General features: G+C 38.9%; 2 protein-coding genes and 2 long non-coding RNA genes across 4 annotated transcripts; 3 read left to right on the top strand and 1 right to left on the bottom strand.

Moving 5' to 3' along the window:
- The first annotated feature begins 1,752 nt into the window (after positions 1 to 1,752).
- On the top strand, positions 1,753 to 7,859 carry LOC135475693 (protein-S-isoprenylcysteine O-methyltransferase-like). The gene is made up of 4 exons (XM_064755625.1): positions 1,753 to 1,971; positions 2,780 to 3,038; positions 3,758 to 3,975; positions 4,699 to 7,859. The coding sequence occupies exons 1-4, from the start codon at positions 1,753 to 1,755 to the stop codon at positions 4,879 to 4,881; spliced, it is 879 nt and encodes a 292-aa protein (XP_064611695.1). The 3' UTR covers positions 4,882 to 7,859.
- Positions 7,860 to 16,829: 8,970 nt separating this feature from the next.
- On the top strand, positions 16,830 to 18,303 carry LOC135474793 (uncharacterized). Its single transcript, XR_010445009.1, has 4 exons — positions 16,830 to 16,867; positions 17,206 to 17,283; positions 17,497 to 17,622; positions 18,161 to 18,303. It is a non-coding gene; the product is annotated as an uncharacterized LOC135474793 (long non-coding RNA).
- A 2,225-nt stretch (positions 18,304 to 20,528) lies between these two features.
- On the bottom strand, positions 20,529 to 22,556 carry LOC135475071 (uncharacterized). The gene is made up of 4 exons (XR_010445019.1): positions 22,521 to 22,556; positions 21,862 to 21,939; positions 20,979 to 21,101; positions 20,529 to 20,656 (listed from the first exon to the last, which is right to left on the bottom strand). It is a non-coding gene; the product is annotated as an uncharacterized LOC135475071 (long non-coding RNA).
- A 14,952-nt stretch (positions 22,557 to 37,508) lies between these two features.
- Positions 37,509 to 42,978, top strand: LOC135475421 (myogenesis-regulating glycosidase-like). Its single transcript, XM_064755309.1, has 2 exons — positions 37,509 to 37,528; positions 40,188 to 42,978. Exon 2 carries the CDS (start codon positions 40,229 to 40,231, stop codon positions 42,248 to 42,250), a length of 2,022 nt encoding a protein of 673 aa, XP_064611379.1. The 5' UTR covers positions 37,509 to 37,528; positions 40,188 to 40,228; the 3' UTR covers positions 42,251 to 42,978.
- The last annotated feature ends 9,908 nt before the right edge of the window (positions 42,979 to 52,886 follow it).

Genomic DNA, 52,886 nt, shown 5'->3' with positions numbered 1-52,886 from the left:
AAAATTAAGTGAACTTTGCGTCAATGTTTAGTCATTGGGCTACAGCACCTTTTTTTGGCGCGCTTCATCATTAAAATAACACAATCAGTTTAAAAATGGTCACCTTGGAATCATTATCTGTAGAGCTGTGAACAAGTTCTCAGTTAATTTATTCCTGTAGTAGATCCTATATTGTTACCATTCAGTACTGTGAATCGATGTCCTACGGACCTACCCGGCCTTCACTTGCTAGTTAACATTCTTTTTTTTAACTTTGGATTGGAAACAACAGTTTCGACCCTCCCTACAATAACCAACTAAATATCATTTTTGTCGGATTTATCATAATATGGTTTAAATTTTACATTTTTTTCTACGGCTGAATTTCAAAACATTAAATTAATAATGCATGTACTTTTTCATGTATGTTTTATGAAAACTTGGGGATAGTCCAATATAAGTGAAACTATTCTTGACACCGATCGTATGTACATATGGCGGGTTTTACGTCCCACTCAACATATGACGAAGAGGAATCATTAGGTGTGTGTGCATATATATACTGTGACTTCTTGTGGCCGGGTAAGTCATTACCGTCAAATGCTGCTACCACTGAAATACCATTTTGAAGACAACAGACATGACACCTGCCCCCTGCAGTCACATTATACTAACACGGGGCCAACTAGTCCTGCATGCTTGGAATTTTACGTCGTACTTAATAATTTTTCAGTTCTTTGAGGACTAGGAAACATTAGGTGTTTGTACATATTATATTATTGTAGCAGCGCGAGTCCATGCCGCTAGTGCTGCCGCCATTAAGACATCATGCCGCAGACATCGGATTTAACATCTCACCTAGTCACATCATAATGACACCGGGCCAACCAGCCCCGTTCCCTTGCTCTAACATCCCATTACTGAGCGTTAAGCCAGGCAGCAACGAGTACCAGTTTTTAAGTCATTGGTATGATCGACCCGACCCAGGGTTTACTTCCAGCTCCCCCGACCGCTAAGCAGTTCCGTTGGTTACATTTCAGTCGAGGAAGCAAGATATTTTTTATTATCTTTGTGTGACCCGGTCTCTCGACTTCGAGGCGGACTCTCTTCAGGCACCAATCAAATAAATGAATCAATCTTCTTGAAGCAAGTAACACAAGTTCAGAGTTCTACTATACGTGCATGAAAAGTGTAGTAAAAACCCTCAACTCTAGTGACAAACAACCGTTACCAAGGATCTTTTAAGGGAGTTTAATTATATACATAAAGGTAGATGTGTCTGTACCAGGTCTTCACAGGCATCTCGGTCTATAGTCCTAGTCGCTGGTCGGGACTAGTACTCTAATTCACTCCTTTTTCCGAATTCCAGCTTTAATGTATTGGAACAGGAAGACTGGCGTTATGTTTCTATGGATATTGTTTTGATTGATAGATTGCTTCTTTTCCCCTTTCTTATCATCGTTAGCTGCTAGTTATCCCCGTTTTGGAGGGAGTTTAAGTAGGCAGTTCAAGCCAGTGACTCTCACCTGGTTAAATGTAACTCATGATGTTAGTAATGTCAAAAATCAGAAGTACATTAACAGCTCATCATTTTTGGCCATTTTTTCAGCATTTTTTTTCTAAATTTTTTGAGTGATGTGCGTTTATAGAGCCTATAAAGATGCACATATATATCTTCCTCTTCCGATTATGTGGACAAGTCGTACGTTTACACGATCCCGCGGTTATCCCTCTTCTATGTTTGGAGGTAGGAAAAGCGGGAAAGTTTTCAAAATGGCAAACGGATTGCTTGTACTGAATCCGGAAAGTCGCTGTAGTTTATGGAGTTTTCTGAGTGGTTCTGCAGTTTGTGCCGTACCACTAGTCTCCGGTCTGTCAAGCGATCTATCTGTCCTCTGGAAAGATTACTGGAAGCAGATAATCGTTTGTTATGGCGTTGTACAGAACGCCTCTCTTTTCGCTGTTTACTGCCGTCGCGGAAAATTGTACCAGGTAACAACAACAACGGAGCTGTCAAAGCGGATTTGTATATTTCAAATCGTTCTCAACCTCAGGTTCTACTGTAAAATTCCCTGTCCACATAAGCTGAGTCGGCATTTCAGGAGTCTCGCGTGTTCATGTAGGTTGGGCTGAGACAGGTTAGGGGCTCTCACAAACTAACGGCGGCTTAAAGACGCGGTTTTATTGCAGCTGCTAACAGACCCGGCTGTGCGAGAAGTGTGTTCGCCCAGTCTCATCCCTATTTGCGTGAGCTTTGCTGGATTTCTTAAATGCGGCTTATTCAAATAGGCCACGTTAAATTTAAAACCTAAAACATCCCATTGCACAAATCACTGGATTAGTGTGGCTAAAGATAATGTCTTTGATCCGAATATGTCCATGTTTATGTGTAATTCACTAAATGTTAAAAGTCGGTACTATACAACTCCTACAAAAAATAATGACTTTGATATTAAAGGAGTCTCTCGAGATTGAACAGCGCTTCTCTCGGGCATAGGGCAAGGACACACACTAGTAGGTGGAGAATTTTGTTAATAGTAATCCAATAGAAAAAGCTGATGGGAACCAATGCCATAGTTAGTGGTGTGAACAAAGTCCTGGGTTTTGTTTAGTTTAGTTGTTTAGAGGTAGGTAATATTCACCAGGTGAGGAGAAGATTGGCAGTGTGACACTAATCAGATTAGTAAAAACACAGAGACATAATGTATAAGACTAGGTATAATCATTAGGAGCAAGCATGCTTTTGAACTGTGAAAAGGTGTGGTAAGATGATACCTGTGTTTTCATTTATATCTTTCAGGTTGCTGTCCGTGCAGGTGGGCTAGGCCTTACGTTTGGACTGGGCATCTTAGTTAGTCTGTCTAATACAACATTCATCAACTTTGGTTGGTATATAACTATGCTGAGCTTTTTCCATTGGTCAGAGTATTTTGTCACTGCCATATCAAATCCAAAAACTTTGTCCGTGGAGTCGTTTCTTCTTAATCATAGCCTGGAGTACAAGTTGGCTGCAATGGCTAGCTGGGTGGAATACTGGGTGGAGTGGTATTTTGTTCCAGGTAAGTTACAACGTAGTCTATATAATTAATTGTTCGTATAATAATTACAGACTGGGGCCTCCGTGGCTCAGTCGGTTATCACTCTAGCGTAGCGTAATGGCCTAGGAGCCTCTCACCAATGCGGTCGCTGTGAGTTCAAGTCCAGCTCATGCTGGCTTCCTCTCTGGCCGTAAGTGGGAAGGTCTGCAAGCAACCTGCGGATGGTCATGCGTTTCCCCCGGGCTCTGCCCGGTTTCCACCCACCATAATGCTGGCCGTCGTCGTATAAGTGAAATATTCTTGAGTATGGCGTAAATCAAATAAATAAATAAATAATTACAGACTTACAGGTATTCATTTGCAGCTGGCTGGTGTTTTACACGTAATATTAGATGGCGGATTCTGAGTGATATAATATAGCATGTAATTGTGTGAGTGAGTCAGACTAGGTATGTTTTGGTTGGTGATGTTTACATGTAGTTCACTGATTGGTTAATCAGGCCATGACCTATGAGGTCTAGTGCACTAATCCAGCTGCAGAGCAAGGAGACCACACTGCAGTGTTCCATGTGCAGTTTTCTCTGAGCTCTGCCTGGTATCTCCTCCTATAATGAGTACCATCAGTAAAGCAAAATATTCTTGAATATGACGTTAAACCCAAATATATAGATAATCAATAAAATTTCTCGCTGTTAAAAAATCCTCATGCCTGTTTCATTTCACTCTTGCACTCGCCCCAGGTTTGAAGACATTCCGCTATGTGAGTTTAGTTGGGTTAGCCCTAGTGATAGGTGGTGAGCTGATGCGTAAAGCTGGTATGCTGACTGCCAAGACAAACTTTAACCACTATGTCCAGAGGTACAAGAAGGATGGCCATGAATTAGTGACAAGAGGAGTGTACAATTTTGTAAGACATCCTGCCTATGTCGGCTGGTTCTACTGGAGCATTGGTACACAGGTGAGCCCAACTAAATTATCTCCCCTGGTTTACCTGTAGTGTTCTAGGTTTAACTGCTAAATATTATTTATATTATGCCATTTTACAGACTATTAAGCTTAGGGCCTGGTTGTTCAAAACGGTTTGAAGACTTAATACCAGATTTAACTTTAGGCCAAGTCTACAATTTTGTACTTTGCTCCAAAATAATTCTGTAACAGTATATTAAATGTGAACTAAATCTTTTGCTCTTTTACTTTGACTTTGGACAACTGCATTGCCTGTTGTATTTGGCTCAAATCTTAAACATAAAAGATGGGTACGACTTACAACCACTAAAAGCTAATACACTTTCAAACAACTGGAATTCTATTTACAGTTTCAATGCAGTGGCCTCCAGGGTACAAACATGCCCATTCTTGTTTCATAGCATAGTAGATTTTGTACTATTTAAAAATGCCTCTACACCAACAAATCTGTTGATGTATCACATTTATTGTGCATATTTGAGCTATATAGTAGGTATATTTTTAGAAAAGAACATGTGCATTAATCTAAATCATTGGATGGCTCAGATGGAGTTGGTTGATTTCCACAATAGAACCCCTTCTGGAAAGGCACTGATGCTGAAGTATGGCTTCCTCACAAAATAGTGACAGAATGAAACCTCAATGAGATAAATATCATGTTAAGACATTTCTTGTATGGAATAAACATTTTCCAATCTGTCTGTGTCTGTTTCAGCTGGTTCTTATCAATCCACTGTGTTTGCCAGGCTATGCGGTGGCCTCATGGAGGTTCTTCAGAGAACGAATACAAGAGGAAGAAATTTACCTGCTTAATTTTTTTGGTGAAGATTATGTATGTTACCAGAAGAAAACTGGAACTGGCTTGCCTTTTATCCACGGGTACCGCGGCGAGTTATGAAACATACAGAGGAACAAAGTAGATCTTTAACGGTACTGAAGATATGTGTAAGTTCGTGATTTAAATTGATACACTGGAATTATGAAGGTGTTTCCGTTTTAAGCGAAGCTTTTACTTCTAAAATGTGATGTTAACTTATCCCAAACTCTCATCTTTATCATGGCCAGAGAGCAAGTACATCTTATACCCCAGTGTTAAGGTGTAAATATTTTATGTAGCAATATACGAAAGTACAGTATTGTGTTAGTGTGTTTTGTGAGGTTACGGCCTACATTATGAGTCTGGTGGCTGGCTGGTCATCAAATTGAGTTTTCATGAGTGGTAGGCTTAGAATGCGGACGTAAAGAAAAAAATCAAGTTTAGAGAAAAGTTAGGTTAAATATGTGTTAATCATTGTGTGATGTAGTAATACATTAATCCTTATGTGAGTAAGATTATAATATTATGGTTGAAAAATTCGCTCATTCCCCTCCCCCCCCAAAAAAGAAATAAAATATTACATAAATGTTTACACGTTTTAAGGCAATTACTGAGCAGTTTCTTTGGGGATGTAAAAATATGGAATCATCAGCCATGATTAAAACAAAGAAAAATTCCTGAAAATGCTACAATGCCCGTGATATAAATACCAGAGTGTTATAAAGTCAGCTGTATTTTCTTTAGTTCTTCTTTACTAAGATAGGCAGCAGATTCTGTGATACTTTGAATAACCAATTATCCGTATGAGTTGTTTATGTGCTTTGCTTAATTGCTGTACTATTTTGAAAATGTGTTACCATAAGTGTTAAAAAAACTTATTAGCAAGGGATTATTGCACAGGTGTAGCTGCCACCTGCCAGTTGCTTTAACGCATTTCATTTATGCTATAAACACAAATGTGCCAATTCTCAATGATTAACGTTTCTGACCTGCAAAATGTGGAATATCTGTGAAACACTGATGTGTTGTTTTGAATGTTTATTGACATTCCATACAGTAATTTTTAATCCTAAGATTCTGTGTATTTTTCAAATTGAACAAACATGTTAATATACAATAAGTATTTAAGATGGTCAACTGCATTCATGACAACAGCTGCAGAAATGGCCAGTCTGGGGCCACTCTCACAAAACTTTTTAAAAGCTATTCTCTTGTAAGCCAAAGAAATGATATTCTAGTATACATGTACATAGGTCATACTGATTTAAAGGAGGTGATTTGCAGAAGAAGTTACCCAAAATGTACCTTTAGATAGATTTGTGATAGTAAGTCCTGTTGTATTGATTTCCTGATGCCTGACATCCATTATAATCTCATCTACGAGATTTATTTATTTGATTGGGGTTTTACGCCGTACTCAAGAATATTTCACTTATATGACGATAGCCAGCATTATGGTGGGAGGAACCTGGGCAGAGCCCAGGGGAAACCCACGACCATGCGCAGGTTGCTGGAAGACCTTCTCACATACAGCATCTACAAGATAGTTTCAATACTAAGGGGTTGATTTTTACCATATGTGCTTTAATGATTCATGGGGGATTTTGTTATCTATTCGGGATCTATTTTAGTTGGATTTTCCGTGTGCTTGTTTGTCTGTATTTTGACATTGTAGCAGGCAATAACATTGTCCAAGCAATATCTCCAAAACTCCTGGGATGGAGTTTTTGATCACATTTGGTTGGAAGGTAGATAACTGGAGATAACTAGAACTGATCAACTTATGAGGGTTGCCCATTTGCTGTTTGCTCAGTTTTTTCAACATTTTTAGAGACAATATCATTATCTCTGCAATATTTTAAGAACTACTGGACCAAATGTTACCAAATTTTGGTTTAAGTTTAATGATGAAGGACATAAGAATGTTTTATACATGTATCTCCAGGCTTGTTCTGATGTTCACATATCAGTATTTTTGTGGGCGATAATATTGTCCATGCAATAAATCCTGGGCCAAATGTAGCCATATTTAATTTGAAGATCAGTTATCAATAATATTAATAAAATTTAGCTTTTTTTTTTGATCTATAGGTGTAGTGATTGTCTACCTCTGGCCAAACCATAGGCGAGTCAGCCTATTTGGGGTGTTTTAGTTACCTCAGTGAGGACTGTGAGGACCGTGACTGTTGAAGTCCACGATCTACTTGCCAAGCTTGCCAAACTTTGTGTACACTACAGTCAGTATTAACATCCAAATTTTGTACATGTGCACTTTCAGTTAACTTAATGAGGAATTTATTGCCCAGTTGTTCAAAGTTGCTGCACAGCTCGCCCAACAATGAACATGTAAAGAGAGTCACACATTGTGTATACTGCGTATTATATACAAATTCGAGCAGGTTAAGTAAAACCTTGCACATTAATGTCTATATAAGGAGTGAGATTGATGACCCCTCTCAAGGTTAAAAGCCACAATAATATAAAATGCCACACCACAAATGCACCACTTTTACAACAAAAAAACACAACAACAAAACATTAAGCAAATTTTTATTGTTTACCAATAACTTTTCACTTTAGAAATCTTTTTAATGTGAATAACCCATGCACCACTTTTACAACAAAAAAACACAACAACAAAACATTAAGCAAATTTTTATTGTTTACCAATAACTTTTCACTTTAGAAATCTTTTTAATGTGAATAACACATCATTCATAGCTGTATGTACTTGTAGCTAAATGTATATGCCATGTTCTGGCATATATCTTTTACTTATTGTATTCCTGGTCTGGGGGCATCCGTGGCTCAGTTGGTTAGCTCGCTAGCACAGCGTAATTACCCAGGAGTCTCTCACCAATGCGGTTGCTGTGAGTTCAAGTCCAGCTCATGCTGGCTTCCTCTCCGGCTGTACTTTGGAAGGTCTGTCAGCAACCTGCGGATGGTTGTGAGTTTCCCCCGGGCCCTGCCCGGTTTCCACCTACCATAATGCTGGCTGCCATCGTATAAGTGAAATATTCTTGAGTTTGGCGTAAAACACCAATCAAATAAATAAATAAATAAATGCTATTCCTGGTCAGAATTGTAGTGGGTGCTCAATACAGTATAACATTGAAATGCTGGAAGAGGGTGCACATACATGCAAATGTTTTGGCCCCATGAACTGTCCTTTCTGATCTTTCCTGTACTTTGGTATGTGTAAAGGATCTTTGCTCTTCTCCAATACATCAGTATTTGTGGTGTTGTATGGCAGGTGTTTCAGTATTTACTGTGTCGTTTGTAGGAGAGTAACCATCTCTTGGTGCCTATGCCTGTTGTTACTTTTCCATTTGCCTGTAAATGATTACATCACCTTATACTGTCAAAATATTTGCCTGTAAATAAGGACTTCCGCCTTTGTCTATTTCTGTAATTGATGGCTATTCTGAACGTCTATATCTGTAATTGATTACTTCTCTGGTTGCCTTTTTCTGTAATTGATTACTTATCGCGATGTCTATATCTGCAAATCATTACTTCTCTGTCTGTTTCTGTAATTGAATACTTATCTCAATGTATATATCTATAATTGATTACTTCTCTTAGTGTCTGTTTCCATAATTGATTACTCATCTGAATGTGTATATCAGTAATTTATTACTTCTCTGAGTGTCTGTTATTGTAATTGATTACTTATCTCAGTGTCTATATCTGCAAATGTTTCCTTCTTTGTCTGTTTCTGTAATTGATTACAATGTACTTATCTCAATGTATATATCTGTAAATCATTACTTGTCTGAGTGTCTATTTCTGTAATTGATTACTTATCTCAATGTATATATCTAAAATAATTACTTCTTTGAGTGTCTGTGTCTGTTATTGGTTGTTTATCTCAATGTGTATGTCTCAAAATGATTACTTCTCTGAGTGTCTCTTTCTGTAATTGATTACTTATCCCAAAGTCTATATCTGTAAATGTTTACTTCTCTGCATGATTGTCTGTTTCTATAGTTGATTACTTTAAAAGATGCTATACCAGATTTCTTTTTTCTTTTTTTTTTTTGAGAAAAATCCATATTGTCTAGTCAAATCAAATTTTCCGTATTCACCAAGAATAGCTATATTCAGTGCCATTTAGCAAATGGACCTGTACTAAGTACACCCTCTGATTCTGCGGTTTGAAAAGGTTATATTGCGACCTGTTTTATGAAGTTTAGGAACTTAGGAACCGATTTTGATTTTGCACAGACGATGATAGTATTTTGTGAAAAGATATTTATTTGGGATATTCCAAAATAATTGCAAAAATTAGCTACGATTTGCGCTAGTCAATTTTTTGCCAAAGGATTCCAATATAGCACCTTTAATATGTGAATGTTTCTGTAACTGAAGACCTCTCGAGGTCTATATCTGTATATGAGGACATCTTTGTCTGTTTGAATATGTGATTTATTATGTAAATCAACGTCGGTATAAAATGATTAGTTGTGTGAATGTGTAATGTTTCCAAGGACTTCTTTGATTGTAAGAATTTCTCTTACGGTCTGAAACAGCCGCTGAACTAACTACACGTTATTTAGGTAACATTTTGTTTTATTCGAGTGGAGGGAAGTTTTGATCTTCTGAGGTCTTTTTATGCAGATAACAAGTTCTCACCGCTCACTGCGTGTATCTGTGACGAACCTATGTATTTGACGGTTTTGTCGGTTTAACATCTGGTAGTAGTGAATCAAGAAGCAATGTTCATTTGCGTAGATTCATTTTCATGGCACGTAGAGAGTTAGACTTGGTTGTTCATTAATACACATTCAGAGTGCTATACACAACATATGCGTTTTGGGAGAACGTTATAATGAACTTTCTCCTTCTAACTTAAAAGGTCATTATGCAGGGTGCGCACAGTCCTTGAATCTCCTTGAAAGTGCTTGAAAAATACGACTTCATTTTCAAGTACTTGGAAGGTACTTTAAAAAGACAAATGCTCCTGGAAACTCCTTAAAAATCTTAGTGTTAAACATAGTATTAAGAACTTAAATATTGTCTGCTAGCCGCCAAGTCTGTATGTCGGGAACTCACTGATAATTCTCCCGTATTCCGGGCTTCCACTGGCACTCGCCATTGTCGCAAATTTAGAACAATTTTTTGAAATGGCGATAAAATTTGAAAAAAAGCGAATGTTTTTGGCGACAAATTTATTTACTCAAGAAAAAATACAAACGTTATACAACATCTATCATGAGAGTTGTCTGGGGTTTTTAGCAGATTTTCGCAATTTTTGATAAAAATAATCCACTTACTTTCATTTCAAACGGCCCCATCTCTGCGAAACAACAACAACACAGTTGTATGGCGATTACTTGACGGAAATCTACAAAGGGGTTTCAGCAAATAACGCTTGAAATAATTTAGTTCACTAACGAATGAAAATCGTGGCATATTGGGGGATGCCTTTCATCGCCAATTGTAAAAAAAATATCAAGGGAAATAAATCAAGGTAGAGTTACACCTGTAAATGAAGTTACCTCCCACGAAAAATTTAAACTTTTCCACTTAAATAAATGTGTACACCATATGGTTTTCTCCTCTCAGACTGTGTTAATCCAATGTACTGATCATAATGTTGCATTTAAATGAACTGAATTTACAAATTAATTTCGTAACAATTTTTTGCTGATAGAGGAAATTACATTTTACTAGGATCCTACAGATAGGTTGAAAAAAAGGATTGATTTAAAAAAAAAACATGCTGCCAAGCATTGGTCCATAATTTTGAGGGCTATTGTTCTAAATGTAACTTTTGATAAACTCCAGATATAGCTGGAAGAGACCAAACTGATTCTAGCAGCTACACCAAGGCAGATAAAAACGAATTACAGAAGGAGACCTACAAGAGCCATGGCCGCTAAGGAAGTATGGCTAAACACAAATAGTATTTACTACAAAATCTGATGAGTGGCAGAAGTGACTGGCTAAAAAAAATACTGACCCAGAGGAAACCCTGCTTAATGATATATGGCGTTCATTTTTTTTACTGACCCAAGACCGGGTCAAAGAATGTGTCGGATTACAGAGCTGTTTTTGACACAGTTTAGCTTCCAGAATTATGACATATTTTGTACATGTCTTTCAGACCGCAGTGAATAATTGAATATTAACAATTCTTTTAAATCCTTTAAATTTTCATTATAGGCATATGAAAAAAAATGATCAGTTATTGAAACCAAGGCAACAGATTTTGGTGTTCATTTCTATTGTTTGATTGTAGAACGGCATTCAGTAATGGTTAAGTTTTATTTTGATAGGATGCACTGGATATATTTTTTTATGAAAATTATATTGGGTTATTTGTTTGTATATTTTGATGTTCTTTAAGTTATAAGACATCAGTATTTTGTACATTTCATAAATGTTGAGATTTCAAAGCTTATGTACATGAACGTGTCTACCTTATTGCAATTAAAAAAAAACCTCCATATCTTAATAAACTTTTTATAGTTCTTTCTTATGCTTGAGTTCTGTTTTCTTTGTTAGATATCGTATAAAGTTTGTTTATACCCAGAAAATTAAGGGATGGTTTATAGCGTATTATGTCAGTACTCGGAAGACTGTCACCAAGGTCATCACTGAGAGTTTTAAGTCCAGCTCATGCTGATTTCCTCTCTGGCCCTTTCTTGGAAGGTCTGTGCGTGGTCATGTGTTTTTTCCACCACAATGCTGGCCGCCGTAATACATGTGTAAGTAAAATATTTATAGAATGGCGTGAAACAGCAGTCATATAAATAACTACAAAATTCAATCCAAAACTCGTTATCAATGTAGCTCGTGATTAACTTGAGTATGCAGTATCCAGATGTTGACAAACTTGCGGCCTTGTATTTATTCTTCTCTTGTGTTATAATCAACTTGCACAACTTCCGTACTCTCACATTTTCCGGCCCAGTGGGAAGATATATTTTTGTCAATTTTTCTTATGTTGCGGAAGGCTCGTCTGGCATTCTAGGCAAAATTGTACAATATTTGTTGATCGTATTCGGATATCCAGTAGTGGGTACGGCAGCTTTTACTTGTTTAAGTGAAAAACTCATGTATTCAATGTTATAAATTCATCACTTTTGAACTGGTGAACTCTTTGGTGTGATACACACCCTTGTCAAACATTAGTCACCATTCTGTAATATGCAAACATATTTTTGCAAATTGCTGATCTATTTATTTATTTATTTAACTGCTGTTTAATGTCATAATTGCCAAAGGTCGGTGGATTACTCCAGGCATTGCGGGGTCTTTCACTCATAAAACTGACCGCCATCGTATAACTGAACAATGATTAGTCTGAGTATGGTATTCACCAATAATCAACTGATACAAAAGAGGCAATTAAAGATATCTAAATGGGTGGGAAGGGACTTAACAATTGTGTTACTCGGTCACCTGATTCTATTGCAGAAAATTCTAGATTGTCTTATAACGGTAATGTTAACAGGATATAACCAGATTGTATCACTAGATTTTTCCGTTTTGCAGAATCGGAAAAGCAATAACTAAAAACCGAAACATAAGTGCTAACGCGATGTTAATTGGTCCAGTTGTAAGAACGTCCATGCTGGTAATTTGATTTTTGGATACCATGATCTTCGATAAGCAATTTTCTGTGATCCGAGACGCTGATGGCCTTAAATATGAGAAGTAATTGGCCTTCAGTTTCAAAGATTAAATCTAGGTTGAGCCGAGTGGAAGAAGCAATATGCGGTATTCGGGTATATATACATGTACAACTTGATTCACAAAATGTCTTAATACCCACAGAGGTAGATCCCAAAAACAAACCCTGCAACGTACGGATCCTATATTACATAGTATACACACTGTAATTCCTGAACCTTTTCGCATGTTGTCAAGGTGTTTATCCAAGCATATTCTAAGGGCATTGTTTTGTGTAGACTGATAAAACTGTACTGTATGAAAGCCCTGAAATTGGCAAACCCAATAAATGTAGTTTTGTCTTCAAAATCTGATAATTTACCTTTTTTAAGCACATAATTGTAAACATCACGTTCCGTGTATGCCTTAGCGCCCACCTAGTTTGGAAATACATGTGAATGTAGCGTATTTCAAATTGCAGTGTAATGGAAGGGGGTGTATGTTTACTGACCTAGGATTAAATTAATATTCCTCTATTCCTGATTTAAGATACAACAGTGTCAAAAACACATGTGGGTAACTGATAGCTTACATGGTGCCAATAGAGGTCTCAATTGTCTAGTAACTTCAGGCGTCCTTTCCAGAGTGTACACTTAAATTAAGTGACTTGGTTGACTGAGATTAGTTATTCTTTTGAATTATAATCTTTATTTATAAAGCAATTAAGTTTACAATGAACACCATGCATAGTTATAACCTACAAATACATTTTGAGATAAGACATTGGATACGCTGTAACCTACATAAATCCACGCGTTGCATACTTTCTTGGAAAATGTTGAATACATTTCGCCAATGAAATAAACGTTCACTCGTTTAAATCGAATTTTGTCTGTCATCTAAAACATACCGAATGTTTATTAATTCCTTATCAAGAAATTTTTTTTTGTACTTTGCGAAAAGAAGAAACATCTTTCAAACATATTTCATCTGAAAATCACTGAAAAAATTAAGTCGCATGGTAAGAATAACAGAGTTTAATTATCTTTTTCCTTTCCAGAATCTTTGAAGATGCTATGTCTGATACACTTCGCCCTCTTCGCGTACGTTGTCGCCATGGCTTGGTCACAAACTTCCGGTTAACGTCCATGTATGAATGGTGATGTATTACAGGCTTGACCATGTTCTCAGCTTCCGTTTCACTTTCACTTGAATGGAACCCCATGGTTTCGACAGTGCGATCCTTACCATGTCAAAGTTATGTTTCAGGAAAACCAGGTTATATGAAACTTTAGATGATTATGGCTTCTTGCGCCTTCTTGTCCGTATAATTGGTCGTGATTTGAATTTAGAATTACTTCAAAGTGAATGGAAACCTGCTTTTGTTGCGGAGAGCGCCCCTCCGCAAGTTCTGAAAATGAACAAATGGTTGGGTATTCTTGATCACTTGAGACATGCATGATGGTCTACGCACGGTGTATGACTCTCTATATACGTAAGTTTAATATGATTTTAAAAAATGACATCGATTTATCACTGGTTATATGGTGATCCAGTTTTCGAAACACAGTAAGCAACCTTTTTCATAAAAATACGTATATAGACGTAAAATTCTACTTCTTTTCTTCTTACTTTAGCACCGCAACGGAATGGAATATTTTTTATTTCATCCATTTTCTCCATTTTCTCCACATCATTCCATTTTCTCCAGCACATCATGTACAATAAAGTTGTGCACTGAAGACATGGGATGTTTTGTGGAGTCTTAATATATTGGTTATGTCGTTGTAGTCTTGACGACACCCACTGTGCGTTCAGTAAAGGGTAAAAGAATAGGGATGGCGGCATATATCACTCCTCTTCCAAATCAGTGGTAGTGTCACTGTGAAGCTGGTAACCTTGGCATTGTTCTTGCTCTTCACGATGTGTATTTCAGGATAAATTTACCAAATTTCCAAATGTACTCTTGGTACAGATCATCAGCTCGAAAATAGTGAAAGATTTTATAATATAAAACAATATCATCAAATATTAGGACAAAAAAAGAAAGAAAAATTCAAACACCACATTAAATATACAGTTTGTAAACAATATTCTTCAATATGCTCTGTTGTCAAACTTGACTGTCAAGTGGGAAGAGGCTTCAGCAAACATGGACAAAGTGAACAGAGGTGACCAATATAGGTTGGTTGAACATCACATCGGGCATTGTGCGATAAACCTATTATATCTATACGTCCGTCGTCTTTTACGTCAAGTTTACCTAGTAAGCTTAGATCTTATTCTTGGCACCCACGGGAACCATCACAATAGGTTATCCTCCTAGGACAGAGGAGACTACTCTGTCATCCCGACCCACGATTACCACTGCCCCGACACCTGCAATTTGTTTCTCTGGCACATCCACCTACGTTGTCACAACTTATGTATGTATTTTGCTAATATATTATTGAATTTTAAGCAGATGTACACTTTCTAGGATAATTTATTGCCAACGTGAAGTCCAACGATTTTTTTGGGAGGGGGTAACCCTTTAACTTTCGCAAGCTTGGACACGGAGGGCTAGAGCCAGTTGTACTTGGGGAGGAGTTGGAGCAATCCGCGGATTGTAATTACCACCCCCCCCCCCCCCCCCCCCCCCCTCAGAGGCCTTTCGGGCGGTACACCCAGGATCAATACTGAATCAGGTCACACCTAAGACCTTTGAGAGGAAGTTGCAGCTTCCTCGCTTGGCGTTCAGCATTACGGGAAAGTGCAACGACCCGTAACAGTATAATGGCTCGGGCGGTGCCGCTTACTTGCCTTTGGCAAGTCGTCTCAGTGAAGCAGCATTAGATAAAAGAGCACCCCAAGCACTCACTCATTCCCCAGGGGTCTGCAGGGTTTCCTTCAACGACAATGCTGACCGCAGTCGTATAAGTGAAATATTTTTGAGCGCGGCATAAATAATTAAATAAATCAATAAATCAATAAATCAATAATGACGTTCCTTCAGTAGAGATCCGGTAAGTTTGTTTTACGTTATGCTCTAGCTGTTCTTTGTTATTGCCACTCGAAAGCTGTAACCATCAGTTTTCAAGTGTCAATATTTGATCGAGTTGTTGCGTTGGATCTTCTGAATATCTTCCATGTACCCGGAAATCAAGTTTTATTAGTGCTGTCGAAAAGAAATCTGTCCTCGCGTATCTAAAAATTTGAATTAATCTTTTGACAAACACTATTGTTTATTGATCTGGTCTGCATATCTTTTGGAAACAGACATATAAACGTGCCATTCAATGTAGTCAACAATTGTGATTTTTTTCATGTACAAATTATTGAGCTCCCCAAGATTTGAAGAGTCACAAATCTGGCTGGAGCGTAACAATCGAATTTACGTAAAGTGACAATGTGTTCCTTTGAATAGAAAGCCTTTCTTCACAGGAAGAAAAAAATGCAATTTCCTGATACTTATGATTAATACAAGGTCACAGCCTGCAGTAAGTGTGACCTAGATAGACTGATGCAGTCGTATCAGGCATGGATCAAATTTCTACAAGAGGCCAATATAGCTATTCTATGAATGTTTTCATCTCGCACTTGTATCAGACGATAACACCACACAGTGCAAATAATTGATATCTACTGGACAAGCTCTTTGCAATAATGAGTTTCTCTTCATCAATATTGTGTTTTTTTATTCTGAGGGAGAACAACAAACCTTTCTATGACCTAAAAACGTCCTCACTTTGGAGATATTTCAAAGATTCTTTGGGCTGTAGAACTGTGTCAGTGATACCGAATTTCTTTCTTGTTATATATAAAGAATGAAAACATAAATAGAAAACTTCATGCCCGTGTCTGACTATATCATGAACGCATTTATTTGGGAAAAATATGCAAACAAAACTGCATCTACGTTTAAAGAAAAGATGGATGTCAGTAATAGTTACGCGCAGTGAAAAAAACAGCCATCTCTAAAGTTATATTTCTTAAACCTTTGCAGAAGTATGATTTCAAGAAGTATGACGTATATAAATTGCTGTTTCAAAATTTGCAAAAAATTTTATTTGACCTGAGAAATTGTTTTGTTTCTTCAGATATGAGAGTGCCCCTAATCTTTACTGCAATCCACAATATGTTTATATACCACCTTAGCTAAAGGATGAATAGATAGATAATCTCCTCCTTGAAATCTTGATAAACATATGTACCAAGACATAAACAGGAGTCGAGACTGATAAACCCACAAACAAAAGCAATATTGCTGTGATCTTAGATGCTGATGACCTTTAGGGGCTTGGGAAGTTAAATGGCCTTTTATTTTAAAGATTTAATTTGAGAGGTCGAGAGTGGGAGGAGCAATATCCGGTTTTCAGGTAGATATAACCGAATGTGAAGATGTCTCTTGGTATCCACTGACACCTGTCGCCAGACCTGGCCAGACAAGAAGTCCTACAGCTCACACGTAAGTTTCTTACCTTGTAATTTATATTTATTTTCTTTGTTGTTTTTAAACATTTATATTAATGTAAACATCAAGTTCCATTCATATTTGTCCTCTTGTGCACATAAATGTGTAGTTATTTCAGATTCCTATCGAAGTGAATAGGTGGTTTAAACACTGAACTTAAGTTAAGATACTTGTAAATGATAAATACTTAGTCTAAAATTGGTTTAAACACACTAGTTTTAAGACATCGGTGACTAAATGATGATCTCAAATAGGCAGCCCTGGGGCTTAGAGAATTTACCGACTTTTTAGCGGTTTTCCAAACAGTATTTAACTTCCTTCTTTTATTGCAGAATCCCGCAAGATGCGATCTCTGATCCTTTTGGCCCTTTTGGTATGCGTGCTTGCCATGACGTGGGCAGAGAGTTCTGGTTAGTGTGTCTAACTTATTGGCGCACATCTATGGACAGTCACGGTTATAATAATTTTCACTTCACGGTCGGTTACATTTGTGTTGATTTGAACATTGTCTGCGCCGTTTACGAATAAGGAGTGGAAATGTTTTTTAAATGAATTGTATGCTCTTTTTCATTTTTACTTGTACATTCTTTCATTACTGAAGTCGCCATGTTTTAACTTTTAAGACGGATGCCCGGACGGATGGACAACGGTGTGTTCAAGAGATCTGGATGAGTTCACTGTAAATCGTGCACGAAGATATTGCAAACGAACCCTTGACGGATTTGTGGCCAAAGGGAATTGCATTGCATGTGAGTACTCAAAACCCGGGATGTAGTATGACACCTTGTGTGGCAGCCAAACTAAATCAGCTCACATTGCCGTCTAGTGTTATATGGGCAGTGCCATATGCTTGACTACAAACGAACGAGTCCTTCACAAGTAACGTATAATACATAAATCTTCTATCACTGAATCGGTGTACGGCAACTTTACTGGTACCCGCGCGTAATGGCATCTAGAATGTAAATGTGCGGTAGTTGATATATTCTTTCATAAAACCTGACCGTTGTCTTAGTATGACGACAAACAACACACAATCCAAAAACAGTACAACCATTTACTGCCTTGACTTGGTGTTGTTAGACCTCGTTGTTAGGGTATTAAACAACGATACTTTAAGGAGATATTTGTATTGCTCGTTTCGTCTGTTAAGTTATTTAACGGATAAAAAACAGGCTTTTTAAGCTTCGGTTTCAGTAAATATTATTTTCCATCCTAGTTAACAGAGGTATCGATGAAGTGAAAACTTCCAGGACATCTATTATATTTCATTTGCATTTCTTTCAGCCCCCGTGGACATTTCTAGCAATGGATGTTGTATTGCTGGATAATGAAAAAACAGATATCGGCTCAACATAATCGACAGATGATCATAATATATTTGTTCATAATATGTTTCCTATCTCCATCACGTGATGTAATAAAGTTTTCGATGCAAGATATACAATATTTTGTGAATTTTAAAATCTGGATTATTGACATTTATTCCCTAAATCATAACGGATTATGACGCCCTTTAGGTGTTGCGCGCTCTCCACGTGAGCACGAAGGTCACAGAAGGCGCGGTTCCGCGTGTTCCGGAATGGCAGGAATATGGCGGAAGGCGCGGTTTTAACTAAACTGCAACCCGTGCCATTTGCGCCCTAGGCGTTTTAACAAAGCTACGACCATATGGAAGTCGCCAAGGTTGCGTTCTAAAATGGCCGCTATCAGTTACCTAAGACCTTAAAAAAGAGGTTACAACTTCCTCGCTTGGCATTCAGCATTAAGGGTCAACGACTGGTTGACCCGTATCAGTATACTTGCATCGGCAAGTCGTCTCAGTGAAGCAGCACTAGATTAAAGAACGGTGAAAATCCGTCCTGCAACAAGGAGTCACATTACACGCACTCCAAGAATTCCTTCGTCGTCATATGACTGAAGAAATGTTAAGTATGACGTTAAGCGACAAGCACTTACTCACCCCATATACCATACTATATCACTGTCTTATAATTTACAGAATTCCATCATGAATTAATTAAAAGGGCTTGCACAGTCACATTGAAAGGCAACAAAGCCTTTTTCAGGCCCCCTACACACTTGAGTTACCATTCATAGGGTGTCTCGTCGCTCACTGAGTTGTTCCAGTAACATGTATTTAAAATTCGCGGAAACCATTTATTAAAAGTGACTAGATATTCAAACTGGTACAGTCTGTGCAATTCTGACATATTTTTGTTTATCCTTAATTGGATAGCTATATGGGCAGTGTATATGGCGTGTACAAATATTGCCTTGTAAAAGCTAGGGAACAAATACGCATTCTGCTGAATAAAATCTCCTCCTGGGATATATGAAGAGTTGTACATGTGATAAACTTATATACCAGGATAGTACTAAGTAAAACATTATATAAAAACCTCAATAAAACATTTCTTTCTCTTCTTCCCAGCATTTTTTAAAAGTGCTGAATGTTTCTCTTCATGCCTCTCCGACCTAATTTCTTATACTTTATATACTTTCTAAAGTTCTTTGATGGTTTGTGTTGAAAGTTGTTTTGGAAATTGGTCTTGTTTATTGACCCGGACGTCCATTGACGACTGGTATGCGAAGGATTCAAGCTGTATGCCCTAAATCCATGCAGTGTGTGTTTCCCGCCTGCATTATCTGACAATTCAGAGGATCTTTCTGATGAATTTGTGATTGTTTTAGTTTGTTTGACGTCACTCCCATCCACATTTTGTCATGCTATCTGGCTGCAGGGCGAGTCCATTGACTCAACACAAATACACAGTGCTGAATAAATAAGAGGCCATAGCACTAGACATGACTCCAGGCGTGTCATATGATTACATTGTTCCTGTTCTGTTATTCTGAGATCAAATGGAAATTTCCTTTGACTCATCGGTGTTAAAGTGAATCGTTTGTAAAACAGAGCATTGACAAGAAGACAATAATCTGGACAGACTAAAACAGAACTATTGAACGACATAAAAGTGAAACACCTTGGTACCCGCCATAGTGGGCCCATTGATCTAACTATAAACTCGGTCATGGGCCTCCAAAAATTTGTTGGTACCCTTAGTTCCTAGTGTTCATGGAAATTTTTGATAAAATATTAACGCAATTGGTAGTGTCTAAAATTATTTAAAAGGTGAGTCCAAAAAGCCTCCAGAGATCACTGTGTTAAAATGGTATACGATCACACACTATCACTATTTGCGCCCTAGGCGTTTTATCATTGACAAAACTCTGCTACAGATTCAACATCGAGACCTCCGTGTTCTGGTGCTTAGTGTAATAGCGAAGCACAATGTCACAAGAACCTCTCACCAGTACAACTGCTTTGAGTTCCAGTCGTGCGTAGAAAGGTCGTGGATTTCCTCTGAGCTCAGATCAAAATGCTGGTCATCGTCGTATAAGTGAAAAATTCTTGGACACTCTAATTAAACAATATCACCATAATCATCAGCATCGCGTCTGTTATGTATCAGACGGTCCTCAAATATTTCACGTTCAATTAAGCACGTTATATGCGTCTGATGTAAATCTAAGCGTTCGTCATTCGTAGGCTTTAACATTCGTAAACCATGATCAGGCCTTCCAAATGGATAATGGTAGAGATAATGCATAATGACAAAGATTTATTGTTTTATGAATAACTTTATTACATGGTGTGACGCAGAAAAAAGGAAAGTCGGAAAGGACATTTGTTGATCATTTTGAACCGATATCTGGTTTTTGATGGTCCAATTTAACGGCCGAACTTACAGCATCCATTACCAGAAATGTCCACCGGGGCTGAAGGAAAAACGTGCATTAAGTATAACACAAGCTATGATAGGATTTCATTAAATCACATTACTAACTAGACAGCTGAAAACTATTTATATCAATGGGACTTTAAGAGGGATAAAATTTATGGCTGGGAAATATTTTTACAGGTAATCATCTTATTACCGCATTCCAAATCGTCATAAAGCGTTGCTGTCTGCACCACTTCAACGGCGAAGGATCCATATACAAAGTTAAAGCAGGAAGTGTACTATTAGTGTGTTGCTTTTGATTATTTGTTGTTTTTTTTTGTTTTGTTTTGGGGTTTTTTTTGTGTGTTAGTACTCACAAGTAATACACTGCCCATTGGACACAAATCCGCCAAGGGTTCGTTTGCAGTATCTTTGTGGGCGATTTACAGTGAAGTCATCCAGAGCTTTTGAACATACAGTATTCCAGTCCTCAGGGCAACCTTAAACGTAAAAATATGGTGACTTTTTGGTAAGTAGGAAGAAGAAAAAGGTATAATGTTGGCTAAGAATTATTTCAATTTTCGCTCTTTAGCTTCCACACTTACACCTCTGTATTCTTGCAAACCTGGTTCCCGACATCAGGTTTGCAAGTAATTCTGAATTCATGATATATAGTCAAAACGTTCCCAGTCAACAGAAATGCGCATCCTGTTGGACACCATCTGAACTTCGCGAACTGCCAATTTTGCGTCACTTGACTACGTTGATAGGTTTGAGTGGACAGCACTCTGCATCTTCGCAAACTAATCGCCCAAAGTATGAATTTCACAATCGAGACTATTCCACTAAACGCCATTTCCATGGTGCTAGAAAACCTGTTAGCAGTCTTAAATTGTTGCCCCGTTTAATTAAGGTTTCATGCAACCCTGTTTTTCTGATAAACAGCGTTGACATGTGGATAACACTACATACGAGGATAGTGAACGCAGCAATTTCACGTGGAAGTGAACAACGTGTGGTGGTTTATGTGTGTCTATCGGTGCAGGTTCAGTTTTTTGTGGTTGTGAAAATGAGACAACCGCGAAATATCTGATCCCAAACTACGTTTTGCAACGGTTGCTATTTATATATGCTCGTGCTAATATATGTATTATTTTCCTTATATAGACAATATAATCCAATTCTTTAAAAAAGAGAAAAGAATTGTTTAACTTTTTACGGCCTATAGATGGATGTTTATAATAAGATAAAGTAACTCACTGGAACTCTCTGCCAACGCTAAGGCAACGACGCATGCGAAGAGGGTGAAAAGGATCAGAGATCGCATGTTGAAGGATTCTGGAATGAAACAAGATAATTAAATACTGTCATCTTTGGAAAACAGTCTGTATAAATACTGACAATGGCCTGTGTGAGCGGTCTTTTAATTGATGGTAATTACTTGTAACAATTGAAACCTGATTAAAAAACGTGCGACATTTATTTGCTCAAATTATTTTCATAATTGGTTCATCTCTTTGCAGATATGAAATATCCATTCGTAAGGAATTAATACATTACATTCCAAAAATTTTATGCGACAGACAAAGCTATTGTAAACAGTAAAAGAATTTCCCGTCATTGGCGAAATGTAGTCGTGATATTTCAAGGAAATTTGATCTCTTTGATCGCTGTTTAACGACATGCTCCAGGGAAAGGAGGCACTGTTCAATCGATTTTCGTGCTCTAGTCTCAAACTCGTGCGAGGCAGCACCAAATATCACTTGATCCCGGATCTTCCGACTTCGAGGCCAGTGCTCTAACCATTAGGCCACTAAAGCGATCAAAAATGTCTCTAACCATTAGGCCACTAAGGCGATCAAAAATGTTTCAAAACTATGCAAGTACATGAAGTATAAATGTAAATGTAAGATACTTACAATGTGGGACTCGTTGTCTGGATACGTCTGAAGAAGTGTCAATGACCAAAGGACATCTTCCCACGTAGTTATATATACCCGAATACCGGATATTGCTTCTTCCACTCTATACCACTTGTATTAAATGTTTGAAATAAAATGCCATTAATATCTCACATTTAAGGTCATCTGGCTTTGGGATCACAGCAAAATAGTTCTTGGTTTTGGATTTATCAAGCACATCTCAGATCATGCCTTGGTTCCGATGTCTGACAACATTTCAATGACCTGATTTTCTATCTATTTATTTTTCAGCTAACGTTGTGTATCAAAACAGTGTTAGTGATTTGTCGATTGCAGGAAGGATAGGAAAAAATTCATATCAAAAGAAACAGATCTATCTCTCAGGTCAGTGTGTCTAGTACTTTGCGTAAATATTACAGATACTGCTATGATGACTTATGTTCTACAAGTTATAGATAGCTTTTATGAAGCACCCCTGTCTAATGGTTTGTCCCACAGTGGCAACAACCATAAGCGCAATAAGACGAGTGTTCCATTCTATTCCATAGCGTAATGCCGGGTTGTTTTGAAGAGCTTTTTGACAACTATTGGCTTGTATTTAAAATATTTAATGAAATATTTTCTCAAAGAAAACGTCCACAATCCTATATGATAACAGAAAAATTATTATTCCAAATATAGTACTTTTAATATCAATTTTTACGTACTGCGTAGTACACCAAATCTACTGTATAACTAAATCGTATGGAGCAATAAGGTGATGAAAGAATAGGCTGATTCTTGTTACCATGGACTCTCGATGAATGTTTTACTGCTGTTGCATTAGAATACATCGGGAAAACCACATCAGTTCCAGCTTGAATACACTGCGCTCCAAAGTAGACTGATATGTAAGCTATCTGTTTAGGCTTTTCCGATGTTTTTGTTTCTATTTGTTATTTTATTATTGTTATTCTCTTCTCAGTACTTATGAATTCATTAGTTATTACGGTGTGTACACTAAACAACTAAATGCTATTGTTGTGTGTTCGCTCAGAAACCGAACGATTTGGATGGAAACTTGGCCTTAGTACTGTTCACTGTTGTATATTTGATGTTGTATATTAAGTGGTCTACACTTGGTGTTTACTTATAGCTGTACACTTGATGTTGTCTACATGTCCTGTTGCTTAAATCAGCACAGCAAATATGGAGGAGTTTTAGAACAAGGTATCGCAGTTCATTTGATGATGTTTGTATAACGTTCTTTGCATGGCGTTGTACATTAAACGTTGTACACTTAACTTTACATATTTGACACGTTGTAAACTTTGCGTTGTACAGTTGACCTTTGGCATTTGAGTACCAACATCTTTGTTTATGTCTTTCTTCTTTACACACAACATAAAAGAAAACCGTAACTAATACAGCTCATTGATCTTTTGAAATATTATCAATCTGAGGACATTTATACGTAGACAAGTTTAATTTTCTGTCACACTACTCAAGTACACAGGACAAGATGCTTATAATATATCGGGTGACCTTATATTAATCCTAAGTGTAAGGAAATTGCACTTTCTCTCCGTGACAAATGATATATATTCATAAAAACATTGACAGTGTGTTTAAATTTGATTGATATACTTTTAGACTTAAGTTACCCAATGTTCACACCTTAACTGCAAGTGTTTCAGATAAGCGAAGACAAATTTCCTGTCTACTGATGAAGAACTACCCAATATCAACTATTATCATTGATATATAGTTTTAATAAAACTTGGATACGTGGAATACATAAAACGTATAATACAAGAAATGTGTAAAATTTTGATCGCCGTTTGAACGATGGATCCTATATGAAATTTGTGAACTTTCGTGCGATTCAGATTTATCTGATCAAATATTATTTTGCTGGCAAAAAGTTATTCTGGAATTAAGTGATGCTTATCTGTAGGATCGGTTTAGAAGAAAAAATAAAGGATACCGCCCCAAGCAAAACGTGGATAGAGTTACCTAACCTCTCTAAGTTACGCCATTGTGCTGTCCCAAGGTGGGTCCACTTTATGATGCACAATCTATCCGTTGAAACTGCATGTAGCTTTTAAGTGAACAAAAACAACTCGGCCAAATATTAGCTAATGTGTTGTAACAACGGAGACAGAGCAAAAACACTGGGAAATGTTCCAGAGTGGTAAGTTATGTCTACACGAACTCCTGTGTGATCTATCCCAACGCAAAAGGGACCGGGACGTGGATCAGTGGTCGGTGTAGGACACCAGTCTTCGACTAATACACCAAGTCGAAGGAACCCGAGGAGCGACTTCAGTCTCTCTGATATTCATCCACACTTCCAAGTTTTGCATTTTTAGATGTGTTATAGTGATGAATAGAAACTATTTGATGTATTATCAAAAGACAAAAAAATTGCATTTAATGGGGAAATTATCTAGTTGAATGTTGTCTGAGTGAAGGTAACTGAGTGATATAGCTCATTACACGTTGATATCGCCCATTACACAGCGATATAGCTTATTACATAATGATATGGCCCATTGAATGACACCAATAATTGCAATTACCCGTCAGGCCATAGTCACAACATGCAATTATTGCAAATAAACATTAGTTATAGAAACCGCGTGTTACCAATTTGCTTCCATCTTTGAACAGTCTACCCTAAGACCTCCAGATCAGGGCGTATCTGAGATTTATAAAGGGAGACAACTACATATATAAACCCCGTTATAGCCGCGTTGTGATTATCTTTCTGGCTTGCGACACTGCAGAGAATCACAGAGGTAGTTCCGCAGTGGTGCGAATATCGCGGAGGACGCGGTTTTAATTAACCGCAGCCCGTGCCCTCCGTGCCATTCGTGCCCTCAGCGTTTTAACAAAGCCACGAATTTATCGAGGTCGCCAAGGTTACCTTTTAAAATGGCCGTTATCAGTTACCGCACTAGATTTCTATATACCACCTACCCCGATAACACAGATGGTAGAGCGTCCGTTTCGGAGGAAGTAGATCCAGGGTCAATTATGGGTCGGGTCACACCTAAGACCTTAAAAAAGAGGAAGTTACAACTTCGTCGCTTGACGTTCAGCATTAAGGGCCAACGACTGGTTGACCTGTATAAGTATACTTGCCTTCGGCAAGTGGTCTCATTGAAGCAGCACCAGATAAAAGGACTCCCCGTCGTCATATGACTGACAAATTTGTTAAGTACTCACTTACTCACTCTCTCACTTTCTCACTCGCTCTATATACCATACCATATTACTATGTTATAATTGTCAGAATTCAATCATGATTTGTGCTTATTAAAAACGGTTTGCACAATCACATAGACGTGAAAGGCAACAAAGCCTTTTTCAGGTCCACTCCACACTTGAGTTATCATTCATAGGTTGTCTCGTCGTTCACTGTTGTTCCAGTAACATGTATTTAAACTTCGCGGAAACCATTTATTAAAAGTGACCAGGTATTCCAATTAGTACAGTCTGTGCAATTCTGATATATTTTAATTGTCTTTAATTGGATAGCAATATGGGTCGTGTATACGGCGTGTACAAATATCGCCTTGTAAAACGTAGGAACCAATACGCATTATGCTGATATATAAGGAGTTGCATTCAAAGTACAACTGGAATGTGTATGTGATAAACTTATATACCAGCATTGCACTAATTACATTTATGCGCATAAAACATTCCTTGCGCTTCTTCCCAGCATTTTCTAAAAGTGCTGAATGTTTCCCTTCATATATCTCCGACTTAATTTCTTATACATTATATACTTTCTAAAGTTCTTTGGTGGTTTGTGTGGAAAGTTGTTTTGCAAATTGTTCTTGTTTATTGACCCGGATGGATTTACGGTTGACGAATGGTATGCGAAGGATTCCGGCTGTATGCCCCAAACTTATGCAGTGTGTGTTTCCCGCCTGCATTATGTGACAATACAGCTTCCTTTAAGAGGAAATTGGGGCTTCCTCGCTTGGCGTTCAGCACTACGGGAAAGTGCAACGACCCGTAACAGTATAATCGCTCGGGTGGTGCCGCTTTCTTGCCTTCGGTAAGTCGTCTCAGTAAAGCAGCATTAGATAAAAGAGCACCCCAAGCACTCACTCACTCACTCCCCAGGTTTCTGCAGGGTTTCCTTCAACGACAATGCTGACCGCAATCGTGTAAGTGAAATATTCTTTAGTGCGGCATAAAATACAAAATAAATAAATTAATAAAAAAAGTAAATAAATTAACAATGACGTTCCTTCAGTAGAGATCCGGTAGGTTTGTTTTACGTTATGCTCTAGCTGTTCTTTGTTATTGCCACTCGACAGCTGTAACCATCAGTTTTCAAGTATCGATATTTTATCGACTTGTTGCATTGGATCTTCTGAATATCTTCCATGTACCCGGAAATCAAGTTTTATTAGTGCCATATATCCATAATAAGCGCTGATTTTGATATTTACGTCAGCTGTCAAAAAGAAATTTGTCTTCGCGTATCTAAAAACAGATATATAAACATGCCATTTAATGCAGTCAACAATTGTGATTTTCTTCATGTACAAATTATTGTCTGAGCGTAACAGTAATCTGGCTGGAGCGTAACAATCGAATTTACGTAAAGTGACAATGTGTTCCTTTGAATAGAAAGCCTTTCTTCACAGGAAGAAAAAAGTGCAATTTCCTGATACTTATGATTAATACAAGGTCACAGCTAGCAGTAAGTGTGGCCTAGATAGACTGATGCAGTCGTATCAGACATGGATCAAATTTCCACAAGAGGCCAATATAGCTATTCTATGAATGTTTTCATCTCGCACTTGTATCAGACGATAACACCACACAGTGCAAATAATTGATATCTACTGGACAAGTTCTTTGCAAAAATGAGTTTCTCTACATCAATGTTGTGTGTTTTTATTCTGAGGGAGAAAAACAAACCTTCTATGGCCTAAAAACGTCCTCACTTTGGAGATATTTCAAAGATTCTTCGTGCTACAGAACTGTGTCATTTATCCCGAATTTCTTTCTTGTTATATATAAAGAATGAAAACATAAATAGAAAAGTTCATACCCGTGTCTCATATCATGAACGCATTTATTTGAGAAAATACACAAACAAAACTGCATCTACGTTTTAAGAAAAGATGGATGTCTGTAATAGATAGGCTCAGTGTAAAAACAGCCATCTCTAAAGTTATATTTCTTAAACCTTTGCAGAAGTATGGTTTTAAGATTTAGACGTATATAAATTACTGTTTCAAAATTTGCAAAAATTTTATTTAACCTGAGAAATTGTTTTGTTTCTTCGGATATGAGAGTGCCCCTAATCTTTACTGCAATCCACAATATGTTTATATACCACCTTAGCTAAAGGATGAATAGATAGATAATCTCCTCCTTGAAATCTTGATAAACATATGTACCAAGACATAAACAGGAGTCGAGACTGATAAACCCACAAACAAAAGCAATATTGCTGTGATCTTAGATACTGATGACCTTTGGGAACATGGGGAGTTAAATGGCCTTTTATTTTAAAGATTTAATTTAAGAGGTCGAGAGTGGGAGGAGCAATATCCGGTTTTCAGGTAGATATAACCGAATGTGAAGATGTCTCTTGGTATCCACTGACACCTGTCGTCAGACCTCGCCAGACAAGAAGTCCTACAGCTCACACGTAAGTATCTTACCTTGTAATTTATATTTATTTTCTTTGTTATTTTTAAACATTTATATTAATGTAAACATCAAGTTCCATTCATATTTGCCCTCTTGTGCACAAATATGTCTAGTTTATTTTAAATACCAATCGAATGAATGGGTGTTTTGAACACTGAACTTAAGTTAAGATACCTGTAAATGATAAATACTTAGTCTAAAATTGGTTTAAACACACTATTTTTAAGACATCGGTGACTAAATAATGATCTCAAATAGACAGTTCTTGGGCTTAGAGAATTTAATGATTTATTAGCGGTTTTCCAACTATGACAGTATTTAATTTCCTTCTTTCATTGCAGAATCCTCCAAGATGCGATCTCTGATCCTTTTGGCCCTTTTGGTATGCGTGCTTGCCATGACGTGGGCAGAGAGTTCTGGTTAGTGTGTCTAACTTATTGGCGCACATTTATGGGCAGTCACGGCTAAAGTAATTTTCACTCCATGGTCGGTTGCATTTGTGTTGATTTGGACATGGTCTGCGCCGTTTACGAATAAGGAATGGAAATGTTTTTTAAATGAATTGTATGCTCTTTTTCATGTTTACTTATACATTCTTTCTTTACTAAAGTCGCCATATTTTTACTTTCAGGCGGATGCCCGGACGGATGGACAACGGTGTGTTCAAGAGATCTGGATGAGTTCACCGTAAATCGTGCACGAAGATATTGCAAACGAACCCTTGACGGATTTGTGGCCAAAGGGAATTGTATTGCATGTGAGTACTCAAAACCCGGGATATAACATGACACCTTGTGTGGCAGCCAAACTAAATCAGCTCGCACTGCCGTCTAGTGTTATATGGGCAGTGCCATATCCTTGACTACAAACGAACGAGTCCTTCACAAGTATCGTATAATACCTGGTATTCCAAATCCTCTGGATCGGTACACTGCAGCTTTAAGGGTACCGCGCGTAATGGCATCTAGAATGTAAAGGTGCGGTAGTTGATATATTCTTTCATAAAACCTGACTGTTGTCTTAGTATGACGACAAACAACACACAATCCAAAAACAGTACAACCATTTACTGCCTTGACTTGGTGTTGTTAGACCTCTTTGTTGGGGTATTAAACAACGATACTTTAAGGAGATATTTGTATTGCTTGTTTAGTCTGTTAAGTTATTTAACGGACCAAAAAACAGGCTTTCGGTTTCAGTAAATATTCTTTTCCTTCCTAGTTTACAGAGCTATCGATGAAATGAAAACTTCCATGACATCTATTATATTTCATGTGCATTTCTTTCAGCCCCCGTGGACATTTCTGGCAATGGATGCTGTATTGCTGGATAATGAAAAACCTGATATCGGCTCAACATAATCGACAAAAGACCATAATATGTTTCCTTCCTATCTCCATCACGTGATGTAATAAAGTTTTCAATGCAAGATATACAAATATTTTGTGAATTTTTAAATCGGGATTACTGACATTTATTCCCTAAATCGTAATGGATTTTGAACACGAAGGTCACAGAGGGCACGGTTTCGCGTGTTCGGGGGTGGCAAGAATATGGGGGAGGGCGCGGTTTTAATTAAACTGCAAGCATGGAGGTCGCCAAGTTTGCGTTCTAAAATGGCCGCTATCAGGTACCTAAGACCTTAAAAAAGAGGTTACAACTTCCTCGCTTGGCATTCAGCATTAAAGGTCAACGACTGGTTGACCCAAATCAGTATACTTGCCTTCGGCAAGTCTTCTTAGTGAAGCAGCACTAGATTAAAGAACGGTGGAAATCCGTCCTGCAACAAGGAGTCACATTACACGCACTGCAAGAATTCCTTCGTCGTCATATGGCTGAAGAAATTTTAAATATGACGTTAAACAAACAATTACTCACTCTATATACCATACTGAACTACCAGGCAAAAGAAAGGTTTCGCCGTATTTTTTGTCATAAAAACAGTAAAAGCGCGGTTCCGGGTTTGATTCTAAGCAGGACTTAGTGTATGACTGCATCGTTTCCTCTACCAGAACGCATCGTCACGAACGCAGCAATTGGAAATGTGAAATTGCGACCACATGCAAAACGTCCTTTTGATGCATGGCTCGTGATGCACGTGCAGTAATGTTGCATAAATACTCTTGCTCGAAAGAGCAGACATTCAGTGACAGAAAAAACACAAACAGTATGCCAAGACAACGCAAGCGCAACGAGACCAGGCCATCGGTATGTCCACCATGGGAGTCTCGCAACGTCACATTGCAAGAACGTTCAACTGCAGCCAAACCACCATCAGGAGGTTGTTGATACGCTATCAGCAGACAGGCCAGACCCAAGACAGACCAAGATCGGGAAGACCGAGGGTAACAACTGCGGCTGAAGATCGCTACATCCGGCAGATCCACCTCCGAAACCGATTCGTCACGGCGACGTCAACAGCGGCGACGGCACTAGGCCATGTCATCAGCCCCAGAACAACACTGCGTCGTCTTCGTTCAGCTGGTTTACGACTTTACCGCCCCTTCCGTGGGATGGCCTTGACCCTTTTACACCGTCAACGCAGATTGCGATGGGCACGTATTGTACGTCGGTGGCAGCGACGTGACTGGGCGAGAGTGCTGTTTACAGACGAGAGCAGGTTCTGTCTATTCAGGAACGATGGCAGAGTTCGAATTTTCCGACGAAGAGGCGAGCGTCTCGCGCCAAACTGCGTAAGAGAGGTTTATCCGTTTGGAGGCGGAGGCGTCATGGTTTGGGGAGGGATTTGTGACCAAATGAAGACGCAGCTGGTTATTGTGCAAGGTAATCTGACTGGCCAGCGATACGTTGATGAGGTACTGAGACCTGTCGTCGTTCCTTTCCTCCAACGACAGCCAAGAGGATCGATCTTGCAACACGACAACGCAAGACCTCACACTGCCCGCATTGTTACAGACTACCTCGAGACCGCAAACGTCATCGTGTTGCCCTGGCCAGCCAACTCAACAGACATGAACCCCATTGAGCATCTCTTGGATCACCTTGACCGCCGTTTGAGACAGCTGGTGCCTCCTTCAACTAACCAACAGGAACTTGAGCAAGCTCTGTTAAACCTATGGAACGTTATCCCTGTTGACGTCATCCGGCGACTGACGACGTCAATGCGGAGGCGTGTGCTTGCTTGCATTGATGCCTAGGATGGCCACACTCGCTACTGATGACTGTAGTCCTTCATTTCTGTGGATACTGTGACTTTACATGCACTTGCCAGTTAACTTTACATTTGTGTAATTTTTTCTTCTGACCCCTTGTCTCTTTCATTGCGTTTTGTGGCCAATTGAATGCCAATATTTTAAAGCCTTTTTGAGAGAATATTTCACAATGATTCTTGTTTATAAACCAATCTTCTTAATTCTTATATCTGCCTTTGTTTTTGTTTTATGGGCTCAAGAAGTGGGTGAAACCTTTCTTTTGCCTGGTAGTATATATCACTATCTTATAATTGACAGAATCCCATCATGATGTGTGCTTAATTAAAAGGGCTTGCACGGTCACATTGACGTGAAAGGCAACAAAGCCTTTTTCAGGCCCCCTACACACTTGAGTTACCATTCATAGGGTGTCTCGTCGCTCACTGAGTTGTTCCAGTAACATGTATTTAAAATTCGCGGAAACCATTTATTAAAAGTGACTAGATATTCAAACTGGTACAGCCTGTTTAATTCTGACAAATTTTTATTTATCCTAAAATTGGATAACTATATGGGCAGTGTATATGGCGTGTACAAATATCGCCTTGTAAAAGCTAGGGAACAAATACGCATTCTGCTGAATAAAATCTCCTCCTGGGATATATGAAGAGTTGTACATGTGATAAACTTATATACCAGGATAGTACTAAGTAAAACATTATATAAAAACATCATATAAAACATTTCTTTCTCTTCTTCCCAGCATTTTTTAAAAGTGCTGAATGTTTCTCTTCATGCCTCTCCGACCTAATTTCTTATACTCTTTACACTTTCTAAGTTCTTTGATGGTTTGTGTTGAAAGTTGTTTTGGAAATTGGTCTTGTTTATTGACCCGGGCGTCCATTACGGTTGACAACTGGTAGGCGAAGGATTCGGGCTGTATGCCCTAAATCCATGCAGTGTGTGTTTCCCGCCTGCATTATCTGACAATACAGAGGATCTTTCTGATGAATTTGTGATTGTTTTAGTTTGTTTGACGTCACTCCCATCCACATTTGTCATGCTATCTGGCTGCAGGGCGAGTCCATTGACTCAACACAAATACACAGTGCTGAATAAATAAGAGGCCATAGCACTAGACATGACTCCAGGCGTGTCATCTGATTAAATTGTTCCTGCTCTGTTATCTGAGATCAAATGGAAATTTCGTTTGACTTATCGGTGTTAAAGTGAATCGTTTGTAAAACAGAGCATTGACAAGAAGACAATAATCTGGACAGACTAAAACAGAACTATTGAACGACATAAAAGTGAAACACCTTGGTACCCGCCATAGTGGGTCCTTTCATCTAATTATAAACTCGGTCATGGGCCTCCAAAAATTTGTTGGTACCCTTAAGTCTGAGTTTTTATGGAAATTTTTGATAAAATATTAACGCAATTGGTAGTGTCTAAAATTATTTAAAAGGTAAGTCAAAAAACCCCAGAGATCGCTGTGTTAAAACGGTATACGATCACACACTATCTGTGGGCTCAGACATTGACAAAACTCTGCTACAGATTCAACATCGAGACCTCCGTGTTCTGGTGCTTAGTGTAATAGCGCAGCACAATGTCACAAGAACCTCTCACCAGTACAACTGCTTTGAGTTCCAGTCGTACGTAGAAGGGTCGTGGATTTCCTCTGAGCTCAGATCAAAATGCTGGTCATCGTCGTATAAGTGAAGAGTTCTTGAATACTCCAATTAAACAATATCACCATAATCATCAGCATCGCGTCTGTTATGTATCAGACGGTCCTCAAATATTTCACGTTCAGTTAAGCACGATACATACCTCTGATGTAAATGTAAGCGTTCGTCATTCGTAGGCTTTAACATTCGTAGACCATGATCAGGCCTTCCAAATGGATAATAGTAAGATAGAGATTTATCTCCTTTCAGATTGTATACCATTGTCCTCCATGAATACGTCAATCAATAAAACAGTGGAGCAGTTAAAAAATCAATGAACCTATCAATCAGCATATCAGTCAAGCAATCAATCAATTATTATTATATGCGCCATTTATCAAGACATCACTCACATAATAATTCATTATGTTTTAGCGAAGGTGTCAGTAGTGCCGATTAATTAAAATCGAAAAACATTAGTCTTTGTTGTATGAATAACTTTATTACATGGTGTGACGCTGAAAAAAGGAAAGTTGGAAAGGCCATTTGTCGATCATGTTGAACCGATATGAGGTTTTTGATTTTCCAATTTAACGGCCGAACTCACAGCATCCATTGCCAGAAATGTCCATGGGGGCTGAAGGAAAAACGTGCATTAAGTATAACACAAGCTATGATAGGATTTCATTAAATCACAGTGCTAACTAGACAGCTGAAAACTATTTATATCAATGGGACTTTAAAAAGGATAAAGTTTATGGCTGGGAAATATTTTTACAGGTAAACATCTTATTTCCGCATTCCAAATCGTCATAAAGCGTTGCTGTCTGCACCACTTTAACGGCGAAGGATCAGATACAAAGTTAAAGCAGGAAGCGTACTATTGGTGTGTTGCTTTTGATTGTTTGTTCTTTTTTTGTTGTTCTTGTTTGGGTTTTTTTGTCGCTATACTCAACTTACTAAGAATACTTAAATCACAATATTAAGGTTTGTAAAGCTGTAATCCATCCAGCAATAGCCGGTTTGGAATACCTGCTGTGTTCTGTCACACATTGTGATGTCACATTATATCCCGTGTGTGGGTACTCACAAGTAATACACTGCCCACTGGACTCAAATCCGCTATCGGTTCGTTTGCAGTATCTTCGTGGGCGATTTACAGTGAAGTCATCCAGAGTTCTTGAACATACAGTATTCCAGTCCTCAGGGCAAACTTAAACGTAAAAATATGGTGACTTTTTGGCAAGAGGGAAGAAGAAAAAGGTATAATGTTGGCTAAGAATTATTTCAATTTTCGCTCTTTAGCTTCCACACTTACACGTCTCTGTTCTTGCAAACCTGGTTCCCGGCATCAGGATTGCAAGTAATTCTGAATAATTAATATACAGTCTACACTTTCCGAGTCAACAGAAATGTAACCAGCGCTTTCAGTCGGACACCATCTGAACTTCGCGAACTGCCAATTTTGCGTCACTTGACTACGTTGCTAGGTTTGAGTGGACAGCACTCTGCATCTTCACAAACTAATCGCCCAAAGTATGAATTTCACAATCGAGACTATTCCACTATACGGCATTTCCATGGTGCCAGAAAACCTGTTAGCAGTTTTTAATTGTTCCCCCGTTTAATTAAGGTTTCATGCAACCCTGTTTTTCTGATAAACAGCGTTGACATGTGGAACGCAGCAGTTCCACGTGGAAGGGAACAACGTGTGGTGGTCTATTGGCTATCGGTTCAGGTTCAGTTTTTGTGGTTGTGAAAATGAGACAACCGCGATATATCTGAACCCAAGCTACGTTTTGCAACGGTTGCTATTTATGTATTAGCTCGTACCAATATCTTTATTTACATCTTTACATACAACACTTAAGAAAATCGTACCGCATACACCTTATAATAACTACATATAACTACATTTTCCGGTGTATTTTTCCAAATTAATCCACTAGTGATATGATCAAATAACGAGTACCAACATCTTTATTTATTTCTTCATTGTTTACAGACAACACAAAAGAAAACCGTAACTAATACAGTTCATTGATCTTTTGAAATATTATCAATCTGAGGACAAATTTAATCCTCTGTCACACTACTCAAGTACACAGGACAAGATGCTTATAATATATCGGGTGACCTTATATTAATCCTAAGTGTAAGGAAATTGCACTTTCTCTCCGTGAAAGATGATATATTTTCGTAGAAACTTTGCCGTTGTGTCTAAGGCATGGACAGTGATATTGAATGATACCAATAATGTTTTATATGATGATGTAGCACATGTTTAATAAATATATTTGCACTAGAATTTGGTCTGTTCAGCTATCAAACGTGATCATTCAGGATTTTGATCTTATTTATATTATCATAATTCTGATTAAATGCATGTGAATGGATGAAAACAGACAATTTACCTTCAAATAAATTTATTAGTCATGTATTACATCCTTAATTAGAACATTATTATACAAAGACAATATCTACGGAAAGATGGTCCCACATGTCCAGCATTTCCTCCCTCCATAATGCTGGCCGCCGTTGTATAAGTGAAATATCCCTAAGTAGTGTATAAACACCAATGGAATAAATAAGTAAGTCAAATACCTATTAGTCAAATAATTATTAACACCCTTTTCTCCTCGAAAAAAATATTTAAAACTACGTGTATTAGAGCGAGTGAGTGAGTGCTTCGGGTTTAAGGTCATACTTAACAATTTTTCAGCCGCTCTTTTATCTAGTGCTGCTTCACTACCTAAGGCAAGTTAGCCGTCCCACCCCAGTCATTATACTAATACGGGTCAACCAGTCGTTGCACAATCCCCTTAATGCTGACCGCCAAGCGAGGAAGCTTTCCTTCTTTTAAGATCTAAGGCGTGACCCGACCCAGAATTGACCCTGGATCTACCCTACGGAGGTAGGGCTCTACCAACGGAGCCATCGGGACGGGTAAAGTGCATTAAGGGGCTCTCACACGGAGCCGAGTTCGGCCGATTTTTAGTGCCGAGTGCGCCACGTGTTAAATTCGTAAAATGTCGAGGAGACTCGGGCGTTGTCGGCGAAAGGTCGTGGAGTTGTCGTGACTTGTCGTGTTGATCTGGCCCAGTCCTGGTACGTCGGTTTTTTTTTAACATGTTGCAAATTTTTAGTACACGTGCGAAAATATATCGTGGTGTAGACGTAGAGCAGTCGTTGTATTCGGGACTCTGTCGTACAAGTCGTGCTGCAGTGTTACTGTTGTCGTAGTACAGTCGTATTGTCTAAATCGTTTGTCGATCGGGGGAAGCTTGTGTTAGACCAAGAACAGTCGTGACATTGTCGTAGTAAAGTCGTATACACTCCTGTATACTCGTTGAACACTCTTGGATTAGTCGTATTGTTGTCGTCGTCATGTCCTACTGCTGTCGTACAATACTCGCGTGTCTATCGTAGAATCTCATAATCACATGATCAGACATTTGCATTTAAAAGGGGAGGGGGCCTCCGTGGCTCAGTTGGTTAGCGCGCTAGCGCAGCGTAATGACCCAGAAGCCTCTCACCAAGGCGGTTGCTATGAGTTCAAGTCCAGCTCATGCTGGCTTTCTCTCCGGTCGTACATGGGAAGGTCTTCCAGCAACCTGCGGATTTTCGTGGGTTTCCCCCGGGCCTTGCCCGGTTTTCTCCCACCACAATGCTGGCCGCCATCTTATAAATGAAATATTCTTGAGTACGGCGTAAAACACCAATCAAATAAATAAATTAAAAAGGGAATGAAGTGAATTTATCATTCAGTCTTAAAAATGCCTCTATGAAGGAAGGGGAAGTTTCGCGTGGCAAGTTCTAAAATACCTGGGGCATCATCCTCTCTTCCTCATCTGATTCTGTCAACATGTTAACAGTAGACATTCTGAATAAAAATGATCACATAACTAATGTTTAATATCATTGAGAAGTCCTACTACTGGTGGAGCGGTCGTACAGGTCGTGCCTCTATTCTACTGCACTCTTCCTTCACTCGGTCCGGTCGTAGAAAGGTCGGGCTAGTCCGGAACGAGTCGTGGGAGTATCTTCCTGTAGTCCTACTGCAGTCCTGATTTGCTCGTACCTAGGTCCTCTTTCATTCCCCACCAACCAAGACAACCCCCCGATTAAACAGGACAGCAGTAGGACTATACACGACAACAACAGGGGTTTTCCCGATTTTTGTTACGGTTTAGTCCGCCTCTAGTCTTAAGATAGATCGGCCTCGTGGGAGAGCTATTTCAGAAGGCGCGTCCTAAACTGGTGTCTCTGCTACTGCTTGAAAGCCATAACTGAAAGCGTGCTAAAAACTGACCTAAGATATGCATGCTCTGTAGACGTGTGTTATTGTCAACAGTTGTGAATGCTGTTGTTTGTATTACTGGCTCGTAAGTGTGTCAGAGCGGGTCTCAATACTCTTTATAATTCAGCGGACGCGGCCTGATATCTGCACGTTTATGGCTCATTTCATACAGAAAAGACCACAGTCGGAGGGACCGTCTTATAGGTTTCGCAGGTAAGCCGAAAATTTTCACTGATCATGTAAGCTATACAAAAAACGGAGCTGATGATGTAAATCTCGTATCGTGACCGCCCATAGCCAAATCACACCCCGGCTACTGGTTAGCCAGCATTGCATGTGTGTAATGTACATGCTCTGGAACACCGGTAATCCGTTGACACTTGTTTTTATTTATTTCATTTTTATTATTACAATTTTACTCCATACTCAAGAATATTTCACTTATATGACGTTGGTCAAAACTATGGTGTGAGAAAATTGGGCAGAGCGCGGGGGGAACCCACAGTTGGCATTTGTAATAAACTTTCCTTATCAAACATGAATTGATTGCTGCATTATATTTTCTGTTATAATTATTCTTAGGGGAGTCATGGCCGAGTAGCACAAATAACTTTAGGACTGTAGCCTTGTGCTGTGTAGTTAACAGTTTTGAGATTAAGCCGTCTGAAGAGCAGGACTTGTTGCAAAACTAATGCGTTACATTAATGGGATTGGACATTACATGCATGGATAACCTGTTCGATAAAGCGTTGGTTTAACCGGCTCTGGCCAGTGAGGCCCCGAGATCTCGTTAATTTGACTGGGGCTTTAAGTCAGGTACAAATGAGGAAGGATGACGGTTTTCTTTAGACATTCTGATTTCTTCTAGACATAAACTTAACAGGCGTCTTAAAACGTTAAACATCGCAGGGCATAGACAAAACAAATTTTGTTGGGATGCTTGGCAAGCCAGTAGCCAGATGTGTATTCCAACACTATGTGCAAATGTTTTTGGTAGATGTGTATAGAATCAAGCATTTGTTCTTGAAAGTTTTCAACCAATCCGGCCTGTTTACTGAAAAATGTTGTAAGAAGTCTTAGTATAAACATAGGATACATCCGCGACTCTCTCTTTCTGGTTCCAAATGCATCATTCTGCGAGACTAAAATAATGTCAGGCTGGTTATCTAAAAAAGTGCTTAAAACATGACCGTGTAGTATTGCATATAAATACTGGTCAGCTGTGACGATCATCAGAAAAATGTCTCTCCGGCATCATTCTGGCATTTAGTTTAAAAAATGTAATCACATGCGAAACACATTAAGACTGCCACCTCATTGCCAGCTTAATATGAGGTAATTTTAATAAATCTGCAAGTGTATTATAGTGTCACAGGTAGAGCCATGAAGAAATCTTGTTTTGGTGACAGTCACTGAATCGTCGGTAAGAAACTGGCACTTTGGTTCGTGAGGGAGAAGTAGTGATAGTATGTCAAAGGGCTTATGTCCCGTATAACTACTGGTCATGATACCATAAAGCTCATACTACCTTATTATACCTAATGTATACACATTTGTGCTGGAATAATTTATCAGGTGTCTGTCGACAACCTACATCATTTGATGACTACCAAATTGGGTTAATATATTTCTGCCTTTTAGAATTTTGAACCAGGAACATTGAATGTGTTTAATATGGTCTTTTAAAACTGTTGCGTTGAAGACAGTTGAAAAGCAAAAACAGTTGGGCACATAGCCGCGGGCACAAGGAAAGTAGCACACCATGTGCGTGATGTATTTGCTTAAGGAATGAAAACACGTTGTAAATTGAAAACATGGCCTGTTCACTCAGCTCATTGAATAGTACAAGGCTTTGATTGATGTGTATATATGTGATATGTGGATGATGAGTCGTCAAAAAATCCTAATATTAAATCTGTTGTGAAGCTGTCAATTGTAGATATGCAATATATGTTCTCCATTACTGCATGCGCCGTAAAATCTAAATTACCGTGAATTCGCCGGGTGTCTGAGAATACAGGAGCTATTAACACCTCTCTCGTTCCAAATTAGGGCGGAAATGGTCATTTTAGTTGCTGCCAGTCGCGTATGGTTTAGCATATTATTTAACGTCTACCGCACTAACCGACTAAAACAGGCACTGTTTTATTACATGACTGGTCAATAAAATGAACTAAAATAACTACCTACTTGATCGAGTACAATAAGTATCATTTTTTGGTATAACCCAACCCTGGTTTGATCCCCAGTCTCACGACTTAAGGCACATGTTCTAACCATTAGGCTCCCTAATCCGTCCTAAATTTATTTCCGTCTGGCTTTGAGTTGTTTCCTATCCTAAACACCCATCCCCAACCCATACCCTTTCATGTTACGGCAATAATAAATATGGCAACATTCCTCAGAATAATTAAGTTATTTACAACAAAATCATCATCGTTGTTAACGGTATAATCTCAGTCATTCATAAACCCAATGGGAAGGAACTCTCAAATAAATCAATCAATCTAATCTAAGCAGCCAAACCATCATACAATCAACCACAGCCCCAAATCTAAACTATCTACTCAATAATTAACAGTTTAATAAACCATAGCTATGCCAAGTTGTTCAAACCTGTCTTAAGACTTAGCACCAAATTTAACTCAATTTTGAGTCTTCAGTTTTGTACCCTGCTCATAATTGTCTGATAGTATATTAAATATATGAACTAAATCTGCTGCTGCTGTTCATTGGTCTCTGTACAACTATACTGATTGCTGGGTTTTGTTTAAATTGTAAATATGTAATATGAAATAATACGGGTATTAGCTTATACACTTTTGAGCAACCGGGCCCTGGTATCAATACGTTAATCTACTGTTTTCATTAGTTCTGTTTCCAGGGTCGTGTGGTGACCCCATTGCTGACGTTATGGCAAAGCTGAGCGGCAGAGCGACGGCGGGTCTGGTAATCGTGGGCATATGTATTGTGGGCGGTTTAATTGGTGTCATTATCTACCAGACGGGGCTGAGAAACTCAACTGACCCCACCACCAGCGTTGTCTCAGCCCAGGGAGGGTCACTGCCAGGGCTAGACCTGGTCAAGGAAGACTCGGACTACTTCCTGCAGTTCAAGGGCAACGATGGTCGCGGTTTGCTTCTGGCCGGGATTGGCCAAACCTTAGGATCGAAAGCTGAGAAGTGTGAGTCTGATGACGACAGTAGCTTGTGTAGAGAATGGACTGACCGCGCCAAGTTGACCATAAAACGACGTGACGTCAATGACGTGCAATGTTATGAGGTCAGCTGGCAAGCCACGAGGTGCGTGTCTCAAACTCTCCGGGACTGTGTTCAGATGGCTAAGGCGCATTGGTACGGCGGTGCTGAGGACTGGTATCAGTACTGGCCACTAGAATTGTGGAGTAGAGCTGAATCACCATATGTTGCCGGCGATTCTTACGCTCGTGACATAGGAGGCGTCATGGAACGTTATTTTTTCAACACGAATGGTTTTGGTATATATATCGATAAAGAAGTTCCCCTGTACGTAAGCATTAATAACACAGGAGACAACGAACTTTGCCTGGCGTCAAAGTACGCCCCACCATACAACAACTTCGACAACAGTTTACCGCATCTTAACTATACGGTATGCAGGGCGAGAAACGTAAAAATAATACACGAGTACATGTCAAACAAGTACTTTAAACGGCCCGACAAAATACCTGATGAACGGCTTTTTACAAGTCCAATCTGGTCAACATGGGCTCAGTATAAAAAAGACATTAATCAGTCAACCGTCATGGAATTTGCCAACGACATTTTATCTAATAACTTTCCACATTCTCAGATCGAAATCGATGATGACTGGACAGTACATTACGGTGACATGGACTTCAACAGAGCTAAGTTTCCAGATCCGGCTGGCATGGTAAAAAACCTCACGGATATGGGTTTCAGGACAACAATTTGGGTTCACCCTTTCGCAAACATTGACTCGATGGCGTTTGCTACCGGATCCGTCGAGAGATATTTTGTCACGGAACCAAGAGGCAAAATTCCAGCTTTAGTATCATGGTGGCGTGGAAACGCTTCCGGTATTTTGGATGTTACAAACCCAACCGCTTTTCAATGGTATTTGAACGACTTGAAGATGCTGAGAGACAAATATAACATAAGCTCATTTAAGTTCGATGCAGGCGAAGTACCGTGGCTTCCGGCGGCTTACAAGACAAACCAGACGTACCGTAACCCCGACGACTACACTACTCTTTGGGCGGAGCTGGCGTATCAGGCCGATACGGAAGTCCGACATCAGGAAGTCAGGGTTGGAAGCAGATCTCAACACCTGCCTATATTCGTGCGGATGCTCGACAGAGACTCTAACTGGGATTATGACAACGGCCTAAAGACTCTCATTCCCGTGACATTCACATTCGGTTTATTGGGATATCCTTTTGTTTTGCCCGATATGATTGGAGGAAACGCTTATAATGGCAGTCTAGAAGGACGTGCATACCCTGAAAAAGAACTCTTCATTCGGTGGCTAGAGCTGAACGCCTTTCTACCAAGCATGCAATTTTCTATTGTGCCTTGGAATTATGATGACGAAGTTATTAACATATCGCGTCGATACATCAAACTTCATGAAGAATATTCCCCGAAAATTATCCACTTGGCCCGGAAGTTCAATGAGACGGGGGCCCCAATCATTCGACCGTTGTGGTGGATAGCTCCTAACGATGAAGACGCCCAAACAATTGACACAGAATTTCTGTTGGGTGACGATTTAATAGTGGCTCCAATTTTAGAGCGCAATGCCCGCAACAGAGACATTTACCTCCCAGACGGAAGATGGAAGGACAATTTAAGAGGGGGCGAACTTGACGGCGGACAGTGGCACCGAAACTACTCTGTAGCTCTCGATGAACTGGCGTATTTCACAAAAGTGTGAACTTTCGGCAACGTTTCCTCTGGGATTGGCCTATATAGGTTGATTCACAATGGGGACAACCCTATGGACCTGTTTATATTCGGACGTTATTTACGGTATTATATAATGTTGACAGCACCAGTGGGATCTAGTATTACCATACAAAAATTAGATCGTAGAGATGAAGCAGCTAATTATAACGTACGCACACTTTAACGTCATCCACGGTAATATCTGTTTAAAATTTGTAAAATGTTTCAAACCAAGATCCTGTGTAAAATGAGAGCTTCCAAACTGGCGAGATATTTGTACATCGCACTGATTTTGCCCTAAGCTGCATAGTGTGACAATCTTTGCTTTTATTGAAATTAATTTACCTGTCATCGGTAGCTTTATGTTACGGAGAGACAAATGACACACTTTTTCTTCTGTATCCCATAAAAACTCTCTATTTCTCAATTTTCTCCCTCGTTTGTCGTCTCTCGATATCATTTTGTGAAAGGTTTTTTTCCGACGCCTATGATATAGTAAATGTAAACAAAAGCAGTTGACAAGTTCGCTCTTTTATTTCTAAAGGTAAAAAAAAATACCGCTGTTGCCGTGTGACTTGCCAACTATCTTTGCATGCAACTCCACTATTAGGGACATTGAGGATTTCTCTACGACAGATAACTGCAACCGTTGTCACTATCAAAACAAATGTCGTTACAAGATTTGACATCTAGACAGCTTTTGTGACATATTTGCTTGCCTATTGTTATGTATGACTGTTTAACGTCTTCATGTACTGTTAGTCTGCGGACCTTTGTGTTGTATGTTATAAGCATAACAGGCCCTGTTATATATGTACAGTGCGGACCTGGCCGAAAGCACCTTGTTCAATGCTCTGTTTATTTAACTGGCTGTTCATTGGCTGTTAATTCTGTGTCTAAGAATAGTTGAATCCACCTGGCACGTATATAAGCCGTGTTTTCTGTGCAGAGGGGAGGTATTTTTGCTGCATCCACTGGGAGCCAGGAGAGTGTGCGACGCTCTCGTGTAGAGTCCATTATGTTTATATGAGCTGGTGATGCCAGTTTCATTTGGGAGGACAGTTTTTTATGCCGGCACCGTTTGTGTACCACAGTAGTACTGATGTCTGGTTTATGTGAATTTCTGCGGAAGTCACGTTTATTGGTGTTCGGATCTTTATTATGATTATACAGTGTGGACTGTGTAATTTGTTTAACACGCTGACCTCACCTGACCGACAAGGTCGTCAAGGACTCTAAACTGAAGTTTTCGGTTTTGCAAAGGACGTTCGTTCTGCCACAAGGTGACATTACTCTACGTCTCTGAACGGCTCGTTTGTGAGTTTCTGCGGGAGCTGACTGTTCTAAAAGTGGATTATACCTCCATGTCTGTATTTACCCTGTGTTGTGCTCTGCGGGTGTGACGTCATTCAAAGGCTTGACTGTTCCAGTTCTGTGTAACCTGTGTTCGTGTTCGCTAACCTGGCGAAGTACCTGTCTAGGACAATTTGTGACTTGTGTGAATTGTGTGTTTATCCCATGGTCTTTACGTTGGATTTCCTGGAATACATTCCTTGGGATGCAAAGGTGAACTGGAAACTTGTAAAGATCGGTAATACTGATGTGTGTGTTGTTGTTGTTGTTGAACTGTCTGTAAAACTGTACGTCTCATTTTATATATAAAGCATTGTTTACATTGTAATATTGAGTCACTGAGTCTGTTTTCTGTTGCTGTTTTCAATACCGTAACACTATCCTTTACAATGTCACTCTAGTTAAAACGTTTAACAGACATTTTAGTTGCACTTTTATTACAGCTTTTAAACTACTGATGCAAGGAGCCAAGATGTTTCGTAGGATCCTTCAGTTTTGGCTAATTATTACTTTTATGCACTTTTCATATTGGTACATGTTCATATGTGACCAACTCACTCCTTACACAAGGTGGTATTTCGATGTTTCCATAAACCGCAGGGAACCACCGTCTGCCAACAGGTTATAAGTTTTTGCCTTCTTGTTAGTAGATATGTTCTGCAGGCCTATAGCATTCTTCATGACAAGTGGATGTGTATTTGTGTCAAACTCTGTTAATGTAGAACAGGTTCAGTCATTTCTGAGAGATACCTCAACTCACTTATGAGGCTATATATTGTTCGAAAATAGCCCGAAAAGAAATAAACAAATACAAGAGATATATATACATGGAATATTTATTGAGTGAAAGCTTTACATCCGACTCGAAGATGAAGTAGATTTTTAATTAGCACAAACTTTACCGCGACGTAATCAATCACTTGTGATGTAGGAAAGTAGGTTCATACCATCCAAGCCCTAAATCCTTATTACAGAATATTTAAGCCAGAAAATCACACGAAAAAACGAAGCAGTTAAAGATTGAGGCGAATTTGCGAACTGAAAGTTCGATAGAAATCGTGTATCATCCCTCGTGTTATCGTGCCACCCCTTCGCGCTACGCTGCGCATCATCGTGCCCTCGGTTCTTGCCAAGGGAAGATTGTACTATGACACTATGATGGCCTTAATGGCTTAACAGGCTTCTATACCATGCATTCTTTGGAATGGTAGTTTGCAACTGATGGCTTACCACAAATTTCTGAGACTTTACAAATAGCCGATCTCAATGCTGCTTGTTAAACAACCTCTTCTAGACAGTCGTCTTGGATTTTAACGTTTATTTAGGCTTTGAACTGATATGGAATTCATGCCTGGAATATTCATTTTCTGCCCGGCATCATTGAAAACTGATGACCGCTTCTCTCTTGTGTGTTACCGGCTTTATTTCTTATTTGTATAATTTCTTACATACCTTTGTCTTCGGGAGTTAGTGTTAAACGTTGTTGTGGAAATGGGTCTTGCGATTATCGACTTGGAACGCCCTTTACGGACTACGAATGGTATAGGAATGTCGGACTTGACGCTTATATTTATGTACCTGCCGAAGAAATTATCTGAATTAATGAGTCTTCCCAAAGTAAAGGCACAGTTTATACATTCAAAATCTGGACTCAGCGATAAGTTGTCAACAATTCCATTATATATTTGCTATAGTAACCGGGTATATGGGTATGTGAAATCGGACAGGATTTTACACACATATATAACAATCTTCAAAAAATATAGACCTAAATCAAAAAGGACAGAGGGTAGATTCGAACTCACCACCTTGATTGCTAAAAAGATGGTAACCTTGGGTTAACCACACAGTACATCCCTCTTCAGACTTCAAGTTCATACATATAGTTTATCTTTATATCTAAATGGCCTACTTATATGATCGACACTTCTTTGTGTACAGACCCGAATATGTAGGGTAAACCGCTTACCCTCAGCACTACGCGGATTGTATATATTGTACACCCTTTACTGTGATGAGAATGCCTGTTATACACATGTAGGGCAAACATTACAAGTTGCATGTTAACAAAGAGATCATGGAAAGGGGTAATCCACACGATCGTGGTTTTTTTTTTACCTGTATACCAAAGAAATTTTAATATATACGACGATGGTCAAATCTATACAGTGAATTCTCGAGAGCCAATGTTTTGTGGAAAAACTCAAATGGACAGTTAAATCATGAACCATGAACTTTAGACCATGAGAAATTTAGCACTAACCATCATCAAGATCAAAAATATCAAACGCAAGACCGTGCATGGAATTCTGGGTGCCTTTTTTATGCATCTTGCATGCCATAGCCTTTTTTAATTGTGCCTTCGCCTTTGATGGTTAATCTCTGTGAAGTTGCTATAGGGCTTTGAATGCCTAACGCTGTACGTTGAGATGCATTTTCAGATCAGATTAGCCAAAAAAGTTATTTTGTGAACAAATAACGTGACTGACAGCCCACAGTGATAGGTCAATATATATGAGGGGGACTCCGATCATATCCAACAACTTCTTCCCAGTGTGACAATACCCGTAGTTAACGTCTGAGCCCAGCGTTGAGGACATGTATCACGTGACCTAAGCACATCTAGGTTTTCAAAACCCGTCTCGTTTACTTTGCATTTGCCTTCATGATTATTATTTGTGTGCCCTCTCTAAACGGTTGGGCGAGTATAGTGGTCAGTAGAGACATCCACCTAATACATGTACATGTTTATAGGAACAAAAATGTATTTGTTTACTTATTTATCTGATTGGTATTTTACGCCGTACTCAAGAATATTTCACTTATACAACGGCGGCCAGCATTATGGTGGGTGGAAACCGGGCAGAGCCCGGGGGAAACCCAAGATCATCTGCAGATTGCTGGCCGGCCTTTCCAGTACGGCCGGAGAGAAAGCCAGCATGAGTTGGACTTGAACTCACAACGACCGCATTGATCAATTGGGCTCAAGACTAAAGATGAGCCCGATGATGGCGGCACCTAAAGTTGTTGTTGTTCAGAATTATGTATCTTATATCCCAATTAAAGACGTACAGCATAGAAAGTAAAAACCAGAACATCGACGACAGTGTGATAATCAGCAATGGCCACAAGTAACCTGTGAAGTACGGTCTCTTACTTTTACCTCAGTCACTTTACCTGAGTCAGGCTTTCATTCTGACCCTCACGTAAACGCATGAATTGTAGCAACTTACACACTCACCCTCGCACCATGGGTTAAGCAGACTTCAGAAAAAAATGCAGTGATGTTAATTGCAATTTATGAGACATCACTGGACTAGTCTCTATGTACAAGTCTTCAGCGTCAGCTGTCCAGTTAAGATTATACCACAAATAGTGCGATGTGAGACAGCTTTCGTATAAAGATAATATATTGAGATAAATCTTGCATATATGGATTTTACCGTCGATTAAATCATGAAATAGGACCCAGAGACAACTATACATGTATATGATAACATAACTCTTTTCTTTTAAGTAAAATCTACAACCGTGAATTCAAGTTGACATGCGCAAATCACATGGAAACGAGAAAAAGTTTACCATCACGAGGCCCATTAGCAACAGTTGCCATAGAGACAATAATAATTGCATAAGATAAGGAGAGAGATAATGTGAGAGAGAAGCAGTCGTTCATTTTAAATGATTAAACCTACCACAGCATATATGCTATGTAATTCCTGGATTATTGCTATGTCTCGTAACTAGTCAGAAAGAACATCAGTATCGGATATACGTAATACACCTTGTGATTACTCAGACAGAACACCATTCAAAATGGGATTCACGGAAAATGTCTTATAATTAGTCTGACAGACCATAAATTCCGGGTTAACGGAACATGTTTTGTAATTAATTAGACAGAATATCAGTTTCGGATTTACGAAGTATGTCTTGTAATTAATCAGACAGAGCGGTAATATCGGATTACAGATTATGTCTGCCAATTAATTAGCTTAAACATCAATATCACATTTACAGACTATGTCTGGTAATAATTCAAATAACATCAAAGTTCTCAAATTAGTCAGACAGAATATAACTATCGTATTTACGTACAATTTTTTGTAAGTAGTTGGGGAGAATATCAAGCAGTACATCACAGTGAGCAAAACCAGAGTAGTGTCGACAGTGTGTTAGCTGACAGATGATCACATGTAACCGACGGAATACGGCCTCTTGTCAGTTTAACACAGTTATCCTTTTATTCTAAAGGTTCATGTAAATGTATAAATAGTAACACATGACTTTGACAGACCACCATATCCGATATACGGCCAATTTCTCGAAATTAGTTAGAGAGAATATAAAATACGACATCAAAGGGGGCAAAGTCAAAGTAGTGGCGACGACTAGTAACAAATGGGTCACGCTTAGCCAGTGGGATACGGCCTCTGGTCAGTTTACCCCAGTTAGGGTTCATTGGATTCCAAAAATGTCTTAATCTCCATGCAAAGCGCGCTTTGTTGCGGGATCGAGAAGTTGTAGTACGAAACTTGTATGTAAGACGTACAGTCATTTTGGAAAAAGTACTTCAAAGGCAACAAAGCCTTTTTCAGTTCCACTACATACAAGGATTATCATTCATGGGATGTTTCGTTGTTCATCGAGTTGTTTGAGTTTCTCATTAATAACATCTATGTGAAATTCAGGGACAGCATATACCAACAGTGTATAGGTATTCCAATGGGTACCAATTGTGCTCCACCCCCCCCCCCCCCCCCCCCACACACACACACACACACATAAACCCACGCCTTTTCGTTGCCCTATAATTGTTCTCCTACGAATACGACTGCATGAAAAAACTATTAAGGAGTAATCCTCACCTGGGCCGATCTTTCTCGTTCATTAAACGGTATATTGATGATCTGCTATCTTTAAACAATCCGTATATAGCAAAGGCTGTGAAAGATATTTACCCACCTTCGCCGGATTTAAAGGAAACCGCAGGCTCTCCAGGTGGTTCATCTTATCTAGACCTATCTTTGTACAAAGACCAAAACGCTTTCCTCAATTGTGACATTGTAAATTATCCTTTCTTGGACAGCAATATATCGAAGGGTTCTGCATATGGCGTGAACATATCTCGTTTTGTAGCATTTGTTAGATCCTGTGTGACGTGTAATGGTTTATGTCAACGTCATAAGTTATTACTGAAAAAAACTAGTGTGTCAATGTTATACCATCAAACGCTTTTTCCCTCCAAGTTTCTTAAGTTTTACAATGAGAATAACTCTCTTCTAAGTAAATACGGACAGCGTTCAGAATCTCTGGCGTTATGCTTCATGAGTGTGTCTAATTCCGCTTAACACGGGACTAGAGGCTTTATATTTATCGTGTTGAATTAGATCGCCACTTTGGATATGTGGACAGTTGCAATCAAAGCGCAACTGAGATACATACTTTATTATTGACAACTTATATTCCAGAATGGTACACGTTTTGAGCACTGATTTCACTCAGTTGGTTAGAAGATACCTTGCGTCTATCCTACATCATTGAAAACTGTTGACCGCTTCTCTTTGTATGATTCCGTGCTATTTTCGTACGTAATATACTTCCTTAGTTCTTTTGCAGTTTGTGTTAAAACTCGGTTTGGGAACTGACCTTACAATTATTGAACGTCCTTAGTGGTTGACGGCTGGCTAATGAATGTCTGTTTCGACGCATAGATTACTCTCTATGCTGTACATCTATAATACGTATACTTAACGGCAAATTGAATTTTCTCTTCCAGCGTCATTCAGATGTTCTGTATGTAAGTATAGTAGACCGACCCGGATAGCACAGTTGGGGGAGCGGTAGATCCAGGATCAATCCTAGGTCGAGTCAGACCTAAGACTTTAAAAGAGGAACTTCCTCGCTTTGCGTTCAGCATGAAGTGGATTGTGCAACGACTGGTTGACCCGTATCAGTATAATGGCTCGGGCTGGGCGGCTTACTTACCTTCGGTAAGTCGTCTCAGTGAAGCAGCACTAGATAAAAGAGCGGTGGAAATCCGTCCTGCAACAAGGAGGTACATTACATACACCCTAAGGATTCCTTCGTGGAGCACGACGTTAAACCTCAAGCACTCACTCATATAAGTATAGTCGTTCTATGTGAGTTCAAATAATAATGTTTTATAGACTGAATGTCACACTAAAGTCATTAAGCCTTTCCAGCTTTATTTTTTAAAACGCTTTATTTTTCCGAGGGCAGATATTCCCGTCGAATGTGTATCGCAGTTCGTCAGAGAAGACAAAAACATAGGATTTAGAGAATCTCTCCTCATTTTGTCCTACAGAACAGCAACACTGAATTTAAAGAATATGTCTCGCAATTAATTAGATAAAATATCAACACCATATCTACGGAATGTCTCTGGTAATTAGTCGTATAGGACATCATTAGCGGATTTACAGTATGTTCTTCGAAAAGACATGAGATGATTCACATAAAAAAAACATCTTTTGCACTTTGGTATTTATGTGTCCTGGCGCTTACCTAAACAGGCGCGGGTATATATGATGCGGGAAAATTTAGAATTATCTGACAAATAAACGTATAAATTATTTTGTTGTCATCTTGGTGAGAACATTCTTGCTAATTGGTTTCCTGTTAACAGGATACAGCAACCATCTTGTAGTTTGTTATCTACATCATAAGTACTGGGAAAATCTCCGTCTTGTGTTGATTGCGAGGGAGGTGTGAGATCACGTGACTAGCTCCCCCACGGCGGACTGCTCACTGAAATAAGACAGACGCAGCTAAATGCGTCCAGACATCCCAGCTATGTACGATAAAGCGAAACAGTTTTTGCAAATATTTCAACACTGACAGTGCCAAAATAAACTGAAAATAACCCAGAGAAGTATAAGAACAACACTTCCGTAGCCAACAGGTGGAATTCGAGGACGAAAAAGCGAATCTTCCTTCTAATCCAAGAAGCTACCACGCTCAAAAATAAACGCCTTTATCGCGAATGGCCGCAGTTAGAACTTTTGAGAGATAAAAAAGTAACCAGCAGCAAGTCTAACACTTTGCACGAGATACCATCACTGAACACCATCTCCAACATCTTGTCAAACATATTTAGGTTTGAGTTTATCCTGCCAACTTCTTGCTTCCCATACATATCATAAACACCACAGAACTGTAGCTTAGGTGGTTAAATGTCCGCAATAAATCTGATAGCAATGGCACGAATGTCACCCTCATCCTTCCAAGTAATTTCTAGAATCATCGTTACTCCTGTCACTGCGCTCAGAGCAAAACCCATTCCACTAATTACATTTATTTAAATGATGTGAAGAGAAGCGTGTAGATAGAGCACAATTTTGAAATTTAAGGCATTGCTACATTCCTAAAGAAAAAAATGTTCACTCGCCTACCTTCCTCCTTAGTGAAAAGAAAATTGCTTGTACGTCATACATATTGAAAATGTCAATAATTTTGCCAAATATAATCAGAAGTTTTAAATTTTCCATCCAAGTAATTTCTAGAATCATCGTTACTCCTGTCCTCTACCCTTCTCCTCACTTAAAGAAAAATGCTTTTACGTCATACATATCGAAAATGCCTACATATAATCAGACGTTTTACATTTTGTTCATTCAAATCTCCGTTGCTACATTCAGATACTATTTGTTTACAGAGGCCGCACCGAGTCCATACTATCGAGGTTGGAGGCTGGTAAACTATCAGTGGGAGTTCCAAATCGACATCTGCAAGACTTAAACAACTTAAAATACCATTTCCTAATGAAATAATATATAAATTGTATATAGTATCCATGTATTTATGGTATTTACGTCGTCCTTTTTTTCTTTACAAATTTTTCAGTCATACATGTATGACGTCGAGGAGTCATTCTATGTATGTGTAAATATTCTGTATTCTTGAGGCAGGATGAGTCTTGCGGCCTAAACGCCACTGACGCATTATTCCTTGCTCTAAACCTCTCAATGCTGAGCACCATGTGAGACAGCCCTAAGAACCATTTTTAAAGTTTTTGGTATGACCTGACCTTGGTTTCATCCCAGGTCTTCCGACTTCGAGGCAGATGCTCTTACCACTAGGCCATCGAAGCCGTCGATATAGTAAACAAAGCTGGTAGCATGTAAGGGGAGAAACTATCAACAGAAGTTCATGCTATGCAAAGAGACAGCAGATATTCTCTAGGCATGACATCCAATCCAAAGCTGAACACGTCAATAACAATTGTCGACACAGTGTAACGGGCATTTTAGGGGATAACTCGGACTAATGCTTTATGTACATCAATTTAGTCCTGTTATTTAGCATTGCAAAATATATGATAAGGTTGTCTGAACATCAGGTATTCGTAATAGAAAGGTTATCAAGACGCATTATGAAAAGCAGAAAACGGTCTTGATTCTGGAAAGATTTACCGAGCAGGCCAACGCAGTCACCCGAGTCGAAAAGAAGGTTGACGAATGTTTATCTTTGTGTAACATAGTATTATTTAAGCATCTACACGAACGGCAATATGTCTCACATATTCCGTTTTTGAGGTCTACTTACTGTGGTCCAAGTATCATCAATTTATCACTAAAAATTTCACCTCGTGATCCTTTCTGCGCGATTGTCTTAAAACTATCTCACACTTGAGAAAACTGAAAACTGATACCAAGGTTTTTTCCATTTACCACAGAGTAAGAATAATCAGTCATCGTTAAGCTACATATTTATTTTTATTTTTTTTATTTTTATTTATTTCATTTTTCTTTCGTTTAGTATAAATCGGCTGGCTGAACTTCCCTCATATACGTATGTGTGTGGTATAAATATACTACACAAACAATGCTACAAATCCAGTCCATACACAACCGCCAGTGCTGAAGATGCTATCTGCAACAAAGTACATGTATGTATTTCGGTATACCATCCAGCATCTCTGAACGCAGTTTAAAATTGCTTCTTCTGAAGCCGACGAGCTATGTGGTCACTTTGGTATGTCAGTAATGCAGGAGAGTTTCAGTGAATGGACTATATGGTATACCTTCAAACCAAGCCCTGTCGCTGGAACATCGGTTAACCACAAACACATGTAGACAAATTACCCACTTTCAATCATTCACAGCTTTTCACCTTTCCTGTAGAATCACAACAGGAGTGCTTGACTAAGGTTTTACTCACGGAACCGCTCATACAACAGTTGTTAACAGATAATCATTTCTAAACTCTGACACCACTAGCTTTTAGAAGCATACAGGCCTCTTGGGGAC

The sequence above is a fragment of the Liolophura sinensis genome, chromosome 9, assembly GCF_032854445.1.
Source record: "Liolophura sinensis isolate JHLJ2023 chromosome 9, CUHK_Ljap_v2, whole genome shotgun sequence".
NCBI lineage: Eukaryota > Metazoa > Mollusca > Polyplacophora > Chitonida > Chitonidae > Liolophura > Liolophura sinensis.
Note: the sequence above shows the minus strand (reverse complement) of the source record. Positions and strands in the feature narration are given on the sequence as shown.

Excerpts from the sequence above, each read along its gene's own strand:
- LOC135475693 (XM_064755625.1), top strand. The coding sequence starts at position 1,753 with ATGGCAAACGGATTGCTTGTACTGAATCCGGAAAGTCGCTGTAGTTTA. Across the intron at positions 3,039-3,757 it reads GGAGTGGTATTTTGTTCCAG|GTTTGAAGACATTCCGCTAT; the intron begins GTAAGTTACAAC and ends CACTCGCCCCAG. Across the intron at positions 3,976-4,698 it reads ACTGGAGCATTGGTACACAG|CTGGTTCTTATCAATCCACT; the intron begins GTGAGCCCAACT and ends TGTCTGTTTCAG.
- LOC135475421 (XM_064755309.1), top strand. The coding sequence starts at position 40,229 with ATGGCAAAGCTGAGCGGCAGAGCGACGGCGGGTCTGGTAATCGTGGGC.